Raw genomic sequence first — 60,948 nt, 5'->3', positions numbered from 1 at the left:
TTAAGTCTCAAAAGAAGGCAATAAATGTTACCAAAGAAAAAGTAGCAAATAGAATGATACAGAAATAAGTCAGAAGAGGTAAGGAGGGCTTGAGCTCCTCTACTTCTGAAATGGTTTTACTATCTGGCACATAGTTATGATTTTTAAATGTTTGCTAAATGAATAAAAATGTTTAGGCACTAGGGATAATTCTACAGTGGGGATAATATACTATAAGGAAGGTGGTTGGCTTAACCAGAGTATCTGGTAACTTATTTTCAATTTCAATTTTTCTATATTTTCAGTTTCATTATTTTTGAGAACTCAGTGTGAGTTTAACATAGCACTATAGTCGTTAAAAAAATACTCAAATACTTTTAACATTGTGCAATTCAATCTAGTATAATCCAAATTTATGTATTATATTTTTCACTTGTTACTTTTAATATAAAAAAAAGAAGGAAGAGAAAAAGTTTTAAATGTTCAACGATGGGATGTTCTTTGAATAAATTGTGCTAGAGCCATATGTACAAATTTGTAGAAATTAATTTATTGACGTAAAAAGATGTTCATGATATTGAGTAAAGAAGAGCTAGTTACAAAATAATATTTAAGGAATAACAACAAAATACACAAGAGTGAGAGACTGGAAGAGGATACAGTAACATGTCAGACAGCTCTGGGTAGTGGTTTTTTATTTCTTTTCCTTTTTCTCTTCCTTCCTTTCCTCATTTCTCTTCCTTCCTTCCTTCCTTCCTTCCTTCCTTCCTTCCTTCCTTCCTTCCTTCCTTCCTTCTTTCCTTTCCTTTCCTTTCCTTTCCTTTCCTTTCCTTTCCTTTCCTTTCCTTTCCTTCCTCCTGCTCTCTCTCTTTCTTTCTTTTGAAAAATTCACTTGGGCTATTTATATAACAGTATTTTAAAGTAGCCCATAAATGAGCTCTTGGCCCAGGATAGAGACAGCCATAACAACATGTTCAAGTAACAAAATGAACAAAAGAACCTTTGGAATGCACCTGGTTGTTAAAAAATAACACGTTCTTTTCCTTTTTTTTTTTTTTTTAAAGATTCTAAGAAACTCAACTTTTTTTTTAAGGACTTTTTTGCTACCTTTCCTACAAAAACTACCAGATTACTTCTTGACCTCTACTTTGAGACCTCTACTTTGAGGAAGTCTTGCTGTACAATATTGACTTAGTAGCTCTGACGCTTACAGGTACTTTTTTATCTGAACATTATATCCTAAATACTGTAATTCCTGTATTGCTTACACATTTAAATCTATTCCATCCCTGAATTACAGTATATATTCTTTACATAAACTTTCAAGAGAAAAGGCATTCATGATACAATTTTATATTATCTATCTGTCTATATAAAATATATGGATATATCCTTTTTTTTTTTTTTTTAATTTTTTTTTTCAACGTTTATTTATTTTTGGGACAGAGAGAGACAGAGCATGAACGGGGGAGGGGCAGAGAGAGAGGGAGACACAGAATCGGAAACAGGCTCCAGGCTCCGAGCCATCAGCCCAGAGCCCGACGCGGGGCTCGAACTCACGGACCGCGAGATCGTGACCTGGCTGAAGTTGGACGCTTAACCGACTGCGCCACCCAGGCGCCCCATGGATATATCCTATAAGCAATAATTGAAGTTTGAAAAATATTATCACACTTGCAATTTTCATATTTGCAAAAAGCATGTGCTAATTTGAAATTATTTTCAGAAGATCTGTCATAAACCAAATAAGTACGTGAGACAACCCAGGACAACTTCCTAAAATTTTCTTCAAAATGAAGGTAGGTGTTTATGTTGCGGGTCCAACTTGTTACCAATGAAAGCCTAGCAACAGCTAGTAAGCCTACTCCATTTTATTTATTATGATAGGAACAGGCATCATAGACATCATGTTAATTGAGGTGAGCACTATAACTTCCAAACTCATTTTAGGTTAAATACAAAAATTCTACACTAAAGTAAAGCTGTTTTGATTTGAGATAAATCTATAATAAATTTGGAAATGTCCATGTATTTATTACTTTACAAGCAATTATTCAGAGTTCATTATCTGCTGTGCTCTGTTTTAGGCACTGGAGTACAAAAATGAATATAGTATAAAATTCTTGCCCTGAGGGAGCTCACATTTTAGTGAGGGTGTTGTTTTTTTCTCTTTTGCAGGTATTTAATATATGGTTTTCATATACAGATACAGAAATATTGTGTTACAGGACCCAAAGAAAAAGAAGAAACATTAGTTGCAGACTCTAGAAGTGGGTTTGTCGTGCATGTATTATGAATTGGTTGTTGAATTAAATTAGTGGTTCAGAAGTATCTATTTAAATCCATATTGTTGACATTACAGTGAAAGCAGTGAAACCTGTCAGCAGATGATTAAGTTTTATGGTTGATGTCCACACTTTTGTAGCTTGGGAACAATATCAAGTTTCTGGGAAAAACATCCTTCCTCTCTCCCCACCCTCCCTCTATCATATTAAATCAGGGTCTCAGCCTATTGGTGTTAGTTGTGTTCTCCAAATAAAGATGTATCAAAATCATTCTTTTTTCATTTTCCACTTTATATGAGAAGAGTTACTTCAGGTTTTTTTTGTTTTTTTTTGTTTTTTTTCTTTCCTCCTGGGACAGGAAGCGTTTAGATTGTTGGTTTATTATATATTCCACCAGGGAAAATCTGCACTTCCTTGGCTACTTTTTCCATTCCCAAGACCACCAGTTAGTGGTATTATTTCTGGTTGAATAGAACACCCTTTACAAGCAGCTGGAGGAGGTGTGCATGTTCCTAGATTACTGGCTTTCCACTGACTAGTCTTTTAGGAAAGCTACACTGTTCCCACGGAAATTAACAACCATTCAACTCGGACTGGCTTGAAATCTTGAGGCCAAAGTTGGGGGGGGGGGGTGGGAAATTGGATCGTTATGGGTTGGGTTACTGCTTGAGGAGGGCAGGCGGGAGTTTGTGAATGGATAAAATGTCAAAATGGGACTTTATTAAACGACTCATTAAAACTGCACGAAAAATGAGCCTCCTCTGGTCCCAAAGGATTAAAAAAAAAAAAGCTTCAAAAACCCAACTTCAAACAAAATTTAGGAAATGTAGGAGGCATAAATTCCGTCTGGGTGCTTGCAAGACCACCTCCCCTGTCGCCTCAAGCCAAAAACTGGGCATAGGTGTGAGAATTTTGCAAAAACAGCTTCCAAAACTATTTTTCGATGCGAAATGGTGCGCCCCAAGAACTTCAGGGTGGAGAGCAAGTCAAGCAGCCGAACGTTCTCCCTAGACTGCTAACCTTTCCGCCTTTCCCACCCCGCCACTCCCCCTTCGCCGCAGCCTCCAGCCAGGGGGCGTTTGTTTACGTGACGTCAGCCGTAGTAAGCAGTCCCCGCCCCCGTTTCCCTCTGGCCGCCTCGTTTCCCGCGCCGCGGCGTTTCTCCCCTTAAAAGGACAATAGAGGCCCCGGGAGCGCGCGCGGCCGCCGGGCCTTCTCCCCTCCCAGCCCTCAACGCGCGCGCGCCCGTATGCAAATAAGTTCGATTCAGGAGAATTTTGTACCAGGAGACGCGCGTGCGCAGAGGGAAAGCGGAATCTACACCTTCCCGGCCAGCGGTAGCAACTGCAGAACTGCAGGAGACAATCTTTCTAGACAAGGCAGTTGAGGAGGAGGGAGCGATTAGAAGGGGGGGGGGGGCTGGCTTGGCGTGCACTCCAGACCTCGGGAACGTTATTGTGCGTGGAACGGCTGATTTTGGAAGGTGAGTGACTCTAACCATTACTCTGGTGCAAAACTGTCTCACGAGGCTTTGATTTCAGAGTGTTTTTTTTTTTTCTCTTTTCACCTCCCCCCCCACCCCCCAGTCCTTCCACACACACACGCACACATACACACGCACGCACAGGAAGTTTTGTCTTGGAGATGGCATTGCTGGGAGCAATGTTCTCGTGATCTTCAGACCCCGAGTTCTTTTGTATACACGTTTAGTTTGCCTTTTCTAATTGGGTAGGGTAGTGGAGGCAAACCGAAAGTCTTGGGGTGGGGGAAGTGAGTGGAGGCTGCAAACGACTGAGGAGTCGCCGGAGTTGAGGGATCCACGTTGAAGGTGACAATGACTTTTCTTAGCCGTAGTGTTCTCTGGCGAAAAGGAGGCGGGTGGCTGGAAGGCCCAAGAGGAAAACGACTTGCTGGCAATCGCGAAGGGGCCCGGGGCCGGTGCATCCGCGTGGGCGCGCGCCTCGGGAGTGGTCGGGCGCCGTGGTTGAACCTCGTGGTTTAGTTTCGTTGCAGCCCCCCTGCGCCTGTTTGAGAAGGGTGGACAATGAGCGCCGTAGGCTCGGAAACTTAAGTTGCCGTCTACTTGCGAGCCGGCGGGCGTGAGAGGGTTTAAATCGGCCTTTTGGGTCAGCGCCGGGGGTGGCCGGAGTGCACGCGGCGTGGCGTTGTTTGCTGAACTCCGGAGGGATGCGGATGCGACAATGAGAGCAACACGCGGCCGCTCTGAAGCAGCCCGGCTCCCAAACGCCTCCCCCCCACCCCCACCCCCCGGACCGCGCCCAGGCAGCGCGGGGGCCCGATGTGTCTGTGGAGCCTCAAGTTTTGTTCGCAATTTAGTCACCTGTAGCGTAGATGTGGGCGCCACGGTGAGGGCTTTCTGAGGCGACTGCGTGCGGCTTAAGATGGCCAGTCATAGCCAAGTTGACTTGGGGATGGAGGCAACGGCGTTGTCTGCGCCGAAGGAGTGAGAGAACTCCGGAGGGCACTGCTTTTTGTGCTCTACATGACAGACCACGTGCTTGGGGCTGCGACCCTGGTTTTCGCCGGAGGTCTGTGTGAGTGTCCAGATCCGGGCCGGCAGCGAGATGCGGGCGCTGTCGGGGCCGGCCGGCAGGACAATGTGATTTGCTGATGATGGCGTCTTGCCAGTTTAAAAAGCAGAGTGAAAGTCGCCAACTCTCCGCTGATGCGGGGCGGGCAATCGGTGTTTCTCATCAAGGACACTGCAAAACTTTGATTAAATGGGCCTGCTGCTGAGGGGAGGACGGGGTGAGAGGCTCCGGACTCTCGGGGCGCGGGGTCTGGACCTCTCCCCGGGGTGATCGTCAAGTGTCTCGCCTCTGAGAAACAATCCGACATCCCTGATGCTGCACGTAGGCAGCGCCCGGCTGGACAGAAAACAAAGAGCTGCATGTGCCCGTGCGGGCCCCGCCGGCTCTCGGGGCGGCCGCCGGGCGGAGGGCCGTGTGGGCCAGGCCCCCCTAACTTCGGGCGAGTTTCGAGAGGGGCTTTTGTCCCTCAGCCCCTCGCGGGGAAACTTTGGCGGCGGTGCTCGCATGAGGTGCCATGCTGGTGCGCGGAGAGCGGCGTGCTCTGCGCTCCGGGCGGGCGGGGGGGCGGCGGTCTCGGGACCCCCGCTCTTCAGCACGGTCGTCGAGGGCCGCGACAGCCGAGGGGCCGGGAGATTGTGGCCCCGACTTCTTGGCCCGTTACCCGTGGTCCGGAGCTTGTGTCTGGGAGGTCTATGGATTCGCCTTTGAAGTCGAACTGTTGCCATGTTTGAATTACGTCAGGGCAAAGCCATGAGGAGGAACAAGCCCCGGCAGCGCGGCGTGCGGGAGGCGCGGCCTGCGGGAGGCGCCGGGCGGGCGGGCGGGCGTGCGCGGGGGCCCGTTGTTCCGGCGCAGGTGAGGGAGGAGGCGGCGAGGGACGCGGGTCACCTCCTGCCGCCCTCGCCCAGGCGAGCGGCTCTCCGCAGGAACTTTCTTCCCGACCCAAGTTGTTCTATTTACCAACAAACCCACCGGGGAGCGTTTCTATTTGCTGCCGTGGTGCCTCTCTCGGCCGTCATCGCTTGCCCGAGGGGGAAGCGCGTTGGGGGTGGGGGGGCGGCGAGGGCCGCAGGAGGACTGGGGAGAGGCATTTTGCTGCTTTCGTGGAAGCCGGCGCATGCGGCGAGCACCCCCAAACCCTCGTAGCCGAGCCGTGGCTCGCGCTTTCAGGGGACCCAGCCCCGACGACACACGAAAAAACCACCGTGGGGAAGTTTCGGTGCTCCCCGTTGTCCTACAAAGGGAAGTGAGGACTGTGGCTGAATTGTGCGTGCCGCTGTTTTCTTTGTGTGTTTACGTGTGGGAGGGGGATCCGGGAGGGGCGAGGTTTGTTTTGGTTGCGGGTGGGGTTGGTTTATTGCGGTGGCAGGGCGGTGCAGAGTTTGTTCTGGTAACGAGACCTAGTAGATTTCTTTGTTTTTATTTTCTCGTCTAACCTTGGGTAACTACAGACAACTGGGAAGACTAGGAATTAGTGATTAGAACAACACGGATCCTGTGCGAGACAGCTTTACCCCAGCAATACTCCCCCTGCCCCCACACCTCGGGTTGTCCTAAGGAAGATTAAAAAGAAAAAAACTTTTTTCTTCCTTTTAATTTTAGTAATTAAAAATATGAGTTTGACCTTGTCATTAGAAGTACACTGAAAGCACCTGTTTTTGTACTGGAGTTTGCCAGACTTGAAAAGCCTTTTAATAATGTATGTCGCAAAACCGAACACGTTTTTTTAGTTGCTCAATCTAAATTAAATTAAAGTCTGGGAGTTTGTTTCCGTAGGAGTTGGAGAAAAGCCTGATGGCATTTAAAATATTTATATAATGATTTGAGGAAGGGGAAAATCGCCCCTTTGCCCTAAAGGTATGCCGGCTCAATGTTTGGTGATTGTTCACTGCTTTATCTTAGGATGACCTTGAAGAAGCTAGCACGTGGAGAATTGGGCCTTGGAGATTTTATATGGGGGTTGGGAAGGAAGCTGCGGGGGGGGGGGCGGGGGGTGACAGGGTAAAAGGCTGGATGTCCCTGCTAGCTTCTTCCTAGTTCCTATAAACTGGGGTTGACCTTCTGGTTACCCCTATTAGATTTTCTTTTCAAGCCAATCTTTTTTTTTTTTTTTTTTTTTTTTGGTATGTGGCCCCAGGCATAGCTCAAAAATTATGCTGGTTTGACACATGGATGCTTCTTTGGTATTTGGGGTTTGCCTGCAGTCTAGACATCCGATAAGCAGCACTGTATCTGCTGCTGCTTTCCTGATTTCTCCTGCATTTGGATCATGTTTAAGGGTTAGAATCTAAAAGTGGTCGTTACCAGAAAATAGTATCTTTAGATGCCACACCCAGACCAAAAATCTGTACAGATTGTGCTTCTCATTGTTTTGTTATTAAACAGACATGTTTCTCCCATGTTTTGGTGACCAAAGTACAAATACTTAAAGGCAACTTTTAATACTATAGTAACAGTACATATCTGCAGTGGATAGAAAGAACATGTCAAGAAAGTGAAAAACTTTGTATGGCTTTCCCTTTGGGCATTTATTTCTCTGTGATTATTTAAGATGCATTAGAGATGTTTTGTAAGCACACTAAGATTCGTTCATTTGTTTTCTTAATCAGTATTTTATACCTGGGTTTACAGCTAGAATTTCAATATCCTGGGAAATTTCAAATACAATAGAGCTTAATTTTTGTTTTAAATATCACATGATATGTGCAACAGAGATTTAGTTTATCAAGGTGAATGAGTTGAGAGTGGGAAAGACCAATAGACAAGGTCTACTGTTTTCCTTCTTGCATTACTTTTTGCGGGAGTTCGGTGATGAAAAGTTCAATAGGTAGTATATTCTAGAACCTTGGTGGGCAGCAGGCCTCAAGACTGCTGTTGCATAGTTTTCTTAACTGTAGATCTGGAACCTGGATGGCTCGTTTTTTTTTCCCCGAGTTGTCATGAGGCCCTAGAAAAAGCTGGCTCATGGGGCTCAGACTCTAGCAGATTTATGTGAAAAAGCAATTTGATAATGATTTTCCATGTAAAATCAGTTTTTCACTGGTGAAAGCTTAAGCTTAATTTGAAATCTAAACCAACTTCATAAGCTTTACTAGGACAAGTTAGTTAATTTACCATGCCAACACATAGTAGGTTGCTTCAAAAATATAACTTTTTTTCTTCCTTACTGGTGCTGGGAATATAATTGGCTGAGAAAGAAGGGAACACCTTCGTTGAAGTACTAGTTAGTTTGGAAGTCTTGAGTTAAAATGCCTAGGTTGCAAGGCTGTGCTCATGTTAAATAAGTCACTTTGTGGTCATCTGCAAAATAGCAATACCTACTTCATAAGGTTGTAAATAATTAAGCAGGTAATATGCTTGGTAAATACTGGCTGTTCTCACAACTTTGGGAATAGACATTTTACAGGAGACAAAACTGAGGCCTGGGGCCAGTGACATTGCTGGGGGAAATATTCAGTAAATGTTGAGTGGAAAGAATGAGTATCTTTGGCCCTCTTCCCCACCTTCAGAAACTGGTTCTGGGAAGACATTATTCTGATTCGACCATTTTACATCAAAAACTCTTGTGGAAATGGAGAGGATGCCGTTTTCTGTTTTCCTGATTTCTCTTGTCCACAAGAGACCTGGATTTCCCATACTTAATTTTGACTCTGGGAGGTTATAAATTGAAAATATTTCATTGTCTTTTAGCTCTTCAGTTTCTGTTTTAGTTGAGTCTGCAACTAAGATTTTCTGTATTATGGAAATGATCTGGAAATGCATCTAGTCCAAGAGAAGGCAGTTTGTTTTCAAGGGAGGTTTTCTTTTTGCACCAGAAGTACGAAAGTTGCAGTTAATCTAAAATGATGCGTTTCTAGCTTTGTATTGTTTCCACCTATTATAAGTTTGATTTGTTTTAATGTTATTTTAATTTGGTTCATGTTAATGTATGGTGAGTTTAAACAGCTCTCGTTTGGAGATTTATTTTGCCCCTGATCTTTTCCTCCCCACATACTTGCTTCAAATAAGCAATAAGTATTTTTCTACCAGTTGTTATGAAAGCATTGAGTTATTTATTATTAATCTTCTCTAATTAAAGTAATTCACTTGGTTTACATTTCCTGTAAAGCTTTGAACCTCACAATTTTTTTTATACAAAAGTCTCTAGACTAAATGTTAAAGAAAAATGACTCCATTAAATTAAAAACACTAGTTTTTAAATACACCTCTTTATTGTGGACAGTTTCCCATTCTGTGCATTAAATATACTATTCAGATCTGTTTTGCCTATCCCAGTCTTCAGGTATTAACAAGTTCTGCCAGTGTCTGTATACCATGTACAGTCAGCACCTGGTTGTAATATAAGACTTAGTTCCTGCCTTGCAACAGTTTACCATTGAGTAGAGGAGATAATAGAGCAAACAAGTATGTGAAAATCTTGTGTTAGGTGTTACAATACACATATAGACAGATTTTGTTAAAAATTCTTAATTCCTGAGTTAAGGGGACGAGGGAGAAACCATCTCAGGTAAAACAACCTGAGTAGAGATGTGGCTAGTTAATAAAGTTGGTTTGGCAATCCTGGAATATCAGGATTCCAAGTTCGGAGCAGCTGGTAGGCAGGGCCAGATCCTGAAAAGCTTTGCATTTCTTGCCAAGAAGTTTAGATATTATCCTGAAGCCCATGTTGATACTTTGGAAGAGATGATTGTTTGAGCTTTAAGAAGGGATCCCCTGTTTGAAGGTTCTGAGGAAGTCGGTTATGAGGCTCCAGCACCACGATGAAGGACAAATAGGCAGCAGGGACAGAAGAGACATGGACCAGAGAAGTGAAGGAAGAAACAGAATTTTTAAGGATTTCATAGTGGACATGTTGAGGGTCATGCAGAAGATGAGAAAGGAGAGCCCAGTTGACTTCCAGATTTTTTGTGTGACTGTATATGTGATGACCAAGGTTAGGTGAACACTGGAGGAACATGTTTGGGAGAGAAGATTATGTAATTAATTTAGAGTGTTTAAAGGTTGGGACTTGCCAGTCCTTGTGTTGGTGCTTTACAGATCGTACTCAGAAGAGTTGGGATTTATCCTTATTTTATAGGTGAGGAAATGGAAGGGTCAGACAGCTTAAGGAAATTTTCTGCGGTTTGGGTCAGACCAGATATGTATGGCTATACCCCCTTTCTTAACATTTTTCTCAAGTTCAGAAAGGAGAACAGCTTCACAGAATGAATATAGTCCAATTTCATGATGTTAAAATCTCCTAGAAAAGACCCAAGTTTCTCTTCGCACAAACCGGAACTTAAAAGAAAGCCTTCAGAAATCAGGATTCTACCCTTAGTTTAATTTGTTGGACATATCCTGGGATAGTGTTTATATATTTTTTAAAAATGTTTATTTATTTATTTTGAGAGAGAGAGAGAGAGTGTGATTGTGGGAGAGGTAGAGAGACAGGGAGGGAGAATCCCAAGCAGGCCCCGTGCTGTCAGTGAAGAGCCTGACGCAGGGATTGATTCCATGAACTGTGAAATCATGACCTGAGCCGAAATCAATAATTGGACACCTAACTGACTGAGCCACCCTGGTGCCTTGAGTTTGTATTTCTGTGTGTCCTATAAGTTCAAGGGAATAAGTGGTATATAGACACCGGTATTTTCATATTCTTGATTCACAGCATCCCTGGAAAGTGGAAGTGAGATTTCACCCTAATATTGCAGAGGGGCAAATAAAATTAGAAGTGACTTCCTAGTCAGTTGTAAAGACAAACGCAGACTTAGACTCCCAACTTGACTCATTATAGTGCTTTTTTCACCAGACTCAACTGTAGTTACATTTCTTAACTGATTATTTGCTTAATCATCTAAGAGAAGATTAATACTATCTCCCCAACCTTTACAGTTTTTTCATCCACTGGAATCACTCTTAATCTAGAATCGGCATATCCAGTGTTTTTTCACACTATCAAAATGGGAGGACCTAGTATTTTTTTTACACTGTCTGAAACTCCAGAGACCTGGATTTGTGATTTTTTAATTTTTAACCTATGCTATTTCAGTTGAAGACTTTATTTCTGAGTTTGACCTCTTTCCTGTAGGATGAGTTCTACATTCTTCTGCTAAGTGTGGGTTTCGTAGACAGCCATAATAAATACTTTACCGTATAATTTCTCAGAGACTAGGTGCATTTTTGGAGAAGCCATTGGCAAACAGGTGGGGTCTACCATCCTTTCTCAGTTTTCCTCTAGGCAAGTTAAAATTTGTCCCTTAAAAGTGAGAAAAGTAAATTCAGAACTTCTGATGCTGGGATGTGGACTAGTGTCTGGAAACAGGTAAGAGGAAATAATCGTGTTCAATAGCTCCATGACGTTCCTTAAGCGCTGATGACACAGGTCTTATTGTTAGGGCACATTGCAACCAAGTGGCCTAGCAGCAGAACACAAAACACACTTAGTCCTGTTTGACTCTTTATGTGAAGTGTTGCTCCAGTTACACTGTTAGTGTTTACTGGATCCTGTACTTACAGGTGATTAAAGATAGCATACCACTGACTAAAAATGGTGTCGCGGGTGGCATTAAAAATTACAGCAACTAAGGGTTGCTCATAACTTTTGATCATGGGTGTTTTTTTCGTGTTTATATCTCTTCCTTTCCCATCATCCTGTCATTTAAAGTTCAGCTCTAAAGAAATGCCATCTCCTTCACTTCAAAGTTGTCTTTGGTTGCTTGGTTCCTTTTGTCTTTGTTCACTGCTGCTTCCTTCCCACTTTACAAATCTTTTGCTTGTCTCTTTGCAGCTTCCTTCCCATTCTACTCTATGTCTATTTTGTACTCTCTGCTGTGGACTATGTTTCCCACTGGGTATCTCTCCATCTGTATGTCTTTGAGGAAGTTTGTTTAAGCTCTCTGAGCTATTTCAGCTACTACCACTTTGGTTAAGTCAAGGTGTGCGATGATAACTAAGGTTTTGGGGCATGGTGCTAGAAGGGAGTAAAGTGAAAGTAATCTTCCTTCATTCTTGCTTCCCTCAGAGGCAACCACTAGTTATTCGTTTTTAAAAATACATTTTAGAAAGTCAGTTTATGTACTTAAAGTCCCATTTAAAAAACCCATTATGGGATTGTACTGTATAGTTGTTACTCAACTTGCTTAATATTACAGACAAGATATCTTGGATAGTTCCCATGTGCACACGTTACATATCTATTACATTCTTTTTTCTTTTTTTAACTTTTTTTAAATGTTTATTTTTGAGAGAGACAGAGACAGAGCACAAGTGGGGGAGGGGCACAGAGAGAGGGAGACACAGACTCCAAAGCAGACTCCAGGCTCTGAGCTGTCAGCACAGAGCCCGACGCGGGGCTCGAACCCACCAACCGTGAGGTCATGACCTGAACCGAAGTCGGACGCTCAACCGACTGAGCCACCCGGGCGCCCCTTGCATTTTGAGTTTTGAAAGGTATTTTTGAAAGTAAGAAAAACTTTACATCCTGAAAGGAATCTAGAAAGTGGAATTGGGAAGTTATTATATTTAGGAGGAACTATTGGTGTCCTTCAAAGTGTACCAGAAAAGGTGAGCCTATTGGATGTTGTATTTATCATAACAAAATAAATCTGTTTTCCTTGATGTTAAATTATCACCCTTGTAAGATTTAAAAGATAAGACAATACTCTGCAGAATTAAGTTCTTCACCTCCCTGTCTCCAATTCCATATTTAAAAGGGTACTTAAAAACTTTAAAATTTGCATTTTACTACTCTTCATACTGTTTCCTTGTTAAAAAAAGTTTTATTTATTTACGTAATCTCTACACCCAACATGGGGCTCGAACTCCTGACCCTATGATCAAGAGTTGCATGCTCTTCTGACTGAGCCACTCAGGTCCCCCTCTTGATACTGTTTCCTGATTAAAGTCAGGCTTAAAGTGAATTTAGTGTTGTTAAAAGATCATCTTTAAACTTAGAATTAAATATTATACCTTCAATATTAGCTATTGCTGTGAAGATTCCTTTTGTTTCCATTTATATTACATTGCACTTAGTAAACCTATGTGTGTTGAATTAAGTGTAAAATATATCATCCCTGCTCTTTGGCTTCATAATCTCTTTAGAATTGGTCCTTTTTTTTCTCCTTTATCATTTTTTTTTAATATATATTGTCAAATTTGTTTCCAAAAAATATGCGACGCTTCACAAATTTGCGTGTCATCCTTGCGCAGGGCCCGTGCTAATCTTCTCTGTATTGTTCCAGTTTTAGTATATGTGCTGCCAAATCACACTAGAATTGGTCCTTTCGATGGGGCTGCTGGCTGGCTCAGTCAATTGGCAAGAGCATGAGTTCAAGCCCCCCATGTAGGGCCTACAGATTACTTTATAAATAAATAAAGAATAGATTTGCTCCTTTTTTTTTTTTTTAAACAGTTTGCCCCCACACTTTCCTTGTTTTAACACTAAGGTTGCATTCCCCATCCTTTCGTTAATTTGATCATTAGATTTATATGAAATGTACAGCTTTAAAGTGAAAAAAAAACCAACCAATTAATCATATTTTAGAATTAATGATTGCATTTTCAAAAATTCACTTTTTGTTGTCTATGTTACAATATTTGCCCATATAATTACAGTTATTTCTCTTCTAGTTTTTGCTGACTTAACCATTTAATCTTGTTAACTTTGGGAGATTGAATTAATTTGGACAGAACAGTAATTTAGCTGGTTGACTCGTGTTTGTTACAGTTTTTTTTTTTTTTTTTTTTAATATTGAGAGTGTGCATGCGAGCAGGAGAGGGGGCAGAGAGAGAATCCCAAGCAGGCTCTGCCCTGTCAGCGCACAGCCCCCCATGATGTGGAGCTTGAACCCACAAACCATGAGATCATGACCTGAGTCGAAATAGGGAGTCAGATGCTTACCTGATTGAGCCACCCAGGTGCTCCTGACTGTTTTTTAAAATTTGTGGTTGTTTGCTGATAGCAGCCAAAGAAATAATGTTAATGAAAGTGCCTTGTAAAACATGAAATGTTGTATAAACAACTTTTTTAAAAAACAACTTTTTAAAAAAGTTGAATCAGCACGTTTATTGAGTACCTACTAAGTGACTGGCATTATTCTAGATATTGAGGTTGCAAAGATATATAAAGACATGAGAATTCGTAACCCAGTCTGTTTTCATTTCTGTTTTTAAAGTTTATTCATTTATTTTGAGAGAGACAGAGACACAGGGTAGAATCCAAAGCAGGCTCTGAACTGTCAGCACAGAGCCTGATTTGGGGCTCAAACCCATGAACCCATGAGATCATGACCTGAGCTGAAACCCACTGAGCTACCCAGGTGCCCTAGTCTATTTTCTTTTCTTTCTTTTCATCTTTTCTTATTAATTAATTAATTTAGAGAGATTAGGTCTTTTTTTAAAGATTTTTTATTTTTATCATTATTTTTAATATAATTCATTGTCAAATTGGCTTCCATACAACACCCAGTGCTCATCCTAACAAGTGCCCGCCTCCGTGCCATCACCCATTTTCCCTCTCCCCCACCCCCCTATCCACCCTCAGTTTCTTCTCTGTATTTAAGAGTCTCTTGTGGTTTGCCTCCCTCCCTCTCTGTTTATAACTTTCTTTCCCCTTCCCTTCCCCCATGGACTTCTGTTAAGTTTCTCAAGACACACATGAGTGAAAACTTATGATATCTGTCCTTCTCTTATTGACTTAATTCACTCAGCATAATACCTTCCAGTTCCATCCGTATTGCTGCAAATGGCATGATTTCATTCTTTCTCATTGCCAAGTAAAATTCCTTTGTATATATAAACCACATCTTTATCATCCATTCATCAGTTGATGGACATTTAGGCTCTTTCCATAATTTGGCTGTTGTTGAAAGTGCTGCTACAAAGTTTGGGGGTACATATGCTGTTGTGTATCAGCACTCCTGTATTCCTTGCGTAAATTCCTAGTAGTGCTATTGCTGGGTCATAGGGTAGTTCTATTTTTAATTTTTTGAGGAACCTTCATACTGTTTTCCAGAGCAACTGCCCCAGTTTGCATTCCTACTGGCAGCGCAAGAGGGTTCCCATTTCTCCACAACCTCCATCCTCACCCGCTAGAGACTTTTTTTTTTAATGTTTATTTATTTTATTTATTTATTTATTTTTTAATTTTTTTTCAACGTTTATTTATTTTTGGGACAGAGAGAGACAGAGCATGAACGGGGGAGGGGCAGAGAGAGAGGGAGACACAGAATCGGAAACAGGCTCGGCTCTGAGCCATCAGCCCAGAGCCTGACGCGGGGCTCGAACTCACGGACCGCGAGATCGCGACCTGGCTGAAGTCGGACGCTTAACCGACTGTGCCACCCAGGCGCCCCTAATGTTTATTTATTTTTGAGAGAGAGAGTCCTAGAGTGAGTGGGGGAGAGGCATAGTGAGAGGGAGACACAGAATCCAAAGCAGGCTCCATGCTCTGAGCTGTCAGCACAGAGCCCAGTGCGGGGCTTAAACTCAAAAACCTTGAAATCATGACCTGAGTTGAAGTCAGATGCTTAACTGACTGAGCCACCTAGGCATCCCTATTTTCATTTTTAAAAACAAGCTTACTGAGATATAATTCACACACTGTAAAATTCACTTTTAAAGTATGCAATTCAGTGGTTTTTAGTATATTTACAGAGTTTTGCATCCATCACCATTATCTAATTTTAGAAGACAAATGGCAGTTTTTAATAATCATTTTAAGTCTTTACTCATTTTTGGCTCTATCTCAAAACTTAATTTTCTTCTGTTTTCCCCACATGCTTAAGAGCGAGATTGTATGTGTCCACTCTCTTCTATAATTATTCATCAATTAGGGAGCAGATGGTAATAGCTTCCTTCTATTAAAACTGCTGAATTAGGGGCGCCTGGGTGGCTCATTTGGTTAAGAGTCTAACTTCGGCTCAGGTCATGATCTCGCGGTTCGTGGGTTCGAGCCTGGCGTCGGGCTCTGTGCTGACAGCTCAGAGCCTGGAGCCTGCTTGGGATTCTTTGTAACCCTCCCTCTCTGCCCCTCCCCCACTTGTGCTCTCCTCACTCTCTCTCAGAAATAAACAAACATTAAAAAAAAATTTTTTTAAACTGCTGAATTAATGTGATGCCTATGAGAATAGATACAAAAGTCACAAATAGGGGCGCCTGGGTGGCTCAGTCCATTAGGCGTCTGACTTTGGCTCAGGTCATGATCTTGTGGTCCCTGAGTTCAAGCCCTGCATGGGGCTCTGTGCTGACAGCTCAGAGCCTGGAGCCTGTTTCAGATTCTGTGTCTCTGGCCCTCCCCCGTTCATGCTCTGTCTCTGCCTCAAAAATAAACAAACATTAAAAAAAATTTTTTTTTTAAAGTCACAAATACTTTAACAGTTTACAGTGTCATTTGAACAAATAAATTGTTCTGGAGGAATCATTTAATATTGTACATCTGTGGAACTAGGAAAGAAGTATTCTAAAGAACCACCAGGTTTGTTGAAATAACGAAATCCCAAGTTTAAAATCAAATTGTGTCTTGCTTACCTACTTCCTTCTCGATATAAAAAGTAAGTTAGGGGGTGCCTGGGTGCCTGAGTTGGTTATGTGTCTGACTCTTGTCTTTGGTTCAGGTCATGTTCTCACAGTACGTGAGTTCGAGCCCCACATCAGGCTCTGCTGACAGCACGGATTCTGCTCGGGATTCTGTCTTCCTCTCTCTGCCCCTCCCTGCTCATGCTCTCTCTCTCAAAAATAAACATTAAAAAAATACTAAAAATCACTTGCTTTCAGAGTCATTTTGTGCCCTTAATTTTCCTCTGGAGATTAGGTAGGGTTTTTTCTTGTTTGTTAGTTTTTAACACATGTAGGTCTATAGATTCTGTGAAAATGCTTTCATTAGTCTCTGGGCTCCGCAAAGCTCAAAATGGTTAAACACCAACCACTGCTTAACTGGGTTGCTGTAAACAAAGCCCAAAATGAAACCCCTGTGTATTTGCTGCAGATTCCCAGGTGCCTCTCGAGTGCAGGAATAAGCTCAGAAAAGGTTTAATAAGTTTATTAAGTAATCATCCATTAAAAGGTTCATATGCTACTTGTGTGTTGCATCAGGGCAAGTGCCTTGCACCTTACTGCATTTAACACTGCTTGGAAGAGTGTGGACCTAGGATTTAGACCACTTTCAGATATTTAAGCTGAATTTTATTAGGACGAACGTAAAGTCACAGAGCTGCATAAAGGATCAGTCAGAAGATACCAGGCTATTTTATTTTGCCTGGTATGTAAAGACGAATATTATTAAATCTGAAGAATGGGATGTCTTGCAGGGCTGTTGGGTAAGTTTTGTGGAGATCCCCACCAACAAAGAAATCATACTGAAGGGGCTCTTGGGCTCAGGTCGTGATCTCCTGGATCGGGAGTTTGAGTACTGATGGTGCCAAGCCTGCTTTTGATTCTTGCTCTCTCTCCCTCTCTGCCCTTCCCCCCCGCCCCTCAAAAATAAATAAACTAAAAAAAAAAAGTATTAAAGTAAATTTAAAAAAATCATATTGAAGATGAACACTTGATTCACAGTAGCTGATTATAAAAAGGAAAGTCTCAGTATTTAGCTATAACCCTAACATTTCTTAGGGTTACGATTAACCCAAGCATAATGACTGGCACAAACTGGTTTCTTGGTCAATCCAGGCAGTAGTTCCTACTCGAATGCTGTGTTTTTTGTTTTGTTTTGTTTTTCAAATACTGTTTGGTTTTGTTGGCATGTTTATTTGTGGAAACGGTAGGGGATTGTGAGGGGAGAGATAGGAATCTATCTGTTGTAATAGGATTTGGTCTGTGTATTAATGGAATGAACTGGCCTTTCTTGCTGTACTTCCTTTGTCCTTGCTGAGAAGGGAGGCTGAAGTTTTCTAGAGTCATTGATGAAGCTGTAAGAGGAAGTGTGGACTTTTGACCTTCTGGATGGTAATGGAGAATGTTAGGGGAGTTTGGGGAGCCCCCATATTAGTGCGAGGACTGGAAAGAGTTATGGAACATTTTGGCCTCAAAATGGGAATATACAAATTGAAGCAATAACTTCTACTTTTCTACCACTTTTTTTTTTAATTTGTATTAATTATCCTGTGTCATTTGACATTACTTTTTTCCAAAGCAACACATAACCATTTTCATTTATCACTTGGGTTTATTTGAAAACAAAAACAAAAACTGTTTCATTTCACAGGCCTCCCCACACCTTTTCCTACTATGGAGTGTCTTCATTATTTTTTTTTCTCTCAAAATCAAGTTCGCAAGTACTCCATTGAACAAAATAATCAACTAAGAATATTTTCTTGTTTTAACAATTCTTAAATTGAAGAAACTTTAAACTTAATTTTTGAAATGCATCAGTGGACTTCTGCCCCACCCATCTCCCTTCTTTCCCTGCTTCTCTCACCAACAAAAACATTAAAGAACATTTGATAAACAATAGCCCTTGTTTAAAATGAAAGCTTCAGTGTTTAGCTGATTGTTTGCTAATAAAATATTTTCTTAAAAACAAATCAAAAGTCCTTGCCCATATTTCAGAATTCCTCCATCTCAGAGATACATACACACAGCCTGGATATTACATTATTTCTCTGAATTGCTTTCATAAGTACTTGCTCTGGTATACTAACCAGAACTGAGGTGAAATGGGATCAGACGAGAGATCATCCAAAGTACTAAAGTTTTTTTTATATTTTTTTTTTAATTTTTTTTTCAACATTTATTTATTTTTGGGACAGAGAGAGACAGAGCATGAACGGGGGAGGGGCAGAGAGAGAGGGAGACACAGAATCGGAAACAGGCTCCAGGCTCTGAGCCATCAGCCCAGAGCCTGACGCGGGGCTCGAACTCACGGACTGCGAGATCGTGACCTGGCTGAAGTCGGAATCGTGACCTGGCTGAAGTCGGACGCTTAACCGACTGCGCCACCCAGGCGCCCCCAAAGTACTAAAGTTTTTGTCTTACTCCTGTATTTCAGTGTATTTCTAAAAGAACTTTAAAAGGATAGTGTTCTGTGGTTATAACTCCTAACACTATAAGCACCAATCTAATTGGTATTAGAACTTATTGATGCTGTATGTGATGCTTTTATGATGATTTTTAGTTGGATCCTTACATACACTTGTCCGTTGGGGTTTAGTTTGTATATTCATTGCCTTTTTATTCCCTCTCTTAGTCCAGATGTTCTGGTGAAAATGGCCCTTGGTTTGGATTTTTTTCTTAATATTTTTAATTTATTTTTGAGAGAGAGAGTGGAGGAGGGGCAGAAAAAGAGGGGCCAGGGACAGAGGATCCAGAGCGGGCTCTGCACTGACAATAGGGAGCCCATGTGAGACTCGCTCCAACTCATGAACCATGAGGTCATGACCTGAGCCGAAGTCGGATGCTTAACCGACTGAGCCACCAAAGTACCCCCAGTTTGGATATTCTAAATTTCTTCTAAGGCGTGTATTTACTGCCAAATACATTTTTTTTATACGTCTAGCTCTAGGACTGTTTCTTCCTTCCTTGCATGATGTTGAGATTTTTTTTTTTTTTTTTTTTTGATCATGAGAATCAATAGTTTATCTCACCCTACATTTCTTGGATATCTGCCTCTCACTGCTCAGGCACAGGACTTCATAGAAGAGCTCTAAAAACCTTTGTAACAACTGAACAGACCAATGGTCAGGAAATATGAGCTCGTTTTTAATCCGTTTTAATGATTTTATAAAATTATTATTCTTAAATCCTGACTTTGGATTTTTGTGAATTTTATATCCTCCTTTCAGTCAACTTGCCAGTTTAGAACCTCTCTTTATCACAGAAGAAATCCCCTCTAAACTTCCCATAGGGCAAGGTATTATGGGTTGATGACTATTGAGCTACTTGTGTGCTTAATGTCAAATAGTGGTCATGGTAAATGTTCAAAACTTCCCCAGCTGGGAATCACTTCAGTGTAAAGGTGCAGAATAGAAAGGGGGTGCCTTACTTTACATTTTAGGATGTGCCCTTTGTTGTGCATGATTCCATCATTTTATAGTGGGGAGACTTTGTTACATTTTTTGCTTAAAAAGTTGATTTTTAAAAATGCCTCCCTCCTCTCAGTTTTAGAATGAGTGTGGCCAGGAGGGTAGAAGGAGGTGTGATAGAGACCGACCTTGTTAAAAAACTGAGTTATTTTTTGTGTTTTATACACTTGCCAGGGTAGTGCCAAGAATGGAGGGAGATCCAGGAGGACTTCCCCACAGCCCTTCTGTCTGGCTTGGTCATGTAATATCAAGTTGCCAGGGTTGGGGTGGAGCAGACAACTCTCTTTTAATGGTTTCTTGTTATAGCCCTCATAAAGCTGTGTCAATTCCCCTGGCTTTACAGACTATTGCCCAGAAGAAAAGATGTTTGGTTTTCACAAGCCAAAGATGTACCGAAGTATAGAGGGCTGCTGTATTTGCAGAGCTAAGTCCTCCAGTTCTCGATTCACTGACAGTAAACGCTATGAAAAGGACTTCCAGAGCTGTTTTGGGTAAGATCATCTGATGTTTTTACCATTCTTAGAGTGAAAAAGATCATAGCTTACGGAAATCCTTCCAGGCGAGGCAGGCAGTTGGAGCAATGTGCTAATAAATTAAAATCACTTACATTCTCATCTAGGCTATTTTAAGGTTCTTGCTTTTAAAACAAATCAATACTGACAGCCTACCCTTTTCCAGATTATAAGGAACTACAAATTGTGAAGCCCCTTGTAGTTCTAATCAAACTCTTTTGTTTTTAACATCAAGATATAAAAGACTTTTAAGAAATTACTCTTATTCTCTCTTATACTAGTTGTCCTCTGGTAGTTTTCTGTTCTTTGCATTGTTTTTCTAAATTATGGAAATGTATTTTAACCCATCCTGCTGAGGATGCTAATAAGACTTAATGTTCTGCCCTGAGATCTGTCAGGGTACATTTCATTTTATAATTTTGTTCTTTATTTATCTTTTGACAATAAACCTGCTTAGTAAAGTGGAATTTACTTTCCAACAAATACTTGGATAAAATAGAATAGTTCATGTTGAACCATTTCCCATGTTAGAAGTTATTTTTACCACTTTGTTTCTCTTATCAAAATACTTGTTGATTACTTATTGTTAATCCTGGATTTTGTGCTTATTTTGAAGGTTGTCAAAAAGAGTTTCTGCCAACTTTGCCTTTTTAAATTACATTTGTCACTTAATGTCTTCATTTCCAATGGTATACATGATAAAAGTTACCAGAATTTTTCTGTATGTATTTATAATACAGGAAAAGTGTAGTAATGAAAGTTCTTCAAAGATATAATTTATAAAGAGCTTGGTTGACTAGTGTTACAGATTTCTTCCCCTTATGCAGATATAATCATTTTTTAAAAATTACAGTGCCTCTTGGATTTTGTGTGTTGTAAAACCAGAATATCATGACACATTATTTTATGTAAAGAGTGGCGTTTTGTTGCTTATGGAAATATCTACACACTTCAAAAAAGATTAAGTGGACAAACTTGTTTTAAACCATAGTGACCAGGATCTCCTCTAGGTCTTAAATTTTATTATTATTTTATTTTAAAATGACCAAATTGCAGTACATAGAATTGGTTCATTGGATCTAGGAGTTAATTATATTTCTAAAATGTACTATAGAAACTATGTAACTGTGTCATCCAGGACAATTAGCAATAGCATCTATCAACTGTAAGTGGATTTTTTTTCCAAAAGAAATACACTTGCATGAATTCTTAAATATAAATGAGTCTAATAAAAGTTTGATTGTTTTCTTACTAGGTTGCATGAGACTCGTTCAGGAGACATCTGTAATGCCTGTGTCCTGCTTGTGAAAAGATGGAAGAAATTGCCGGCAGGATCAAAAAAAAACTGGAATCATGTTAGTTCATCTTTTGTCTTTCTCACTTATACCTCTATTACATTTATTTGTTTTGAGAGAGAGAGAGAGAGGGAGAGAGTGAATCCTAAGCAGGCTCTGCACTAACAGACACAGTGTTCAATCCCATGAACCATGAGATCATGACTTAAACTGAAATCAAGATTTGGGTGCTTAACTGACTGAGCCACCTGAGTGCCCAGATAACTTCTATTACATTTAAAGTAACATTAGTTTTCTCCCAATTTAGGAAGTAGTACGTTCCTCAGATGGAAAAGTGAAAAGAATAAAGAAAAACACAAGTTGCTGCTCAGATATAATTACTTAACATTTTGGCATGTTTAGAAGCAAAATTTTGAGTAGTGTATCATTTCCCTAAGGCTGTATCCAGTATCCCCATTTTAGAGATTCACAGTGTACATTTCATGTATTTCCTAAGGTTAATTAGACATGGATCCTTTTTTCATCTCAGGGGAACATTTATCCTAATTCCTGGAGGTAGTATAATGAGCACATAGGGTTTAGCACCAGAACTGGATTTGAATCCTGCCTTACTAGTTGTGAATTTTGGGCAAGTTCCATTTACTTATAAAATGGAAACATAGTAGCTATCCCACAGAGCTGTTGTGAGAACTGAATGAGATTTATATATAAAATATAACACATAGTGATCAGTTATGTGGAAGCTATTCTTACTCTGTATATTTAAATCTAGTTGAGATTTGTAGTGGCATGTAAATGTGTATTCTGTTTGCCCTTTGTCATTGGTTTTCAGTGATCAGAACAGCACTGTTAAGTCTTATGCTAGCTTTTAAAACATTTATGGCATTTATACAAAATACTTGTTTTTAAGCCAGCATGCATTTATTCTTTATCTTTTTTCCCCCTAACACTAGTATTAGCCTTACATTTTCCTTTGGTTACTGCGTTACATTATTTTGATAGGTTTTTGTCGGTCTGTTAATTTATAAAAAAGAGAATTTTCTTTAATAGTTTGTCTGGAGAAGTTGAAAATTGTGATTTTGAAGGTGATGACAACCTTTTTAAGGGTACAAATCTGCAAATAGTAAATGTGAATAAATTTGTAAGAAATAGTACCATGTAGTTCTAGACCAATGGCCATGATAGACTATGGGAGAACATGCCATTGCCATCATGTAAATGACCTTAGGGATTAAAGTGTATGGTGAAAAGAACATAAAGCATAGTTGTGAAGACGTTAATTTGAGTCTTGTATCCCTCTCTACCCATTCTTGCCCACTTACTAGTTTAGTGAAATAAGGCAAAAGATAATTTCTTGTTTTCTTTCACCCTAAATTGGAGTTAACAAATAGTCCCCTTACTGCTTTGTAGTGAAAGTAAACTCAACAGTGTATGAAAGGGGAGCCTGGGTGGCTTAGTTGGTTAAGCATCTGACTCCTGGTTTTGGCTCAGGTCATGATCTCACCATTTGTGGGTTCAAGCCCTGCCTCTGGCATAGCACTGACAGTGTGACAGCGTAGAGCCTGCTTGGGATTCTGTCTCTGCCCCTCCTGGGAGCGTGTGTCTACTCTCTATTTAAAAAAAAAAAAAAAAAAAAGTATGAAAGCTTTTTGCAGACTTAAACACTGTCTGATAGAAATGTTAGTTGTTGTAAGTCTTGATTTTCTTTAACCTTTTGGGTCATTCTTACCATATATAAATCTATTTAAATTTTTTGTACAGTATATTGTTACTATTGCCTGCTTTGAAGAAAAAAACCCCACGAGATAAATTATTCTTTAATACCATGTGATGATTAAAAGTGCACATGGGCTTTCAAACACTCTTAAGTAGAAAACTGCTTCTCAGTTTAGGCTCCTTCAAATAGGCATTTGTCTGAACTAAAGGAATACAAGAGGTGTCATTTTTTAAGTGGTATTAAATATTCAGTATTTTCTTCCAGGTGGTAGATGCAAGGGCAGGACCCAGTCTGAAGACAACATTGAAACCAAAGAAAGTGAAAACTTTATCTGGAAACAGGATAAAAAGCAACCAGATCAGTAAACTACAGAAGGAATTCAAACGTCACAGTAAGTTTGAGGTTTTGATACTGAAACAAGAGTAGTTAAGAATAGTTGTTTGGTTTTTATTTTTACCTGGGGGTGGCATATGGTATGTATAGATTTTTAAAGTTATTTTCTTTAAAGTGTTGCAAGGCATTGTCAACGTGGTAGAGATATTTCTATGAAATCTTTTAAATTTTTTAATGTTTATTTTGTTTTGTTTTATTTTTAATGTTTATTTTTGAGAGAGCATGAAGGGGAGGAGAGGGGCAGAGAGAGGGGGACACAGAATTTGAAGGAGGCTCCAGGCTCTGAGCTGTCAGCACAGAGCCCAACATGAGGCTCAAACCCACCAACTGAGAGATCATGACCTGAGCTAAGCTGGGTGCTTAACTGACTGAGCCACCCAGGTGCCCCTTGAAACTCTATCTTTAGTCCTGATGACATAAAAGTAATTTGACTAGCTGACCACTTCTTCAGATTGTATGGAGATCGCTCTGACCACTCTGATCAGTTTATTGACATGTTAAGTTCTAGAAGATGAATTTTTCAAGCTTGTTTACTTGATTTTTATACATAAGGAAATAGAGGTCTGGAGATGTGCAGAAAGTATGTAAATAATATTAGTGGACAGTCTGAGACTAAAGCCCAGGTTTTCTGGAAAGTAACTTTAGAAATCATAACTTACATATTGCGGTAAAGCTAGCCTCAGGACTTTCAGGTTTCTGGGACAGTGTGTGTTGTGTGGAGTGATGGAATGGGAAAGGAATGATAAATTAATATCAGGTTCATCTACTCTTAAAGGAAGTTGTTGAGGGGGAGAGCACCTGTAGTGGTACTTCTGTATTTCGGAATTTAGATTTCAGCTTTTGAAAAGGAATTGCAGTGCATATAATGTTGTTTGTTATATGTAACACAATGAGGGGAGGGTTTCTGAGGCAAAACAACTGAAATCAAACACATTAGTATTTCTGCCGTAGAAATGTAGTCATATTCACAAAGGTGGAATAAATAAAACTTGCATGGGCTAGTCAGGTTTGGCTACCCTAATGTTATAGTTCATGTCAGGCCAGATTTTGTGGCCAAATGGGTTAGGAATAGACTCTGTTTTCAGAGCTTTTTCAAAACTGTAGATGAGGTTGTGGACTGGTCAGAGAGTTTTCAGGATTATAAAAACAATTTGTAGGACGCTGTTAGACAAAATATCATCAATGCTTGTTTTAGAAAAATGGTAAAAGAGAGTTAAATACACTGATAAGGTAGAGTGAGGAAAGGAAAACTGTCATCTCTTGGGACATTTTGGTAGATGTACCAAGCATTTTACATACATAGTTATCTCAGTAATTTGTTTTAGAGATTAGGATAGGAAGTAGAGTGGTGATTTAACCTTGAGCCAGGTTACTTAGTAAAGATGATAGAGATGAGTTTGACCTCAGGTTTGTCTAGCTTCAAAGCTGTTTGCTCTTTCTGCAACACCACCCTGCTCCTTGAGGTAGTATATAACCAGTGCCCATGACTCTGAAGCCTTTGCAGATCATCTGCTAACTTTCTGCTCTTTTAAGTAGGTGTTACCAGTCCATAGTTATTCTGATGATATATTTAATCTTCGACTAAAATATTTCAATACTTTATAGTAAAATATTTAGGTGATATGAAATAGGTATGTATTTTAACTATACATGTTCTTTAAAAGTTTTTTTCAAGTTTTTCTTTACATTCCAGTTAACAGTGTAATAATAGTTTCAGGTGGAGAATTCAGTGATTGATCACTTACGTACAGTACCCGCTGCTCATCACAACAAGTGTCCTCCATTAACCCTCAGTTTGTTCTCTATAGTTGAGTCTTTTTATTTTCCCTATGTTCATGTTTTGTTTCTTAAATTCCACATGAGTGAAATTACATGGTATTTGTCTTTCTCTGACTTATTCATTAGGCATAATCCTCTCTAGCTCCATCTACTTCATTGGAAACCTTTTTCTTTTTGAATCTCCTTTTTAAATGGCTGTGTAGTATTCCATTGCAGACACTCCCCACCCCCACATCTTTATCCATTCATCTATATAGATGGACATTTGGGTTGCTTCCATATCTTGGCTATTGTAAGTAACACAGCAGTAAACACGGTTGCATATATCTTATCAAAAAATTAGGGTAATAATATGATCAAATAATCATTCTAGTTTTAATTTTTTTTTTTGAAATTTATTTATTTATTTTATTTTTTAAAATTTACATCCAAATTTGTTAGCATATAGTGCAACAATGATTTCAGGAGTAGATTCCTTAGTGCTCCTTACCCATTTAGCCCATCCTTCCTCCCACACCCCCTCTAGTTTGTTTTCCATATTTATAAGTCTCTTCTGTTTGTCCCCCTCCCTGTTTTTATATTATTTTTGTTTCCCTTCCCTTATGTTCATCTGTTTTGTCTCTTAAAGTCCTCATATGAGTGAAGTCATATGATACTTGTCTTTCTCTAATTTTACTTAGCATAATACCCTCTAGTTCCATCCACGTAGTTGCAAATGGCAAGATTTCATTCTTTTTTTTTTTAAATTTTTTTTTTCAACGTTTATTTATTTTTGGGACAGAGAGAGACAGAGCATGAACGGGGGAGGGGCAGAGAGAGAGGGAGACACAGAATCGGAAACAGGCTCCAGGCTCCGAGCCATCAGCCCAGAGCCCGACGCGGGGCTCGAACTCACAGACCGCGAGATCGTGACCTGGCTGAAGTCGGACGCTTAACCGACTGCGCCACCCAGGCGCCCCAAGATTTCATTCTTTTTGATTGCCGAGTAATACTCCATTTTATGTATATATACCACATCTTCTTTATCCATTCATCCATTAATGGACATTTGGGATCTTTCCATACTTTGGATATTGTTGATAGTGCTGATATAAACAGTGGGGGGCATGTGCCCCTTCGAAACAGCGCACCTGTATCCCTTGGATAAATACCTAGCAGTGCAATTGCTGGGTTGTAGGGTAGTTCTATTTTTAGTTTTTTGAGGAACCTCCATACTGTTTTCAACAGTAGTTGCACCAGTTTGCATTCCTACCAACAATGCATGAGGGTTCCTTTTTCTCCACATCCTTGCCAACACTTATTTCTTGTCCTTTTTTATCTTTTTTGGATAAATGTCTATTAACATCCTCTACCCATTTTGTAACTGGATTGTTTATACATGTTCCTTTCTTAACCAGCTATCACCAGGGGAAAAGAAAAAGACTGAGCCAACCCTCCATCTCACTAAGTGTTTTAATGAACATTTGAGAAATAGTAATTTTCTTCTACCACTTGAAGGTTAGAGGAATTGATTATTCATATGTATGTTCTTAGCTCCTCCCTTTAATTATGGGAAAAGTGAAACCTAACTAAATTTCACCTTACCTAAGGGAATATGTCCAGTGTAATTTTAGATTTTTATTATAAAGCTGTGTTGTGGAAGGAGGGATTGGAGACTGAAGATAGATCCCTTTGAAAAAGGTGTGTGGGCTTTGGAGGCTTAGGTTGAAACTGGGTTTTCCCATGTGCATTGTGAATTGCTAGCACCTGTGTGCAACACAACAGTTTTGATATACTTCAATTTTTATATACATCACCCACTAAATGGTGTCCCTGTCTCTTGTTATATATTTGCTTCCCTGCATCCTGCATTTACCTGACTTTTTTCCTGAGATATTCTTTCCTTTGGGTGGTGTACTGCAAAGGCATTAGACCTAGAGCTTGAAGATCAGGATTTGAGTTACCGTTCATGAAATTTAACTTAACATAGAACCATAATTTTCTTATCCGAGAAAAGGGGATAATCAACTAAAAAGATTTTGTAAAACAAAACAAATTCCTGTATAAATGTTAGTTTCTTCTTTTTGTCATTCTTCCTAAAATCTACAATGAATTCTTGTTGCTATGGAATAAAGCTGAAAATCCCTAGTGAGTCTTTGGAGGTCCTATTTTAGGCAAAGAATATTTGGGCTGAGTCCATTCCCTTCCTGTGCATAGTGTGTTCTGCTTCCACTACCCCATGCTTAGCTAATTACTCTTTTGTGCCTTTTCAAATCCCACAATTTTTAAAATCTAAAAATTCTTTGAAGAATTTCCAGGCCTGCATTCCAGAAGAGTTTTCTTCCTAACTGCTTTTTATATAGTTGTATTCTAGTGTCTCAAGTGTTAGATTAAACCATAAGAAACGGCCATTTTTATAGGTAGAAAATGATCTAATAACTGCTGCTTCAAATGTTCCATAGCTATTAAGCACTTCCTTGGATAGTGAGTTTTCTTCTCCAGCATAGAGCTGACTGCTGCTGCTGCTAATTGTTTGGGAAGCCTTTTAAACATTCCAATAGACTTATTTCTTTAAAGCCTGCTATTCTTGAGGATTTTATATGTAAAATTTTGTTAATACAAAGCATTCTACGGTCTATTCGTAGGTTTTCTTTGGTCTATTTCTTCCCATGTAGAGTATGACATGGGGTTTGAGGTCTAGTAGATAAGTACTTCATAAATACTTAATTGCTTCTTTGAATTGGAGGGTTGCTCTATCCACCTATCCTGGGGGCGGGTGTGGTGTGTGTGTGTGTGTGTGTGTGTGTGTGTGTGTGTGTGTGTGTGTGGTAATCTCAACCCCTATTTGTGATACTGCTGTCACTGTAGAATAGCAGTTTGATAGCCTTAGAGCATGGTGACCATCCACCAAAAGACTCATTTTCTGGCTAGTAAATTTATATGGAGTCTTCTAAGGGCAAAAGTACTAAATCATGTTTAATGTTTAGCTTGTATCTGAAGAATTGCCTTTATTCCTTATTAAATCAGGATCTGTTGTTTTCCCTTTATCTGTAGGGTGTTGTTTTTGGTTGCTTTTAAGATTTTTTCCTTTATCTTTAGTTTTCAGAAATTTAATTATCAATGTGTCTTGGCATTGATTTCTTTGAGTATATCCTGTTTGGGGTTTGCTCAGCTTCTTGAATCTCTCTATAGGTTTGTCTCTTGCCAAATTTGGCAAGTTTTCGGCCATTATATTTCCTTGAGTATATTTTCACCTCCGCCCTCTTTCTTATTCCAGGACTGCAATGACACGAATGTAGATTTTTTTGTCATAGTCCCAGAGGTCTCTAAGGCTCTATTCATTTGTTTTCTCTGTGTTGTTCAGGTTGGGTAATTTCTGTTGTTCTTTCTTCCAGTTCATTGATTGTTTCCTCTGTCCCCTCCATTCTGCTGTTGAGCTCCATCCACTGAGCTTTTTATTGCATTTCTTTCTTTCTTTTTTTTTTTTCGCAGCTCAAATTTCAGTTCCACTTGGTTCTTCTTTATAACTTTTATTTATTTTTTTAAATTGAGACGTGTTTGGGGGGCCTGGGTGGCTCGGTTGGTTAAGCGTCTGACTTGAGCTCAGGTCATGATCTCGCGGTCCGTGAGTTCGAGCCCTGTGTTGGGCTCTGTGCTGACAGGTCAGAGCCTGGAGATTCTATGTCTCCCTCTCTCTCTGCCCTCTCCCGTGCTCGCTCGCTCTCTCTCTCTCTCAAAAGTAAATAAATATTAAAAAAAAAATACATTGAGACCTATTCGCTGATAATATTTTTGTTTCAGGCATGTTCATAATGGCTCACTGAAGCATTTTTGTCATGATTATGTTAAAATCTTTGTTAGATCATTCTAACATCTCTGTCCTCTTGGTGTTAACATCTACTTCCCTTTTCACTCAGTTTGAGATTTTGGTTCTAGATTTGAGGGACTTTTTTTTTTTAATTGAAACTTGGATTTTTAAAAATTATGTTATGGATCTTCTTTAAAACTTTGGTTTTACTGTCTTTTTTTGGACACCCTTTTATCAGGGGCAATGAGACAGAGGCATCACTTTGTCACTGTGTGGTGGTGTTAAAAGGTTCCCCAGTTAACCTTCATTGACACCTGAGGTGGGAGGAGCTCCTCATTGCTGTGGTATGGGGGTGGGAGTTGAAGTTCCTACATGGTGGGGATACTCATTTGTGGTGGGCCATGGCTAAAGTCCTGACTTCTCAACAGGCTTCCTCTGACACCCTGGTGGATGTGTTGGTGCTTTGTAACAGTCTTATGAGGATGGAAATCTTAGGCTCCCCACTTGGCCTCTGCTGGAGTGGGTGGGATTGCGGCCTCTGTTTTCTGTGGTGTTTGGCTGGAGTAGAGTGATTATTACTCTGATAAAATTATTACTCTGATAAAAGTTTCCTGTCTTGCTTAGGCTGCCACTTTTCTGCCCCTTTGACTAGAGGGCAGGGTTTTGTTGGGTTTTTTTTCTTTCTTTTTTTTTTTTTTTTGTCTATACCCATCGGTATTTCTGTGCTGCTGGCTTCTCTAGCTCGAAGACTGGATTTATGAGGCAAAAAAGAAAACCCATAAAAACTAGAGAACGCACCACCATGTCCTTCCTTAGGTCGAGCTCTCTCTCTAGCTGTTGCCAACTTTCAGAGTCATTAGGTTTGTTTTATATGCAATATCCTGGGTTTTTAGTTGTACTTATTTATTAGCAGGAGGAATGGGGAAAGGTATGTCTACTCCTATCTTCCTGGAAGCTTACGGCCTCATTTTCTTTTTACAAACACTTGTATAAATATCTTCAAATATCAGTAGTGAATAGAAAATAAATCCTTTTTTTCTTTCTACTAACTCACAGTTTTTTATGCTGAGCCTTAGTTACATATAATGAAATTAAATTATAATTTTTTTCCCTCTTTATTGCAGATTCTGATGCTCACAGTACCACCTCAAGTGCCTCCCCAGCTCAGTCTCCTTGTTATAGTAACCAGTCAGATGATGGCTCAGATACAGAGATGGCTTCTGGCTCTAACAGAACGCCAGTTTTTTCCTTTTTAGATCTCACGTACTGGAAAAGGTAAAAGCAACAAAATATCTCTCTAACCAGCAAACCTTCTTAATTACAGGCGATGGTTTCCCACTTCCTTAGCAGTTAAATGGCATTTGGCATATAGCTGGTAGCACACATGGTTGGAGGTGGATAAGCAAGAATTGAGCCGAGAGCTGTGATTTATGTGCTTTTCCTATTAAAATTGATTTAAAATAAAAATCATGTTAGGGAATGTATGTTTCCTGTAATGGAGTAGACTGGGTATTCTTTCTGACCAACTCTCACTGAAAAAAGTAAAAGCTAGAAATACATATTTTTAAGTCTTTAAAAGTAGCATTGGTAAGTGAGCAAATTAGTAAGGAATAATCAGAGACCAGACCAAATGCTAAGTAAATGTGGAACCCCAAAGTCGAAAAGAGGTAGTAGATTTGGAAAGAGAAAAGCAGCTAAGGATTTTATTTTCTATTTCACAGATTCGAGAAGACTAACAAATTAAAAGTGAGATAGTAAGCATTTATTTTATGATAGAATTCACGCACAGATGATTATATGAAACTATGGAACATGAAAGACAAAATAGTTCTTTAACAGTGAGAAAATAAAGACTATTTTCAAAGGAACAGCACTAAAAGCTGAGTTCTCAGTATGGACAAAGGAAGCGAAAAAATAATAGATTAATATCTTCAGTGGGCCAAGAGGTAGTAACTCTCAACCTAGAATTATATATATATGTGTAGCAAAAATATCCTTTGGGGGGGTGTGCTTGGCTGGCTCGTGGGAAGAGCATGTGACTCTTGAGGTATGGAGTTTGATCCCCACATTGGGTGTAGAGATTACTTAAACAAACTTACCTTTTATGAACAAGGGCATAAGACTTTGACTAGGAAAAAGGTTGAGAATTTGTCATCAGACTGATCCTAAATAACAAAGTTCTACAGGCAGAAAAAGAGATCCTAGATTAAAATTCTGAGAAGGATAGATAAAGTAGCAAATATTTAGGTAAATTTAAACAAATTGCTTAAAATAATAATAGTTGTGGGGGTAAAAACAGAGTTACGAAACAGTAGCATATAAATCAAGGGAATAAAAGGGATAGGAGTTAAGGTATCCTAACATCCTTTGCCTTGTTAAATATAAATATGTTGAATAACTTTGGGACTTGAGTAACTGTGTCCCCACTCATAGAATTAAATAAAAAAAGTGAATACCTCCAGAGTCCAGAAGGAAGGGCAGAAAATGTAAAAATATGCTTAAAAATATACCTAGCAAGGGGCGCCTGGGTGGCGCAGTCGGCTAAGCGTCCGACTTCAGCCAGGTCACGATCTCGCGGTCCGTGAGTTCGAGCCCCGCGTCGGGCTCTGGGCTGATGGCTCGGAGCCTGGAGCCTGTTTCCGATTCTGTGTCTCCCTCTCTCTCTGCCCCTCCCCCGTTCATGCTCTGTCTCTCTCTGTCCCCAAAATAAATAAACGTTGAAAAAAAAAAATTAAAAAAAAAAAAAATATACCTAGCAAAACAAAATGAAAATAGAAACCATGGGTCCAAGAAGACAGTAGAATAAAAATTAGAAAATCTTTATAACTAAAAAAATAACTGAAAAATACCACAAATCAAAACATGGTATGAAATTAAAAAGAATTGGAGGAAAAATTAATGCTTTCAATGCTTAGAAAAGAAAAAACTAAAAATTTGTGAAATGATAAGCATTCAGTTTAAAGATAATGAAGCCCAATACAAGGAAAAATAAAAGCAATGAAGTCCTAAAGATACAAGTAGAAATAAATGGAGTAGAAAACTGGTAAGCAATGAACAGGATCTGTAAAGCTAAGAGTTGGATCTTGAAAAAGACCTGACCAAAAAAATTAGTAGAGATGAAGCAGATAAAAAGAGATCATATTCATAAGCACCTTAGACAAAACAGGGAGATTTATCTATAATTAAGACAAATGTAAAAGACAGTAGGACATTAAAACAACTGTATGCTAGTAAATTTGAACATAGAGATGAAGTGGATACATTAGTAGAAGAAGACAGTTTTCCAAAACTGTCTCAAGACAAAATAGAAAACCTGTATAGTGTTACAATAGAGAAGTTGATTCAGTGGCCAAAGTCTTCTCTCCAAAAATCCCAGGCTCATCTTAGGCACGTTCTCCCGAACAATCAGAAACACATGATTCTGATCTTGCATAATGTTTTCAGATTATGAATAAAAGAGGGCATAGGCCCTAAGCATTCTATGAGGCTAATATATATAACTTTGATACCAAAAGAGTATATCATGACCAGATTGGATTTATTCTAGGGGTGTAAGATTGCTCTAAACATTAAAAGTCAACTGATAGAATTTGCCACACTGACAGTTTGTAAAGGAAGGAAAAAAATGCCTGTCATCTTAGCAGTTCTTTGAAGATGTTTGATATATTTGAATGTTCCTTCAAGGTTTAAAATAAAACCTTTAGTAAATAGGGATAGAAGGGAACTGTATTAATAAATAATTGGCATTTTCGAAGAAACATGAACATGTTTCAATTCCTATATACCAGCCACATAACCTAGAAGAAAAAAATGTTAGACGCACATTGATGTGTACAGCATATTTATGGTAGCAAAAGTCCCATCAAAAGGAGTGTGAATAAATTCACATGGTGGAATACTATACACAAAACGAAATAAAACTTTGACAATGGGTTTGAACCTCAATTAATGTTGAGAAAATTGCAGCAGTAGAGTATGATTCCATACATGTGTTTCTTTTAAATAGGAGATAGTTGAGCAATATATGAAGAGATGTAGACTTGTTTTAAAACTGTGAAGTGTAAAGAAAAAAGGCACTGATAGGCTTAAATTGAAGTTGGAGTGAATGAGATTGGGCAGGATGGGACTGGAGAGAAACATACAGGGGGACTTCACAGGAAATGATTATTCCCTTAGAGTATGTGATCCGTGGGTGTTTGGTAGTCATTTTTAATGCCTATTTGTATATTTGAAACAGTTTACAACTTCAGGAGCAGCCTCTGAAACTGCTGTCTCAGAATGATCCCCACACCTTAATCTTTGATAAGGTTCCAGTGTGGAATTTAAGGGACCTGGGTAATTCCCATTACCCAGTTAATTGGGGTCTCTCTAGGAGCCTTTCAGTTGGAATGTGGTAAGACTGTAAAAGTAGAACCTTTTGATCATGTTGTACTAGTTATAATTATGTAGATTTTTTCTTTTTTTTTGTTTCCTTGTATTGCTAGTTTTCTACCTTATTAATCTATTCCTCTCCCATTTTTTTCTTTTAGACAGAAAATATGTTGTGGGATTATCTATAAAGGCCGTTTTGGAGAAGTTCTCATTGACACACATCTATTCAAGCCTTGCTGCAGCAATAAGAAAGCAGCTGCTGAGAAGCCGGAGGAGCAGGGGCCAGAGCCTCTGCCCATCTCCACTCAGGAGTGGTGACTGAGGTTTAGGTAGAAGGGGAACAAAAAAACGATTTAAATTTTGGAAAGAAAACAAATCAACAAAACCCTCCTATTTTTAACTTGGATACCTGCTATTCTGCCAAAAGACACTTTCTAGAATAGTTTTGAATGGGTTGTTATTTCTCCTCCAGTTCCACAAACTCTGAAGCCAGTGTCTAGCTTACTAAAAGAAAAAAAGTGTACATAATATTTAAGATGCTGAGTATTTCATAGGAAAGCTGAATGCTGCTGTAAAGTGCTCTTTAAGTCTTTTTTTTTTTTTTTTTTAATCCCCTTCTAATGAATGAATCTAGGGGAATTTCAGGGGACAGAGATGGGATTTGTTGTATGATAAACGTATGTAGTTTTAGTCTTTCTATATTGAGAAGCAGTGGTTGGGGCATTTTTAAGATGGCTGGCTATACTTGTTTTCCTTCATGATAATAAATTTGTCATAACTCAGTAACGTGGACTTGCCCCAAGAGGTAGTTGTTAATAATTTAAGGTCTTGCCAAGGTTCTGATGATTCAAACCTGTACTACTGAATATTAAGCAGGACAGACTAAGCTCTCTGGTGCAAATGCCTTGAAGGAGTAGTTTCTAAACATACAGAGAGGTAACTTGAGTGTATATGTTGCATCCTCTGTCACCTCCCTCCATATTCATTTTTGATAAAGATTTTAATCTATATTGAAACTTCTAAAGCAGAATCAAAGCTCCTCTGGGGAAATGTCAAGTTTTAGGATGAGCAATCCTAAATGAAGAGAACCAAAGCATTACCGCATGGTAGAGATCACATTCTATTAAAAATGTTAAATTATCTTTAAAAATGTACAAGTCTTCAGGATGGCACACACAAAAAAACAAAGGTTAATGCTTCTTGGGGCACATTTCTTAGAGGGCTTGCTTAGTGTGTAAATAATTGACTTTTGTTTGTGTTACATGACTGGTGACTTCATTGAAAATCTGCGCAATTCAGTTTTAGCTCTGGATTACTTCAGTTGACCTTTGTGAAGGTTTTGTCTGTGTAGAGTGGTTGTTTGACTGGTTTTAACCTATTAGGGTTTGGGGTTTTTTTTTTTGTTTGTTTTTTTTCCACTCTATATTAAAGTAAAATTCTAAAAGAAAAGAGGTGTGTGTTAATGCTGAGTGGGCTGGTTTAGGTTTGACTTCTTTTAGTCAGGCTTTGTGAACATTGAGATGTTAGATGATGCATCCTGAACATGGAGCTCTTCGATTCCAAAATCTTCATTTGAAGCCTTTTTACTTGAACCCAAACCAAAGTACTGTCATTGCCTGTTTTTTAAACGTTCAGGAATAACCTATCACCGGTTCAGACTTCTCATAATTAGGGAGGATCATTTGCCTACCTTATAATAACATGACTCAGTGCTTATTTTTAAAACTGGATTTTAAAAATTAGTATAAATAACAGTAAGGAGTGAGCCACTTTTTACGGGCACCATATAGTTTTATAATTCTTAATCTAAACTTAAAATTTTATATTTCTTCCTTATGGCAAAAACTACAAGCCACCATGTGCACAGATTACACCGTGAGTTGGGTTGGCTCTCCCACAGCCGCTGAGGTGAATTACAAGAGTCCCAGCCATTATCATCTTCCTCCTGTTGTTTTGAAATGGTTTTTTTTTTTTTTTTTTTTTTTTTTTGTACATTTTGGCTACAGTATTGGTGGTAGAATATACTATAATATGGATCATCTCTACTTCTGTATTTATTTATTTATTACTAGACCTCAACCACAGCCTTCTTTTTCCCCTTCCACCTCTTTGCCTGTAGGATGTACTGTATGTAGTCATGCACTTTGTATTAATATATTAGAAATCTACAAATCTGTTTTGTACTTTTTATACTGTTGGATACTTATAATCAAAACTTTTACTAGGGTGTTGAATAAATTTAGTCTTACTAGAAAATAAAAGAAGATGTTTTGTGGCTTTGTTGAAAAGGTGTTCTTAGGTAAGAATGTTTTTGACCTTCACAGATATGCAGTTTTAACCCTTTCGTATTATAACAAGCCCTGAGAGAAAAAGGCCTCTTTACCAAGAGATACTTTATTTATTTATTTATTTATTTAAAAAAAATTTTTTTTTTTTCAACGTTTATTTATTTTTGGGACAGAGAGAGACAGAGCATGAACGGGGGAGGGGCAGAGAGAGAGGGAGACACAGAATCGGAAACAGGCTCCAGGCTCTGAGCCATCATGAGCCACCAGCCCAGAGCCTGACGCGGGGCTCGAACTCACGGACCGCGAGATCGTGACCTGGCTGAAGTCGGACGCTTAACCGACTGCGCCACCCAGGCGCCCCTACCAAGAGATACTTTAAAAGACGTTTTAATTGACATGCCCAATAATTGACCTAGTAGGTAAGATGATTTTAACAATGAAGGATAAAGTCTCTTCAACGGTTGGTTGGTTGATTTCGTTTCTATTTTATTTTAACTTAATTTTATTACTTTTTAAATGTTTCCAGTGTTTTAAGGTCTGTGTTGTGGTTTTATTATTACTGTCTATGGGCATAGTGGGAATCGTCATTGAGACTTTAAAGAAATTATAAAAATTGGTTATAGGGAAAGCTGGATTTGGGCATTGGGGTCAGACCTGGTCTCTGATGTCTGGCTTTGCCCCTTTATTAGCCATTTGAGTCTCTTTGCATTTGTGAGCTTCCAAACTTCTGTAAAATAATTTACTTTCCAGAATTATTTACTTTATAGAATTATGAGGAATCTAAAGGGATGTATGTAATCCATATCAAAGTTTTAAAAACAGATTGCTTATTAGTTGGGAAAAGTGGATCCTGTGGGCCAAACTTTCTGTACTATTGTTAGGGCTTAAATTTGCTTTGGGATCTTGCAGATGATTTGCCAGTACCTAATTTAGTTAACGGTGAAGTTACCAAGTTACCCTGAAGTTAAGCTCAGGTTGTCAGCAGCATCTGTGTCCTGTGGCTTTAGGATGGAGAGTTCAGATTCCTTATTGGCTGTAGGGCCCCTTGGCTCATTACCACCTGGGTTCTCCTGACTTGGCTGTTTGGTGTATGGAGCCAGCAGGTCTCCAGAGCCAGTTTGCTGGTGAGTCGGAGTGTCCTCAGGTCCTTCCCACATTCTTTTTTTTTTTTTTTTTTTTTTTTTTTTTCAACGTTTATTTATTTTTGGGACAGAGAGAGACAGAGCATGAACGGGGGAGGGGCAGAGAGAGAGGGAGACACAGAATCCCTTCCCACATTCTAATGAAGAGGGTTACACAATGAACACCATGAGGTGAGGGACATCTTAGAGTGTTGCCTGCCACAACACCTCATTTTCTTTTCTAACTTGAAATTGGGCCTCTTTGCCCTACATTACAAGTGCTTTCTGTAGCAAGTACAAAAAAAAAAGAAAAAGTTGCCCTACGGTGGGTCAGGCACTTTTAAACATTGTTTAAACAACTTTGCAAAGTTTAGAAAAAAAACACAAACCTGTTCACAGGTGAGTAAGTAGAGGTGCAAGAAGGTCATGTAACTTAAATAAAATCAACTTTCCTGATTCCAAAGCCTTTGCTGTCTGAATCGGCCCCCGTCTCCGCTGTCTTAACCTGCATTTGGAGGTGGTCACCTTGCTCTCTTGAAGGATGAAAATGGGAGGCAAGTTTTACCCTGGCTGAGAGGTTAGCTGTTAACGGTCTAAATCAGTTGTTCAAGTTTTGTTTCTTAATTTTGATGTACCTATTAATACACTGTCTTTTTGTGTAGAAAATAGTCTTCAGGCAGTTTAGTGAGACAACTGGATATTCTAAAAATAAATGAAGGTGTCCAAAGCTAACTGCTTGCTCTGCAGTGAAGAATGGAAGGTACCCAGGGAGCCTCTTGATCCATCGTCCCTATGACAGCTTCCTAATGCTCCAGATTTAGCATTGTGGTACTTCTGGCAGTCATTTTGTGTGATGTTCAGTGAACTGGGAAAGGGGGGAAAAGCCAAATTGGATCAAAGATAATTTCACAGACTCATGTTCTCAAAGGGATCTGAGGGTTCTAACAGTTTCTCGAGCTGTGGAGTTTGGTTACTCATTGTGATCATGAGAATGCTTTAGTTTTCAGATATCTTGCACCCTGGTTAGAAACTGCTTGGTACTGTATGCTGGGTTAGGGAGTCTTGGACATACATAGTTGCAGGCTTTAGTCTGAAAGAGCCTAATCTTTCAGTTTAGAGAACTGAAGAGATTTTGGCAAAGCCTGTCCTTTTGTCTCAGTGCTTGAAAGGGGAAAAATCATTTACTCCATTGTAAAACTTCAGTTCTCTATACTTAACAGCTTACTAGCTTTAACATTATCCATGGTTTTTGCTTCTGCATTTTTGTAATGACAAGAAAGAGTGGTGGTTTTTAAAAAAATTTTTTTTAAGTTTATTTACTCATTTTGAGAGAGACATCATGAGTGAGGGAGGGGCAGGGAGAGAGGAAGAGAGAGAGAGAGAATCAATCCCAAGCAGGCTGCACACCGTCAGCACAGAGCCTGACGTGTGGCTCGAACTCACAAAACCATGAGATCGTGACCTGAGCTGAAATTGAGAGTCAAGTGCTTAACTGACTGAGCCACCCAGGTGCCCCAAGAGTATTTTTTTTTAACATGAAATTTATTTCCATACAAGGAGTGGTTGTTTTAAATATCAAAAAGTAAGTCTCAAAAATCTCAAGATTACTCAGCAAGTAATTGGTATGATTAAAATAGGAGCCTGAACAATTATGCATCCCTCCCCGCCTTTAAGGTAACAAGTGTATTCTTTACCTACAACTGCCTTTATAATCCACTCCATTGTTGGTTCTGTCCCCACCACTCCACGGATCACTGATGGCTTTCCCATGGGGAATTCTCCAAAGCCCTCATTTTTTTCATCCAGCCTCTCAACAGCACTTGATGTAATGGATACGTTCTTTTTTGAAACATTCTTGGCTAATAACTACAGCTGCTACATTCTCCTACCTCGGATGCTCAATTGGCCAGGGTCATCTTCGGCCCTCTTCCCAGACCATCTCCATTCCTACAATCCCATGCACTATGTAAAATATGCAGGCATCTTCCAAGTCTATCTCCAGAGCTTTTTATCAATCAGGGTGCTGGCAGGAAATAGATGACTTACTGCAATTGGAATAATTTAAGGAAACTTTAGTAAAGGGACTTTACAAAACTGTGTGCACAGGGTAAGGAAACCCCAGGGGGGAATGCAGTTCTCAGGCCCGGTTGCACTGGGACTGGTAATGGTGCTGTTACCACCTTTAGGTCTGAAAGGTTGAGGGGGAGGAGTGGTAAGTGGAACCAGGAGATGGGCTATGTAGAAAGGGTGTGAAGTTGTGGAAGGCACCAGAATAAATACATAACAGGAGCACAATACATATTTATTGGTTATAATTTTGTAGTTTCAGAAGTTGTTCAGAGTTGAGTTTATGCTATTGTTCTTGCTGAATATCAAGAATTTAAAATATATTTAAACTTGAAAGGGCAGTACGAGAGTATAGCCTCTCCCTAGATCCACCAGTTGTTAACATTTTACCACATGTATTTTATCTAATTTGTCTTGCTGAATCATTTGAGAGTAAGTTGTGACAAAACGGCACTTCCTCCCTGTATACTTATTCATCTCCTGTATTCATGTCCTTGGAATAAGAATTTTATACATGAAGCCACAATGCCATTGCTCCACCGGAGACAATTAACAATAAATGAATAACATCTAACATAGATTTGTAGGAGATAAATTGCCCCTGTTGTTCCAGAATATCTTATTAAACTTTTTCCTCATCCAGGATCTAGCCAATGAGGTTTTTGTATACATTTTAATCTGCTAAGTCCTCTGCGTTCCCCCCGCCCCCCACCACGACATTGAACTTTTTGAAGTGTCCAAGTCCATTATACAATGTCCCATATCCTGGATATTTTTCTGACTTTTTTAGTAGATTTGGGTTATACTTTTTGGTAGGAGTATAACAGGCTGTGTGGTTATCTCTTACTGTATCATGAAGATGTACACAGTGTTAACTTGGCACTGTTTGGTGATGCTAAGATTGGTCATTTGGTTAAGAAGATGACTGCCAGATTTTTCCATTTTAATATACATTTTATTTTCCTTTTGTAAATGAGCAGTCTGTGGGGTGGTACTGTGAGTTTTTTATTCAGTGTTTATTTTTGAGAAAGTACGTGTCACTAGTGGGAAAGGGGCAGAGAGAGAGGGAAGACAGGATTCAAAGTGGGCTCTGTGCGGACAGCAGAGAGCCCCATGTGGGGCTCAACCACACAAGCCATGAAGTCATGCATGACCTGAGTAGAAACCTTGACCTTAATCAGTCAACTGAGCCACCCAGGCACCCTGTACTGTGAGACTTAAAAAAAAAATTTTTTTTTAAGTTTATTTTTGAGAGACAGAGAAAGCGCTAGTTGGGGAGGGACAGAGAGAGGGAGAGAGAATCCCAAGCAAGCTCCGTGCCACCAGCACAAAGCACCACACAGGGGCTCGAACCCACAGAATTGTGAGATCATGACCTGAGCCAAAACCAAGAGTCGGATGCCTAACCAGCTGAGCCACCCAGGTGCCTGGAGACTTTTCAAACAAACTTTCAAGTATTCATTGAGCACCTATGTCCCAAGACCCTATTAAATATCCTAAATAGTTCCTTACACTTGAGAAGTCATGCAATCCTTAAGTCCTTTGAGGATCTTAGCTCACTGAAGGTGTTGTGCTTATTCTTGCCCTTTAGTTGCATTTAACTTTTATTTTCTTGGTTTTTCTGTGGTTTTCATTCAGAAGTAAAGATGTGCATGGTGTGTAGGGGCTATGTTTGGCACACGAGCTTATTAGTAAATATCACCAGGACATAGATGAATAAACAATGGAATTAGAGGCTGAAGACTTGAATTCAAATCTTGATTTTGGTGCTTTCTGGCTATAGGATCTCAGATCATTTCTCTGAGCTCATTTGTTCCTCTGTAAATTGGAGGAAATATAGCAGAATTTCAGTAAGAATAAAATGAGAGAATGCATCATAAAAGTCCTGGCCCCATGTACAGTGGAAGGTTTGTGCCATCATTTGTTATTTTAATCTTTGAGGTCTAAGTGGATACAATAGGAATGAAAACTTTTTATCATCTATAGTTATGGTGAACACAGGAAAGGTCTTAAACATTGCACATCAAGACACCTACCCCTTCAAAAAAATCTCTATAAAGCTTTCTTAAGTTTCAGTGCTTAAAGGAGAAAATGTATTCGCTACAAGATTATTATGCTTTGGCAGCCCATGAATCCCAGGATTGAGAAAGTGTATAGAGGGCATGAAGTGGTGCCAGATATACAGTAATTAAGCTGTGCAAAAGTGTGCTGAAATGCAGGGAGTGGCCAAGATAGGCTCTCGGGATGATTTTTGAAGGGTAAAATTTGGCTGTGTTTAACAGTGGAACCAATTCATAAAACATGCTGAAATAATACGGCATACCTCTTAGCCTCGAGGCCCAAATCTGAACAGTTTAAGCCAGGCCAGTTGCCTGCTTCCACTAGCCTCGCCTGCTGGAATAACTCCAAGGGAGTACCGTTCACATTGTAACCAAAATGCTGCCCTCTTCCCCTGGTTACTCTGCTGCCCAAGACCATGGCACTGGAGTGCAGAATTTCAGAGCTGCTTTAAGCTCCTGCAGCTCAAGACTCTGCTTCTTAAAACTCTGCATTAGACAGATGTCAGACTTCTTTGTAATCCTTTCTTTTCCAAATAAGCCAGTGATGAGGGAGGAAGGCAGTAGGGAGGTGTTTGGCTGTTTCTAGAGCATCCTGGGGGTGTCAGTCTGTCAATTGGTAGAAGGAAGAAACCTGTCATAGTTAAAAATTATAATTTTCATTTTTTTTCTGAAGCACTAAAGCCATTCCTATATCCCTACTAAACTATGAATTATTGAGGAGGCTGCCATATAGAACTGCCAGGAAGAACTAAGCCCTTTACTATTATTTTAACCAGCTTTCCTATCCTGGCCATATAGTTCCCCTTATCATATCAAGGTCCACGGGGTGATGCTAGTCACACATAATACTCTGAGGCTGTTTTAGGATCATCCAGTTTTGTATGCTCATTTTACAAATGAAGAAATTTGCCTGTGGCACCTGGGTCACTCAGTAGGTTGAGTGTCTTGACTTTGGCTCAGATCATGATCTCACAGTTCATGGGTTCGAGCCCCGTGTCGGGCTTTGTGCTGACAGCTCAGAGCTTGGAGCCTGCTTCAGATTCCATGTCTCCCTCTCTCCCCGTCCCCTGCTCACACTTTCCTCTCAATAATAAACATTGTTAAAAGAAAAAAATTTGCCTAATGGTCACCAATGTAGTTAGTTATTGGAACTAAGACTGGAGTTAATCCATTGCATCATCCATAGCTAAGTAGTCACTCAGGTTAAATGTAAGCCTTAGTAAGATTTAAAATGTTTGAAGAATCTATTTGTAGATTCTAGATCTATTTTACCAAGACAGTTTTTTTTTAAAATGTTTATTTTGAGAGAGGGGTAGGAAGGGGCAGGGAGGGAGAGAGAGAGAGAGAGAGAGAGAGAGAGAGAGAGAGAGAGAGAATCCCAAGCAGGCTCTGTGCCACCTAGGTGCCCCACCCAAGACAATTTTCATCTTTAATAAGAACTCAAAGCCAGCCCTACTGTTTTCTGCAATTAATTTTAAATTATTATAAGGGAGAAAGAAAGTTCTCCTTCTCTACATGTCTTTGTCCTAGAAGACTGCCATTTCTATTTATTTTTGTCTCATTCTTTTTTGTATTGATGTATAATTGACATGCAGTGTAGTGGTTTCAGGTGTACAACACAAGGATTCGATATTTCTAAAGATTGCAAAATGATCACCACAGTAAGTCTAGGTAACATCTGTCACCCTTCATAGTTACAAGAATTTTTTTCTTCTGATAAATTTTAATATGTGTTATGTTTTATAGTACACATAATATCAGCACAGTGCTACATGTGTGTAATATGTAAAAATGAAACAGAGGTACATACTCATTTTTTTTTTACTAATGAAAACTAAAAAGATGAGAAAGGTTTAGGGAGTTGTGTGCTTCTCTATGTGTATTACATGTCAATAAGAAGTTTAAAAGTATTTGAAGATGAGTGCTCTGGAAACCATAGAGCCATGGAAGGTTGGGGGTGAGGGCTGTTTATTTTCAAGTCCAAGAGACACTTCATGAAAGTAGGTTTGTGGACCTTTCCTAGATTTGAGGAAGGAGGAATGACAGTTGCCAGAACTGTTTTATAATACATGCTTATCAAATGGTTGTTTCTTCTCCCTTCCCTTTATCACGTAGAATTGTGTGTTTTTCAGAATGGGACATCCTGCAGGAGTAAAGTTATTAAGCATACCGTCTCATCAGTGGAAAGGAAACAAAAGCCTGGCTTTACCTGGGGACTTCTAGTTTCTGCCTTTGCCATTCAATTGGATACCTACAATTCTTAGCCCCAGATTATTTTTTCTTAATCGTGTTGAAACATTGTAAAAATTAGTGGGAATGACCAAACTGGCTTATTCATTCATTTAGGCCAGAACAGAAAAAAAAAAAAAAAATTGCTACTTGCAGAAGTTTTTAAGGAAGATTGAGAGTGAAGGGTAGAAATAAGTTACTTAGATTTAGCAGTTGTAAAAATGAAGGTCTACGGCTGCCCTAATATGACAGGTATAGAAAAGTATGAGGGAATAGTAGAAAGAGGTTCTCTTGGAATAGAATCAAGTCAGAATATTTTGGGAGAAATTATTAGTGGATGATAGAAACCAAGAGTGCTGTTTCAAGGAAACTGAATGTGATTCTGTAATTAAGCAATAAAATAGATGTTGCGACGTGTCCGAAATTTATATTCAATCATCTATTTAATAAATAATAAGTGCTTATTCCGTGCAGATGCTGAACTAGACTCTGGGAATATTGTGTATTGCACAGTATTCCTGCTCTCAAGTGCCTCACAGTCTTGGAAACTAAACAGTAAGAAATATTAAGACAGGGATTAGTACAGGATGCTATAGTAGCCACATGGGAAGGGTTTCTAAACCAGTCCCACTGGTTTAGAGGAAAGTATTAAGTTACCATGGAACATTTTGTGCCAGGCCCTGTGCTAAGCACTTTTAAAAATCACACTGGCTCTGAGGCACCTGGCTGGCTCAGTGGGAAGAGCATGTGACTCTTGATCACGTGGTTGTGAGTTGAAGCCCACATAGGGTGTAGAGATTACTTTCAAAAAAAAAAAAACCTAAAAAAAAAAAAAAAAAAACAATAATCACACTGGCTTTTATTTATTTTTTTTTTTAAAGTTTATTTATCTTTTTTAGTAATCTCTACACCCAACACGGGGCTTGAACTCACGACCCAGAGATCAAGAGTTACATGTCTTCCCTCTGAGCCAGCCAGCCAGGCACCCCTAAAAATCACACTGGATTTTATTTTATTTTTAATGTTTATTTATTTTTGAGAGACAGAGACAGAGAGAGAGAGACAGAATGCAAGCAGAGGGGCAGAGAGAGAGGGAGACACAGAATCTGAAGCAGGATCCAGGCTCTGAGCTGTTGGCACAGAGCCCGATGCAGGGCTTAAACTCACGAACTCTCAGATCATGACCTGAGCTGAAGTCGGATGCTTACCCAACTGAGCCACTCAGGAGCCCTCGCACTGGCTCTTAAATTCTACTGTTATCCTCATTTTACAGATGAGAAAACAGAGGCTTGGAAAGTCCAACTGGTAAGAAACAATTTCGATGCCAATACCAAAAATTCTGTAAGTAGAAATCTGAAAAACTAAAAAATAATTTGAAAAGCTTTTATAGAGAAAAGAAACATGTTAACCCCCCAAAATTTAAGCTTCCTTAGGTGCATTTATTTTCAAACTTTTCATCAAAGTAAAATACCTGAAAAGAAGGGCACTGTCTTAAATGTAAAGCTCAATGACTTTTGATAACTGAGCATACCGTGTAACTTGTGTCCAGTTTAAGAAACATAGCATTACCAGTTTTTCAGAAGCCCCCTGTGCTCCTTCCTAGTCACTGCCTTCCCCTGACTTCCAACAGTATAGATTAATTTTGCCTGTTTTTGTACTTTATATAAATGGAATTGGATAGCACGTATTCTTTTCTATCTGGCTTTTTTTGCTAAACCTTGTTTGTGAGATTCATCTATGTTGTTGCAATAGTTTTAGATCACTCATTTTCCTTACAGTGTAATACTTCATCATCTGAATGTACATTAACTTTTTCTTAGATAGCTGGGTAGCTTTGATGAACATTGCAGTACGTGTCTTCTAGTGAACATATAGATGCACTTCTGTTGGGTATATAGTAGGAGTGGAATTAATGTATCATACGATATGCATATGTTCACCTTTCAGAGATATTGGCAAATGCTTTCCCTAGGTGTGTATACCATTTTGTACTCCACCAGAAGTGTATGAGTATTCCATTTGTTCCATATCCTTGCCAACAATTGGTATTTAGCATCTTATCATTTTCGTCATTCTGGCCACATGTTAGCTTTAATCGACATATCCTTGATGACTGATGAGTTGAGCACTTTCCAGATGTGTTTTGGACATTTGTATATCCTCTAATGACATATCTGCAATGTCTTCTCTTTTTCTATTTGATTGTCTTTTAAAAAAATTTTTTTTTCTTTTTTTTCAACGTTTTTTTAATTTATTTTTGGGACAGAGAGAGACAGAGCATGAACGGGGGAGGGGCAGAGAGAGAGGGAGACACAGAATCGGAAACAGGCTCCAGGCTCTTAGCCATCAGCCCAGCGCCTGACGCGGGGCTCGAACTCACGGACCGTGAGATCGTGACCTGGCTGAAGTCGGCCGCTTAACCGACTGCGCCACCCAGGCGCCTCTGATTGTCTTTTTAAAAATTGATTTGTAAGAGGTGTGTGTGTGTGTGTGTGTGTGTGTGTGTGTGTGTGTGTGTGTACATATATGTATTGCAAATATTTTCTACCACTCTGTAGGTTGCCTTTTAGATCTCTTAATGGTATCTTTCTTTTTTTTTTTTTTTTAATTTTTTTTTAACGTTTATTTATTTTTGAGACAGAGAGAGACAAAGCATGAACGGGGGAGGGTCAGAGAGAGAGGGAGACACAGAATCTGAAACAGGCTCCAGGCTCTGAGCTGTCAGCACAGAGCCCGACGCGGGGCTCGAACTCACGGACCGCGAGATCATGACCTGAGCCGAAGTTGGCCGCCCAACCGACTGAGCCACCCAGGCGCCCCTTAATGGTATCTTTCGAATGTTCTTAATTTAATTCGTGTAGGGAGGTGTGCCTGGCTTGGTCAGTTCCAGGTTTAGAGGAACTGAGACCTAAGAACTATTGAGTTTTTTTTTTTTTTTTTAAGTTTTTATTTTTATTTATTTTGAGAGACACAGGGAGAGAGAGAGCAAGCGGAGGAGAGGCAGAGAGAGGGAGACAGAATCCCAAGCAGGCTCCACACTATCAGCACAGAGCCTGACGTGGGGCTCGAACCCATGAACCATGAAATCATGACCTGAGCTAAAGTCAAAGAGTCAGACCCTTAACTGACTGAGCCACCCAGGTAGAACTGTTGAGGTTTGTTTTGTTGTTATTGTTTTTTGTTTTGTTTTGTTTTTTGTGGGTTTTTTTTGAACTGTTGACTTTTTTCCCAAGAATTTTTTTTTTAATGTTTATTTATTTTTGAGAGAGAGAGACACAGAGTGTGAGCAGGGAGGGACAGAGAGAGAAGGAAACACTGAATCTGAAGCAGGCTCCAGACTCTGAGCTATTAGCACAGAGCCCGATGTGGGGCTCGAACTCACAAACCTCAAGATCATGACCCAAAGTTGGACACTTAACTGACTGAGCCACCCAGGTGTCCCGTGTTGGGTTTTTATAGTAATTCCAAATTCTTTCAAATACATAACTAGGGTAGGAATACTGTGGGTTTTTTCCCCCACCTTTACTGAGGTATAATTGACAAGTAGCATTGTAAGATATTTAAAATAGACAATGTTATATATATATATATATATATATATATATATATATATATATATATATGTATATACATATATACATACATTATACATTATATAAAAGTGTTTTATATAGTATATATATTTATATTATATATATATTATTTACATATATATTATATATATGTCATTTATTTATATATATATAAAAGGACTCCCCAATTGATTAATTAACATAGATCATCTTCATTTTAATACAAACTACTTTATCATCTTTTTCTTTCATGGTTATTTTGTTTAAGTCCTGTTTGAGAAATCTTTGCTACAAGGTATCCTGTGAAATGGACATTATTTGTAATGGAAAAGGAGGCTTGCCATTGATTGGAAGTAGGGGGAAAACAGTATCATGTGAAGTGGTCTCTCTCCAGTCAAAGGAGGTCAGAAAGCAGCACTGCTTGGGATTTAAAGGGTCTGAAGTGAAGCTGCAAAGTGCACTCTACAGAAAATACTGCCCACTTGACCCTTGTGCATATTCCCGGTATTAGCCTCGCCAGACGGCTTAGAGAACCAAGCTGCTTGATTTTTACTCATCTGAGCAAGAGAGCTTTTAGACCTTAACTACGTTTATTTTTAAACTATAAAAAAAGTTTGAGTGGGGAGAGGGGGAGAGAGAGAATCTGAAGTGGGCTCTGTGCTGAGAGCAGAGAGCCCGATGTGGGGCTCGAACTCATGACCCATGAGATCATGACCTGAGACAAAGTCAGATGCTTAACCAACTGAGCCATCCAGGCGCCCTAACCTTAACTTTCTTTAAAGCCCACATTTTAGTTATTTATTTTTTCACATTGTGAGAGAACTCAGTTATTACTTGGTTAGATACAGGTTTCTACTTCTGTTGATTTAAAAATATATATGTAGGTATTAGGTGCATAAGTTCACACAGTTTTTCTTTTTTAATTTTTTTTTTTTAACATTTATTTATTTTTGAGACAGAGAGAGAGAGAGCATGAACAGGGGAGGGTCAGAAGAAGAGGGAGACACAGAATCTGAAACAGGCTCCAGGCTCTGAGCCATCAGCCCAGAGCCTGACGCGGGGCTCGAACTCACGGACCACGAGATCGTGACCTGGCTGAAGTCCGACGCTTAACCGACTGAGCCACCCAGGCGCCCCCACACAGTTTTTCTTGACTGCTGATATTCTCCTCAGGTTATGTAGGGTGCAATTGGTGTGTTGAACATTACTGTCCTTGCCTCTGAACAAATAACCAGAGCTACAAAGCCAAGCTGTATTCTCATTGTAAAGATAATGGAACAACATTTTTATTTTTACTTTTGCTTTTTTTTTTTTTTTTTTTTTAATGTTTGCTCATTTTGAGAGAGGGAGAATCAATCCCAAGCAGGCTCCGTGCTGTCAGTACAGAGCCTGACCTGGAACTTTATCTCAGGAACTGCGAGATCATGAGTTGAGATCAAGGGTGGGACGCTTCACTGACTGAGCCCCCAAACAACATTTTAAAAAACAAACTAAAAAAATCACTTGTCAATCCAACTTTCCGTTCCCAACCCCAGCTTCCAATAGCCTTGTCTTTGTCCTCGGCTGCAGAGCTCCTGATCTAGTCCTGTTCTTTCCCAGTGGCTGTTTATGTTTCCCTGCTACATAAGCCATTTTCCACATGAGCATGTGGCAGACGAGCTACAGCAGCTTTTTCCCTATGGTTTTATCTTTTTTTACCCAACATCTTTTTTTATCTGACATTTACCCAACCCAAATGTCACCCAAATATTATTCAGCCGTAAAAAGGAATGAGGCACGCCATGATTCCTATGGCGCTGAAGTGCTACAACCTGCGCGAATCTTGAAACGTGTCGCTAAGTGAAAGAAGCCAGGCACAAAGTGCTACCTATAGCATAATTCCATTTGTATGAAATGTCCAGGATGGGTAAACGCATAGAGACAGTAAGTAGATGAGTGGTCGCCAGGGGATGGGGGGAGAGGGGAATTGGAAGTGATTGTGAATAGTATGGGGGTTCTTTTTGGGGTGATGGAAATGCTCTGGAACTGTGGTGACGGTTGCACAATCTTGTGAATTGTACATCTTAACACAGTTATAGTGGTAAATTTTATTCGTGAATTTTATCTCAAAAAATATACAAGAAAATTTGGCTACAAGGATGTTCACTAGTTTTTTTCACTAGTTACTTTTAATACAACAAAAGAAGGAAGAGAAAGTTTTAAACGTTCAACGATGGGATGTTCTTTGAATACATTGTGCTAAAGCCATATGTATAAATTTGTAGAAATTAATTTATTGACGTAAAAAGATGTTCATGATATTGAGTAAAGAAGAGCTAGTTACAAAATAATATTTGAGGAATAACAACAAAATACACAAGAGTGAGACTGGAAGGGGTTACAGTAACATGTCAGACAGCTCTGGGTAGTGGTTTTTTATTTCTTTTCCTTTTTCTCTTCCTTTCCTCATTTCCCTCCCTCCCTTCCTTCCTTCCTTCCTTCCTTCCTTCCTTCCTTCCTTCCTTCCTTCCCTCCTAGTATTCTCTGATTTTTCCACAATAAACTTAGGATGTATTTTTGTTGTTGTTTTGTTTTTATGTTTGGGAGAGAGAGAGAGAGAAAAAAAAATACAAGAGGGGGAAGGGGCAGAGAGAGAGAGGGAGACACAGAATCCCAAGCAGGCTCTGTACTGTCTGCGCTGAGTCGGACATGGGGCTCGAACCCACGAACCACCAGACTGAGACCTGAGCCTAAGTCAAGAGTCAGACACAACCAACTGAGCCACCCACATGCTCCTAGGATGTGTTTTTTAAAAGTTATGTTAAAAATAGGGGTGCCTATGGGGTGCCTGGGTGGCTCAGTCGGTTAGGCGTCCGACTTCGGCTCAGGTCACGATCTCACTGTCCGTGGGTTCGAGCCCGCGTCGGGCTCTGTGCTGACTGCTCAGAGCCTGGAGCCTGTTTCGGATTCTGTGTCTCCCTTTCTCTCTGCCCCTCCCCCGTTCATGCTCTGTCTCTCTCTGTCTCAAAAATAAATAAACGTTAAAAAAAAAGTTTAAAAAAAAAATAGGGGTGCCTTGGTGGCTCAGTCGGGTTAAGCGTCTGACTTCAGCTCAGGTCATGATCTCACGTTTTGTAAGTTTGAGCCCCACGTTGGGTTCTGTGCTGACAGCGTAGAGCCTGCTTGAGATTCTCTGTCTCTGTCTCTCTCTCTGTCCCTCCTCTGCACTCTCGTTCTCTCAAAATAAATAAATAAACTTTAAAAATCATTTAAAAAAAAAGTTATGTTAAAAACAAAACGAAAGAGTCAGAAGAAATACATTTCATGCAAAGGTGATCCCAACTCTAGGTCTAAAATTTGCTTCTCTAGGTTTCCTCTACCCTTCTTTCCCATGACAGATTGTGGTGAAAGCATGGGCAAGAGTGGAGGAGTCTGGAATTCTGAAGGCCCGTGCCACCTGGGCTCTCCAGCTTGCTTGCTCCAAGCAGTGTTTTCCTCAGAGTCCAGAAAACCTGACAATTGAAGGGAGAGGAGAGGGGTCTCTAGATAATAAAGAAATAGATTTAGAAAATGTCATTAGGCAAATGGTACCTATCACTGCTAGACTGCCTGCTGCTTGACTATTTCCTCTGGCCCTTCCTATCTCCCTTGTGAAGGAGACAAGACACCAGGGTGTTGGCCCTAAAATAGTAATAACAGCACCTGGGAGTGCTACTGTAATGACGGGTCTCTGAGCACTTTCCTGCAATTCCAGTTTTCAGATGTTTAGAACTATCTTGTAAACTCTTCATCCACATTGAAACTTATCACCTTTGACTGAAGCCCAGAGATTTAATTGTTAAAAACAACACTACCTTTTGACTGAGGAGAAAAGGAAAATAAGATTTAAACATTTCTGGACCTTGGAATATATTCTCCCACATCATTTTGCTTTTTTTTTAATGAAAACTGTTACATGGCAGTCTTTTTGTTTAGTTAGCAGGTTTAAAAACAATATCAAACATCTAATATTTTGAAAAGGCATTAAAAATTTTTGTTAATGTTTGTTTATTTTTGAGAGAGAGAGAGAAAGAGCATGAACAGGGGAGGGGCAGAGAGAGAGGGAAACACAGAATCTGAATCAGGCTCCAGGCTCTGAGCTGTCAGCACAGAGCCTGACCCGGGGTTTGAACCCACGAACTGTGAGATCATGACCTAAGCCAACGTCAGACACTCAACCGCCTGAGGCACCCAGGCGCTCCCTGAATAGGCATTTTTATTGATGAAAGTAAACATTTGACTTATTGACTTATTGACTTATTGATGAAAGTTGAACATTTCTAAAAACTTAAATAAACTATAAAGTAATTTTTACTATCAGCCACAAGGAACAGAAGAGACATTTATTAGCTCTTTACTCGTTGTGTAACTTCAGGAAATTTACATAACCTTTGTTTTTCTTTCTGAAAACGGGATCATGATAAAACCTACCTCACGGTGGTGGCTGTGAGTTCGCTCAGATCTCCCTGCAGGAAGGGACTTGCTCTTTAGCTCTAAGGAGTGCTTTAGCTCCTAGCACCTTCAGGAGCCACCTTGGATTCTGAAGCTGAGTCGTGATCTTCCTGGATAGCCCCCAGCTAGTGACTGAGCTCCGTGGGGGTTGGGTGTAGGCAGTTCAGCCCAGGATGAGACCCCTCTGGTGGGCAAATGTTGCTTCAAGAGTTCCTGATGGTCAAGGCTTTGTCAAACTGCAGCGAGGTCTCAGTGAGGCTCCCCTTATCCAAAGTGTCGCCTCCCCCTTTCCTTTGATAAGTGTCAGATGGCAGTGTGATCTGAAGACTGCCTGCCCAATCCTCCTTTTTAATTTCTCACCAGCGTTGTCCCCCAGTGGAGCTCCATGTGCTTCTCAGAGGATCCAGCAGACACACAGATTGGTTGTAAGCCTTACGTGGGGTTGTACATGACAGATGCTAGATGATACCTGGCACATAGTAAGTGCTCAATAAATGTTTGATATTACTGGCACTATGTGATTGATTCTTAAAAATGAGTTTTTAGCTTTGGTTACCACTGTTTTCTCATTTATTCCTGACTTGGTTTTCACCGTCCTTTTTTACTGGTATATAAATATGAGTGCATATATACCGATTCCATTTTTCTTTTAATAACAGTTTTAGTGTGGTTTCCTTCTGTGAAGAAAAAAATTAAATATTGGCTAGCATTTGGCAAAGAAGTTAAAGACAATAGAACAAAGAGAGGAGAATAAAGTGTGCATGAAGTGAACATAATATATTCTTTGAGGGCAGAAAGTTTTATTTAATGCATTGAAACATTTTTTTTTTAATATTTATTTTTGAGAGGGAGAGAGAGACAAGAGCATGAGCCGCAGGGTGAAGAGAGAGAGAGGGCACGATCTGAAGCAGGCTCCAGGCTCTGAGCTGTCAGCACACCGTCTGGTGCAGGATTTGAACCCACGAACCGTGAAACCATGACCTGAGCCGAAGTTGGATGCCTAACCGGCTGAGCTTCCCAGGCAACCCTATTTAATATTTTTAAAATATTTTATGTTGTATTCTCTTAACCACTCACCTGCTTCCTCTGCCCCATAAGAATTCTTCTTTGTCAGCATTTAAAAGTTCTGCTTTTTAAGATTCTCAGGTCTGTAGCTTAAATCTATCAACTATTTTTTTTTTTTTTTTTTTTTTTGCTAAGCTAGGCATTTTTATTTTGCAAAAGATTTTCCAGAAATATTGTCTCCGTTAGCTTACTCAATTCAAATTTAGGCTTCTTCAGCTTTTAACATTTTCTAAGAGATTAGATAGGTTAGATTTTTCTGTGTTATGCCCAAGCTTATTGACCATTTATTTGAGGTCGTTTTCCATCATTTTCTATATTAGAAGCACCTACTAGGTACTGATGAATGGAACTGGCCATCAGAGGTTTTAGAAATCTTGTGTGCCTCTTGGTAAATCCAACAGGCAAATCCAACATTTAAACAATGTAAATAACCGCTGCTTGTTTGCCATGAATGTGTGCATGAGTCTGTCTCTTTTTGATGGTAGGACACACTATGAATAATATCCATCAGAGAAGTTGGTTAGACTGGTTTTTGCCCTGAACATCCTTGGTAATTAGTTGGAATGTCAGAAATATTGTCTCCAAAAATATAACCGTAAAGACCATCAGATACAATTTTGACTCCTTGAGTCTTTGTGCCTCATTTTAAATATGGCTGGCATTTTCACATTATTTGTCAACCTAAACAGTGTCGGTTATTTTATTCCTGGCTCTGTTTAGTTTGTTTTCTATAAGATGCTAGTTCCTCCTTGCCAGGGTGGTTACTCGTCAAGAAAGCAGTTAGTTTACTTCTTAGTGAAACAGGGCAGAGTGAAGGTTACTATGAGTCTATAGGAAAGGCACAGCACTCTAAGCTTAAAGGTAATTATTGTTATATGTGTAATTGTAGTTCCTATAATTCTCAGAGTTAGTGATGTGCCCATTATATCTCTAAAAACAAATTTAGGAGGTGTGTTCAAATATATGTGTTTGTAAAATTTGGAATGAGCCATAATAGTTTATTAACTTGCATGTGCTCAATGTCAGGTTAGATAAAATGTATAAACCCACAAGATGTGGATTTGATTATCTTAAACATGGTAAACTCCTGGCTCTTTTGGTATTATCTGTTTTGTAATGTTTGTGAAATCTCCAGCTTTGTTACCAAGTATTTTCCAGGCTATTACAAAGTTGCTGAAATGTTGCTTTCAGCAATTAGCAGAGTTAAAGATGGCACGCGTTTGCTTTGCAGAGGAGTGAGCACCTGTGTCCTGGGGGTGGGGGGGGGGGGTGGGTACTAAGAGGCTGGTCAGGGATGTGACAGTAGGAATAGATGACTGCTCAATAAACTATTATAGGAAACACATTCCCTCTCACCTTGCAGCATTCAAGCCAAAACCAATCGGCCATTTATTAGAATCCCAAAGTGGTGATTTGTAGGTGAGAATAGGACTAGCGGAAAAGACTGCTAAGTAGAAAGAACTGTACTTGAGAATTGGATTCATAAAATGAATAACGTTTAATGCTTCATCAAGGGCATTCTTCAATGTTTATTTATATTTTTGGGGACAGAGAGAGACAGAGCATGAACGGGGGAGGGGCAGAGAGAGAGGGAGACACAGAATCGGAAACAGGCTCCAGGCTCTGAGCCATCAGCCCAGAGCCCGACGCGGGGCTCGAACTCACGGACCGCGAGATCGTGACCTGGCTGAAGTCGGACGCTCAACCGACTGCGCCACCCAGGCGCCCCTCATCAAGGGCATTCTTAAGTGAAACAGACTTTTTGTTTTGGTGAGTGCCTGGCAGGGCAAAGTACAATGGCGTGAGTACAGTTTGGTGTTGCCGCCTTGACTTGGGCTAAGGGACCAGCAGCAGTTTTCCCACCACTGCCTTTTCCACCGTCAGTGCAAGTGTCAACAGAGTGAAAACGACAAATAATGTCTTACTTTTATTATAAAAACAATCATTTTTTTAAAAAATCTAGCCTGACAACCATTCTCTTTTAGTCTGTTTACAATTAATGTAATTACTAATACATTTGGACTTAAAAATAACATCTTACTATTTGTTTTCTATTTTATCCAGTGTGTTCTATTTTTCCCCCCTCACTTCTTCCTTTCTTTTGAAGTAATTGTTCTTTATTCTTTCTTTGCTGTCCACCCCTTTCCCCATTAGCTTGTTAGTTATTATTATTATTTTTTTACTATTCTTTTAGTGGTTATATAACATGAATCCTTGATTAATTAAAATTTTAATGTGAGTAAGTACTTTTACCACTTCATGGATAGTGTGAGGTCTTTGAACACTTTTACTCCATTTACCTTCCTCCTATCTTTACAAAAATTTTTAATTCTGAAAAATCTTTCAGTGAGTTACAATAACAGTACAATAAACTTCATATAAATTCACCAATTTTTGATATTTCTGTCCCTATCCCTCTCTTATAGTTTTGCTCTTACGGCCTTGAACTGATTGGATGAGGCCCACCCAGATTCTCAGGATAATCTCTTTCACTTAAAGTCAACTAACTAAATCTTAACCATATCTTCAAACCCATATCTTAAAAACACCTCAGGAGGGTGGGTGATGGGTATTGAGGAGGGCACCTTTTGGGGTGAGCACTGGGTGTTGTATGGAAACTAATTTGACAATAAATTTCATATATTGAAAAAAGAAAAAAGAAAAAAGAAAAACACCTCAGTTAGTGTTAAGTTGAATAACTCAGTACTATGGCCAAGCCAGTTTGACACATAAAATTAACCATCACAAGGCGCATCAAGTTTCTTTCTTGCTACAGGTCAGGAAATATAACAGCCATTTATACTTTCCATTGATTCATTCATTCATGCGTTCATTCATACATGCATTAATTCATTTGTTTATTCAAGAACTATATCTTGAACACCAGACACTGTGTTCTTTTTTTGCCAGACACTGTGATATATGCATGGATACATATTCTAAGATTCTGACAACTGACTTATAAATAATTGTTACAGTATAACCTATTTGTTAGTTGGGATCCTATTGAGTATTTTTAGGACTATTGCCTTATTTCTTTTTGAGTTACTTTATTTTCCTCCAGGCCACAGATAGGAATGTATTCATTTTCATGACTTTCATAAATCTTGCATAGTTCCTTGTCGAGTAAATATAAATATCTCTTATCAAAAACATTTTGAACATTTTGACTAAACCAACTGCCAAAAACAGTAAGAAAGGACCAGCCGCACTGCATAAATGTTTTTCAAGCTGCTTCTTGCATTACATTTGCTAATGTCCCATCATTGTCCGAAGCAAGTCATAAGGCCAGCCCAGGTTCAAGAGGTGGGGAAGTAGAATCAATATCTTAATTGTTTTTTTAAATTATTTTTTATTTTTTGAGGGCGAGAGAGTGTGTGGACACATGAGAGAGCAGGGGAAGGGCAGAGAGAGTGGGAGAGGGAGGGACAGAATCCCAAGCAGGTTCCACGCTCAGTGTGGAGCCTGACACAGGCTCAGTCTCAGGAACCATGACATCATGACCTGAGCTGAAATCCAGAGTGACGCTTAACTGACTGAACCACCAAGGTGCCCCTAGAATCAGCATCTTGATAAAGTTTCTGCAAAGAATTTGTAGTCACTTTTGCTTTTTTTCTCCTGTACTACAATGGTTTGAACATAATGTGCAGCATATGACAGTTTGCAGCTAGTCAGAAGATCACACCAATGGAACCCAACTGGACATATTTTGGGTTATATGGGGCTTTCCCTGCCATTCTGTGATACTTTTTAACATAAAGGAAAGGTCACTTTTTAACATAAAGGAAAAAGCTGTAGTTAAATGAGACAAACCAGCTAATTCAAGCATTAAAAACAACAACAACAAAAACCCCTTTGAAACCTGAATTATCGGCTTTCCCATTACATTAACCAGACACCTTGTCAACTGTGCCCTTTGTTTTGAAGACTTTAAATTTTTTTTTTCAACGTTTTTTATTTATTTTTCGGACAGAGAGAGACAGAGCACGAACGGGGGAGGGGCAGAGAGAGAGGGAGACACAGAATCAGAAACAGGCTCCAGGCTCTGAGCCATCAGTCCAGAGCCTGACGCGGGGCTCGAACTCACCGCGAGATCGTGACCTGGCTGAAGTCGGACGCTTAACCGACTGCGCCACCCAGGCGCCCCGAAGACTTTAGATCTGCAATTTAAATTACTGCCTCTTTCCTTTATCCCTATGCACATAACCAGTCCATCAACTGTCAGAAAAATACCCAAATTTCCTTCTTTTCCTTGATTATACCCCCTCTAAAAGATTGCTTTATCATTTAGATTCAGAATAAAACATTCCACTCATCTGGCAATACCTCTTTATGTTTTCTTACATAAGTAAACTGAAACATATATGTGCTATGGAAGTTGTTCCTCCACACACCCCCTGCCCCATGGGAGAATAACTTAGTTTCTGCAATAAAACATACCATGCTTTAAAATTTGGCAAGAAATGATGAAAATATACCTCCCCTTCAACAAAGTTCTGCTGGGGACAACTGAATTGTTAAGATACTTATCTAGGCAAATTCAACCATAAACTTTCTAATTCAACTGGGCACTAACGTTCAGGATCTTGCAACATGACCCTATTGACCTGAAAGAGTGAGTGCCCCTTTAAAGAATAAGATTATGTGCTTCCCATCAGCAGGCTTAAAAGCTCAGTATTTTCGTGGCTGCGTAATAAAGCGTTGAAAGGAACACAGTTAACATAACCACTTAGCCAGAGAAGGAAAAGATTCAACTCAAACATACTTCAATTCTCTTAAATCCTGCCTGGGGTGCACTCACATACAATCGGTTGCTTTCCTCGGTGAATGTTGTACAACCTCATGCTCTAGAAGAATTTGGCTGTGTTCAGTTCTAATTAACAAAGGGCATTTTCCAAACATCTCAAGAGTGATAGAAATAGCTGGAAAGGGTGTTAACTGCAGAATTAAGCTGGTTTATCAAGTGAATAACTATGTGAATGAGCTTTGTAAACTCCGCAAAACACTCCGAAAGTATTGTCATTCTTTTTGTTTTGTGTACATAATACGTGCACATAGACTAACACATTCCACCTTCCACAAAATGACTGAAAATGAAATAATTTTGGTAATGCTTTTCCAAGATCAAAGAGGCTTTTAAAATTGTGCTTTCTTGCTACTAGCATTGAGGCACAGTGTTCCAGCAGTAGTTCCTTGAAAATACGATTTCTTTTTCTTTTTAATTTTTTTTTTGATGTTTATTTATTTAAAAAAAAAATTTTTTTTTTCAACGTTTATTTTTATTTTTGGGACAGAGAGAGACAGAGCATGGACGGGGGAGGGGCAGAGAGAGAGGGAGACACAGAATCGGAAACAGGCTCCAGGCTCTGAGCCATCAGCCCAGAGCCCGACGCCGGGCTCAAACTCACGGAGTGCGAGATCGTGACCTGGCTGAAGTCGGACGCTTAACCGACTGCGCCACCCAGGCGCCCCTGATGTTTATTTATTTTTGAGAGAGACAGAGACAGAATGCAAGTGGGTTGGGGCAGAGAGAGAGGGAGGCACAGAATCCAAAGGAGGCTGCAGGCTCTGAACTGTCCTCACAAAGCCTGACCCGGGGCTTGAACTCATGAGCCGTGAGATCATGACCTGAGCCAAAGTCGGATGCTCAACCGACTGAGTCACCCAGGCGCCTCAGAAAGTACTATTTCTGATGACCTGCATGATACACACCTATGTTAGAAAATTTTGAACATGAAGAAAAGTGCAAAAAATAATCACTCATAATCCCATCACCCAGAAGTAGTAGTCATTAATATTTTAGTGTGTTTTCTTCTTGTCCTTTTTCTATACATAAAAAAATATATATAGAAATATGAAAATTGTATATTTTACATGAAACTATGATATTTTAAGGCAATATAGTGGTTAACATTGTCAGAGAATTTTGGTTTGAATTGTGGCTCTAACACTTTCTAATTATGGTAATCTGGGCAATTTGCTTATTATCAGTTGTAACTCAAGTTTCCTGAGCTATAATACGGAATAATAGCAGTAATCTACTTTGTAGGGCTATTGTGAGGCCTAAGTTAACTAATACATGTTAACACTTAGAACAGTTCCTGGCACATAATAAATACTCAGTATTATATTTATAGTTTAAATAATTTTTATCACATAACACCAGGGCGTAAGCATTTTCTACAATAATTTAAAACATTTATCTTTATGAACGAATGATTGGGTATCATGTTCCATTGGATAGATATGCTCTAATTTACTTGACCAGCTCTGTTGTTGGAATACTGTGATTCCAAATTGTTACTATTATCAATATTGTTTTGATGATTATCTTAATGCATAAAGTCTTTTCTGCATTTCAGATTATTTGATTAAAGTGGTTTTCTACAAGTAGACTGTGGTGACCAGCCTCCAATATGACTGCAGTGATCCCATTCTGGTTTTCTTGCCCTTGTCAAAGTCTTCTCCACCTCCAACCCCACACTAAACAGAGCCTTTTTGTTTAACCAGTAGGATATTGAAACCATGATGAAGTGTGACTTCTGAGGCTAGGCTACAAAAATCATTCTTTTTTCCCCCCCTCTGTGGGATCACTCACTGTAGCAGCAGACAGCTGACACGTCGTGAGGACACTTCAGCGTCTCCATGGAGAGGTCCGTGTGGTAAGGAATTGAAGCTACTGGCCAACTGTTATGTGAATGAGTTGTCCTGTTTGCAGATCTTCCAGCCTCTGTCAAGCCTTCAGATAACTGAAGCCATGGTGAACAGTTGAAAAACGCTTGGGGCGCCGGGGTGGCTCAGTTGGTTAAGCATCTGACTCTGGCTCAGGTCATGATCTCATGGTTCATGAGTTCGAGCCCTGCATCTGTCCTGAGAGCTCAGAGCCTGGAGCCTGCTTCGGATTCTGTCTCCATCTCTCTCTGCCCCTCCCCCACTCGTGCTCTGTCTCTGTCCCTCTCTCTCAAAATAAATAAATAAATAAATAAAAGAAAAAGGAAAAAGAAAAACCCTGAGACAGAATCGTCTAGCCCAAGTTACTCCCAGATGTCTGACCTGCAGAAACTATGTGAGATAAATGTTATTGTCCATAAATAATAATACTGTATTATAGTCATCAAACCTGCTAAGAGACTAGAACTTAATTATTCTAATCTCTAAAAAGAAACAATTATATAATGTGATACAGGTGCTAATTATCACTATAATGGCAATTACATATATAAATGGCACAAAATTCATAAATGTATCAAATTTACATGTTATACACCTTAAATGTACACTATTATATGTCAAATGTATCTCAATAAAAATGTTATTGTGTTATAAGTGTTAAATTTGGGGATACTTTGTACTGGATTAAAAGATAGAACATTTAAACATGCTTGATAGTGTTAAATGGCTTTCCAGAGATGACATACTGATTAACTGCCATCAGAAGTATGTGAGAGTGCTTATATAATAATACCTTATATAATAATGCCTTCATCACCACTGACTGTTCAGTTTTTTAATCTTTGTTAATTTCATAGAAAAAAGTGGGCATTTTGCCACTTACAATAGTTGCCTTTATTTGATCTCTAGTGAGGTTAATATTTTTTTCTTATAGTCTTTTTTTAGCCTATTTTTTGGAGCAATTTTAGGTTCACAGAAAAATTGAGAGGAAGGTGCAGAGATTTCACATATGTCCCCTGTCCCCACCCATGCACAGCCTCTCCCATTGTCAACATCTCGCATCAGAGTGGTACATTTTTTTTTTATTAAAAAAAAATTCTTTTTGGGGCGCCTGGGTGGCGCAGTCGGTTGGGCGTCCGACTTCAGCCAGGTCACGATCTCGCGGTCCGTGAGTTCGAGCCCCGCGTCGGGCTCTGAGCTGATGGCTCGGAGCCTGGAGCCTGTTTCCGATTCTGTGTCTCCCTCTCTCTCTGCCCCTCCCCTGTTCATGCTCTGTCTCTCTCTGTCCCAAAAATAAATAAACGTTGAAAAAAAAAATTTAAAAAAAAAATTCTTTTTAATGTTTGTTTATTTTTGAGACAGAGAGAGACAGAGCATGAACGGGAGAGGGTCAGAGAGAGAGACACAGAATCCGAAGCAGGCTCCAGGCTCTGAGCTGTCAGCACAGAGTGCGATGCGGGGCTCGAACTCACGGACCGTGAGATCATGACCTGAGCTGAAGTCAGACGCTCAACCGACTGAGCCACCCAGGCACCCCCAGAGTGGTACATTTTTTACAACTGACAAATCTACATTGATATATCATGATCACCCAAAGTCTATATTTACATTAGGGTTCACTTGGGGCACCTGGGTGGCTCAGTCAGTTAAGCGACCAACTTTGGCTCAGGTCATGATCTCACAGTTTGTGAGTTTGAGCCCCACTTTGGGCTCTGTGCTGACAGCTCAGCGACTA

The 60,948-nt window shown here is 39.6% G+C and overlaps 1 protein-coding gene, 1 long non-coding RNA gene and 1 other non-coding gene across 6 annotated transcripts; 2 read left to right on the top strand and 1 right to left on the bottom strand.

Annotated features, from left to right (window-relative positions):
* Positions 1-1,703: 1,703 nt before the first annotated feature.
* LOC123591093 lies at positions 1,704-2,534 on the top strand. The gene is made up of 2 exons (XR_006709116.1): positions 1,704-1,778; positions 2,158-2,534. It is a non-coding gene; the product is annotated as an uncharacterized LOC123591093 (long non-coding RNA).
* A 1,025-nt stretch (positions 2,535-3,559) lies between these two features.
* Positions 3,560-35,118, top strand: SINHCAF (SIN3-HDAC complex associated factor). 4 transcript variants are annotated; one of them, XM_045463537.1, is made up of 6 exons: positions 3,560-3,747; positions 20,159-20,306; positions 21,583-21,682; positions 23,604-23,730; positions 30,423-30,573; positions 33,828-35,118. In XM_045463537.1, the coding sequence occupies exons 2-6, from the start codon at positions 20,179-20,181 to the stop codon at positions 33,985-33,987; spliced, it is 666 nt and encodes a 221-aa protein (XP_045319493.1). In that variant the 5' UTR covers positions 3,560-3,747; positions 20,159-20,178; the 3' UTR covers positions 33,988-35,118. The 4 variants fall into 4 exon arrangements, with proteins under 4 accessions (XP_045319493.1, XP_045319496.1, XP_045319494.1 ...); XM_045463540.1 differs by lacking the exon at positions 3,560-3,747 and adding an exon at positions 3,914-4,092; XM_045463538.1 differs by lacking the exon at positions 3,560-3,747 and adding an exon at positions 5,606-5,671.
* LOC123592254 lies at positions 12,962-13,064 on the bottom strand. Its single transcript, XR_006709654.1, has one exon. It is a non-coding gene; the product is annotated as a U6 spliceosomal RNA (small nuclear RNA).
* Positions 35,119-60,948: the final 25,830 nt, after the last annotated feature.

This window comes from Leopardus geoffroyi, chromosome B4 (genome assembly GCF_018350155.1).
Source record: "Leopardus geoffroyi isolate Oge1 chromosome B4, O.geoffroyi_Oge1_pat1.0, whole genome shotgun sequence".
NCBI lineage: Eukaryota > Metazoa > Chordata > Mammalia > Carnivora > Felidae > Leopardus > Leopardus geoffroyi.
This window is presented reverse-complemented; position numbering and strand designations above follow the sequence as displayed.

Coding starts and splice junctions, on each gene's coding strand:
- SINHCAF (XM_045463537.1), top strand. CDS start 20,179: ATGTTTGGTTTTCACAAGCCAAAGATGTACCGAAGTATAGAGGGCTGC. Junction 21,683..23,603: donor CAAAAAAAAACTGGAATCAT/GTTAGTTCATCT, acceptor ATTTTCTTCCAG/GTGGTAGATGCAAGGGCAGG. Junction 30,574..33,827: donor GATCTCACGTACTGGAAAAG/GTAAAAGCAACA, acceptor TTTTTCTTTTAG/ACAGAAAATATGTTGTGGGA.